Source organism: Phyllosticta citriasiana (assembly GCF_038021145.1).
Source record: "Phyllosticta citriasiana strain CBS 120426 chromosome Unknown IWZ02scaffold_2, whole genome shotgun sequence".
Taxonomy (NCBI): Eukaryota; Fungi; Ascomycota; class Dothideomycetes; order Botryosphaeriales; family Phyllostictaceae; genus Phyllosticta; species Phyllosticta citriasiana.
In genome coordinates, this window is record NW_027117279.1 from 1 (window position 1) to 70,778 (window position 70,778).

The following is a 70,778-nucleotide window of genomic DNA, read 5'->3' on the forward strand; positions in this document are numbered from 1 at the left end:
TTCCGGGCCCGACATCGCTGCTAAAGCACCTTCCTTGGCCTTGACGCGCAACGCGTCCCCCAGCGTCAGACTCTCACAAACCTGAACCCACTTCTTGACTGTGATTAGCGATCCTTCCCTCTTGCTGCCCAATCTGCCCATTGGATCCATCACGGGCAGATTCCGAAGCCGCTTTGACGTCACTTCCCCGCCTCAACCCTAGGCTGCTCTCCGATTCAATACATGTACCGCTTTCGGAACAGTCCTCACATACCGCATCAATGGAGCCTGCTCATGAGGTATGGGACTGCTATGCTATCTCTTGCTGTACTACTCAGCTTTTCGAGTCAAAACACACAGAATCCCAAATCATCCAATCATTTCCAGATTCCAATCCCAAGTCCAAATAGCTACAACGCCATGTCCATAGACAACAAGTAGAATCAATCAAACTCACGCCTCAGCCTGCTCCCCCTGAGCCGGCGCCTTCTTCTTCGCCATCATCTTCTCTGCCCACGCCCGACTAGCCTGGCGGCCCCTCTCCGCCGCCTCGGCCCTCGCCTTCCTCGCCGCCTCCTCCTTCTCCTTGCGCTCCTGCTCCTGACGCGCGCGGTCGAGCTTGTCGCGGTTGAAAATCTCCTTGGCCTTGTTCTTCATCGCCGCCTTGTCCGCGGCCGTGACGTCCGACTTAACGACGGGTCCCGGGCGTGCTGGAGCAGATGCCTTGGGAGGACCAGGTCGAGAGAACGTGAAGGATGAAGCCCGCGGAGGATTGGGGCCTGACGAGGTCGAGTTGCTTGCAGAAGAGGTTGCTCGGGAAGGCGCAGACAGTTTTGCGTTGCCGTTGGCCATCGGCTTCTGCGAAGCGCGATTTGCTGGCGCAGGACTGAGACTGGCAGCGTGATTGGTCGCCGAGTTCAGTGCTCTAGCCGTCGCACTCGACACGCTGGATGAAATACTCGCGCTTGAAGAGGCCCGGTTGGCCACCGAAGATGGGCGTGGACGCTCAGTCTCTTGCTTTGGACGGACGGGCATGGCGGCGACGCGCTTTGCGCCAGTACCAGTAGCCACACTCGGGCGCTGGCCGGTGCTTGGACGGTCCATGATAGAGTTGGTGCGCTTGAGAGGATTGCCAGTGGAGCTTGTGCTTGACTGCAAAGAGCTCGTTTCACGCTCTTCGCTCTCGGTACGGACTTGCATTAGGCTTTGACGTGCTTTGCTAGAGGCCGTCTGACGCACCATTCCCGCTGCGGATGGATTCTTGACGAATGATGGAACCGGCCTTGCTTTGAAGGTTGGTTTCTTCTTCTCTTCTGGTTCTTTGGCTGGCTGATCCCTTCTACCACCTTCACTTCCGGTTCTCGCTGGCCTTGCCTTGAGCTCCCGCTTCTTCTTTTCTTCCAGCTCCTTAGCAGACAGCTCCTTTCTGGCGCCTTTGCTCTGTGCCTTCTCTGCCTCGCGCCTAAGGCGCTCTTCCTTTTGCGCCTTCAATTTGGCTGCCACCTCTTCGCCAGGAAGAGCAAACGTCGGCCTGGTTGGAGCTCTGCTGGATTTTGCAGGAGGCGGAGGCGTAGGGAAGGAGACCGAGACTGGTCGACGCTTCATTGCCAGATAGTCGACGACTTGGCCTGGTTGCCTGGGCTTAGTAGGCCCAAAAGGCTCTTTCGTTTGAGCACCACTGCGCACACTGTTGGAGCGCTGAATGGTAGACTTTGCTGCAGGTCCAGCAGCCGGCTTGGTTGACGGAGCCATCGACTTCCTTGCGGCAGGTTTGTTGGATGCGACTGAAGAGGGACGCGAACCAGCCGCAGGCTTCGGTGGAGGTGGCATAGCAATGGGCCGCGGCTTTGCAGTCGTGCTCTTCTTTACGAGATCCGGAACACTGGCAGGGGCCTGGTCTTGTTTTGCAGCTTCTGCATCGTGCAAATTCTTCTCGACCATTGCAAACTCTTCCTCCATCGCGTCAAGGGCGTCGATGGACTGAGTAAGTCCGAGTGGAGTGTCGTCGAAAGACTCTGGCTGCGGTGGCGCCTGTAGCGTTGTCCTGACAGGGCTCTTTTGCATCTCGTCGAAAATCTGGCGTGCTATGTCGTCTAAGTCGGAGTCGCTCGACGAATCATTGTGCTCCGGGGATGGTTCTTTGTGTGGTTCCCGGTCCGACTCGATGGACTGCACGATGACTTCGTTCTCCGGTGCGGTGACTTGGTCCTCCAGCTTGACCAAATCTTCTTGGACACCAATTTCACCGGCCTTTACAGACTTTTCTTCAACGTGAGGAAGTTCTGACTCAGCTTGCTTCGCTGCCCCCGGTTCGACAGCATCTTGGCTTTGGATTTGCGGTTCCGCCTGTTGATCGGCGTGTTTTTCACCCAGAGATTGAGCAGGTGCTTCGACTTGTTCCTCAGATGGTCCATTGTTCTTCAAGACTGGAATCGCTTCAACAGCCGGCTGGTCAACTTGCGCATCTTGCACTTCCATGGCAGCGGGATCCTCTGGCTTCTGATCAACATTGTCGGGCACGAGCTTCGTCTCCACAATTGGGTGATGAACTTGTGCCTCTTCGAGCAGCATCTCTTGCTCTTCCTGTTCAGCTTCAGCCTGTTGGCGCCTCGTCTTGCGGGTCGTGCGAGGGACGACCTCTTGCTCAACTTTCGCGGTTTGCTTTTTCGTCGACCGTGCTCGAGACGGCGTTTTGGGAGGTACTTCTCGTTCGGACAACAAAACGGTCCCCGCAACGGGTTCAACGGCTCCGGCAGATTTTGAAACCTCTGGTTCAGGTTGGAACTGTGCCTCTGCCTCTGCACTCTCCTCGGCTTCTGGAACTGGGCCTCCCTGAGCCACCACTGGCTCGTCAATCTCGATGTGCTCTTCATCTGGTACAGTAATCTTTTTGCTTGCAGCCCTGGGCCTTTTTGCGGGAGTCTTTCCAGTCTTGCTCGCACTCTCTTCCTCTGCGATTTCGTCCTGGGTGATGGCTGCTCCCGATGCCGGCTCGACCAGTGTTTCGGTTTCAGAGTCCGCTTTTTTCTTTCCCCTCGTAGATTTGGATCTCTTGGGTGCATTGCTCTTGGCTTCAGGCTCGATGCTCAACTCTTGAAGCTTTTCACCGTCCTCAGAAGCGTGGTCGTATTCGGCCTCTGCAGCAGCCTCGGTCTCTTTTCCTTTGGTCTTTCTGGTGGACCTGGTCCTCGTGAGGCCCGTCTCAGCCGCAGCTGGCGCCTGCTCCGTCTCAGCCGCAGCTGGCGCCTGCTCCGTCTCTGCCGCAGCTGGCGCCTGCTCCGTCTCTGCCTCGGGTTCTACTTCCGCGTCTTGCTCCAACTCGGGTTTCTGCTCAGTTGCTTTTGTACTGCGCGTGGATCTGGCCCTTGTTGGCGCAGGTGTTGGCACGGCCACGGGCTCTTCCTCGACAGACTCGGGCTCAGTATCTCCGCCTCCCCAAGCCTCAAACTCTTCATCGTGTGCTTCCTCATGCTGAGCTTCCGGCTCCGGTTCCGGAGCCTTCTTTCTTCCCCTTGTGGACCTGGTTCTCTTGGGCGCAAGCTTTGTCGCGGCGACCTCCTCTTCCTCATCGGCAGTCTGCGCCTCTGTGCCCGCTTGTGGAGCATCCAGTTGCTCCTCAGGCTCTGCCACCTTCTTTGGCCTGCCCCGCCCTCTTTTCGTATTGCCGGCAACGGGATTCAGAGGTTCTCGCATGTCTTCAGTATCCGATTCGTGCGCATCAATGTTTTGGTTGTCGTTGGTCTGGGGTTGCGCATCGTCGGCAGCCGTGGACTGCTGCTGCTCTTGAGCACGGGCAGCGGCGCGGGTGATGCGCGGCATCTTGGGAGCGTTTGTTTGGTATCGTTGGATGTAGCCGGGTCAACGCAGCTCTGGCGGGATGGGATGTAGCTTTCGCTGTTTTGCGCAGCGGGTGTGGCGGGCGTGTCTCCGACGCTCAGCAGGGCGTTTAGGGGTCGTCGCTGTGTCGGGATTGGCCGGCGGTGGTTAGGTGAGAGGTTGGAAATTGCGCCGAAGGTTTGGCCAGGGCTGTCGCGTGGCGCTCGTAAGGGTCGCGTTGTTCAGGTGAAGACTGATGATGGTTCGCGTCGTCACAGGCAAATGCCTGGTCGTCGTAGCATTGATTCGGCGCGCGTGTGAAGTGGTTGCAGGGTGTGGTCGAGGTGGGGAAGAGAATGGCAGGCGTTTGTTTTGACGCGCGGAAGCGTTGCCCCAACGACGGGTACACACGTCCGCTCGACTGCTCCCTGTCTCGGTCCGCGAGAGCTTGAATACTCCCAATTTCTCAAGATGCAAAGGACGTGACACTTCTGGGTTGCTGTCACGTCAAATTGCTTCAAAGTTCTTTTCCTCCAGTCTACGAGAGGCATGGATCCTCTCCAGTGATTCGTTCTACTCGGACACTGATTGGACTGTAGAGTCCGCACAGCAATCCGGCTCCGCTCCCCAGCGGACCATCAGATCTATTGGTTCTGCTGAAACTTTGTCCAACGTCACACGTTGCCCTCTGCAAGTCGACCTCTCATCTAAGTGCTCTTTCACGGAAGTCAGTTGCCCATGCGTTCTCTCAGCAAGGTCCAACTGTGTCTGTGTGCTGCCCAGAGTACCTAGACAGGCGACTTTGACGGTCTGTCATTACGTGGGGCGTGCACAAGGGGGAGCACCGAAGAGTGCCAATCATCCTTGGTCTCATCTTGTGCACCGAGGGCTCTGCTCGCCGATCTATTGACTCAACCCTTTCTGACGTAGAGCCATGAATCGACGACGAAGCACACGACAGCGAATCTTGACCATCATGGTGCTGTTAGCATCCACGACTTCATATCAAATTCGAGTGCAAGACGCTCATAATGCTCACTCCAGTCTTGCATGTCTTTCCAAGACCTTCATGTTCCATGGTCCAATTCCTCTTTGAAGACAGCTTTCCGCGCCATCGCCTCCCGACCACCGCCATACCGCCATATTCGCCTATTCCCACCGCTTCAAGAGAGACATCCAGCCGTCACATGAGTAGCCGCCTAGTAGCCGCCTCACCAACAGACTTTGCGACTTGGCAGACGCCAAAAAGAACACCCCCCGTCAACCTTGGCGGCCCGCCTTACCTCAGCCACCCGATTCTCCCCCAGTAGTCCGTCCCCATATCTGCCTGCAGTACCTGCCTTACCACAACCCATCCCAACCCCGCATCGCATAACCCCAAAACGCTCTAGCTCGCTCACGCCCTTACCGGTAAGCAGGTCCCCAACACTTCCATCCACCACTGATACTGCCGCTGCCCGCGCCGCCAGCAGACGCCGATAGCCTTTGCCTCGTACCCGGTATTCTGGCGCTCAGTCACCGCCGCCTGGGACTGGGCCTTGGCCTTGCTGCGTGCTCAGATGGCCAGCCCGCCTGATTGGCTGGTGCATAGCGCCAATGGCTGCCGTAGGTTGGTGGATGGATGAATGAATGCGTTTGGCGACACATCGCATCTGCAGGCAGGCAAGCAAGCAAGCAGGGAGGCAGGCAGATATTCCGATGACAAAAAGTTCTTCATGCAGACTAGGTACCAGGGTAGAGTCAGATGCTGGTACATGTAGGTAGATGCTGCACTGACACCACCACCACCATCACGACGCACCCACCGGCCTGTCTGCGTATGTATGTACGTGGCAAGCACTGTACATGTTGCCCCCATCCCCCTCTGTACTCCAGCTCTGCGTGTGTGCGTGCACAGCGTCGGGCGTCGGCGTCGCCGGAGACGTACAGCAGCTTGCCCGCCCACCTGCCACAGCTGATGACTGCGTCGGGTGCGCGCTTCTTGGGAGCTTGTGCGCGTGGGCTGGACGCAATGTACCGCAACGCAACGCAACGCAACGCAACGCAGCGGATGGATACATGCATGTGTTTTTGAGTACGTGCCTGTCCACAGCGTGAAGATGGAGGGGGCCAGCAAAGCCGAGCGAAAGACTTCAACATCCACGCGTTTGCGCCGTTGGCGCGTAGCGCAGGTTAGGTAGGTAGTATGTAAACTACTCAATACCATCGCCAGGGCGAAGGTGAGATTGAAAGTCTCTCAACCCATCACACATCACCAACAACGAAACTAGACCCACCATCCAAACGTCCTCCAATCCTCTCCTCCGCTTCCATTCCGGCGCTGTCCCTCCTCCGTTCGTTCGCCATTCAGCACTCACAATCGACTTCCCCGATTCAAGACCGGCCGGACGCTCAGTCACATAGTTAGGTGCCTACACAGTCTCCAGCACGTCGGGAGACAGCCAGCCGGGCGGCTGGTACCCATCCGGTACATGCCGTCTGTCTGTCTGTCTGTCGCCCGCCCGGTATCAGGTCCGGCCGGAAGTCAACTACCTACCTACCTAATGCCTGCCTGTCTGGATACCGAGGGGAGGAGTGAGCACGTTTCACCAGGACGGAAAGGGTTGCCAAGGGTTGCCAAGGGTTGCCGTGGGTTATGCATGTGCGAGTGGGTGAGTGAGAGAGTGAATGACCGAGCCGTGGGGGTAGAGAAAGAGAGGAGAGAGGGTGCAGTGGGAGTAGGTGTGATATTCGCCGATTCATGTGCTCAGCATGTCTTTGTTTCACTTGCCAGAAGTCCCGGTCTCAGTCATTGAACCAGAAATCAATCATCAATCAGCCAATCCAGCAACAGTACTATGCTTCCTTATTTACCCCCCCCCCCCCCCCCCCCCCCCCAAAAAAAAAAAAAAAAAAAAAAAAGAATTTCCATGCCTTGATGCCTCAGGCACCATCACCAGCACCTGCCAGAGAGACTAATTACTTACCGGTCAACCGTTGAGAAGAAAGCATGCGCGTCGGGAACCGAGCGGCCGGTCGTACCCACGGTTGGGTTGACTTTGCCCATCATCGGTACGGCTGGTAAAAAACGGACGCGGACGGGGGGTAGGGGCAAGGGGCGGGAGGGAGCGAGGGGAGTCTCGCATTGACGAGGGCAGGGGTGCGGTAGCCAATCCACATGTAGGTAGGTAATTTGCCCCAAGGCGTCTTTTCCAGAAAATTTTAGAACTGTGCGAAAGTCAGAAGCTGTGTCTTTCATGGTAAAATGTTGTATTGTTGCTGCTACTGCTATTGATGCTCCAACGGTTCACTCCAAAGCAAACCCCTTTCCTCTTCCTCGAGACAAACATTGCGTAGGCAAAGTGTCTTTCGCCGTCATCCCATTCCTTTGTCGCAGCACTCATACCAGTCTCCAAACCACCCCAATCCGATCCAACCCATTCCATTCGCAACTCCCGTTGGCCATGTTCCGCATCTCGCATTTCCAACGGTATCCCGATGCCAAAGACCGGGAGACAGCCGAGTGGGACGACGCATTTAGAAAGCAAAAAAAGAATATTCGCGATAAGTGGTATAAAACGCCTAAAAACGGACGATTCGAGCAACCAAGAGAGACAGGGAAAAAAAGAAAGCAGGATGTACCAGGTGGCGCTGGTTTGAAGAAGGCCAAGACGCTGTGCTCTGCTGTACCGCGGCAAAACAGGAACGACGCGCTTTTTTTTTTTTTTACGTCGTAGAGTTGTGCCGTGTGCGCTGCAGCCATGTACAACTGATGGTGGGGCATGTGGTATACTGTGTACGCGAAGTGGAGGCTATGCTGTCCTGACATGTACAGTGCGATGATTGATGTGATGAATGTAAGTGGTGTTTGTCGGCCCTTGTGAGTGCAACAGGTCGTTTCCGCGGCGCAAATGGCGGTTCGCTCGTGCCCGTCGATTCCGACTGTTTGTGTGGCTGCTTAATTCAACAGCCAGACCAACAACCCACCATCCGCCAGGCACACAGCTGCGACGACCAACGATAAGAGCACACTCCAGATGATGCCCGGATTTTGCTTCTTTGACAGTGCACAGAGGACACCCACACCAGTAAAGACTAAGCTGGCCACTGTTCCAACAACCACGACACCGTCCACTTCTCGCCGCAGCTTGCGACGGCTCGTGGCTGCCAGAGTCCATGTGATCGCCAAAACGACGACAGCAGCCGTAAGCGCCAAGGCGCAAAGGCGCAACTTTGTGGTCTCGCGCTCCTGGCGACGCAGTTCGAGGTCGGCAAGCAATTCATGCAGGTCCGAGGGCTGTGATCCGATGAGGGGCTGTCGCGCAGAATCAGACGAGCTTGGGCGGTAGTTCCAGTGGAATGATCCGTTGGCTGACGCATCCCTGGAGGATGGACGGAAAATGTCGAGGAGTCTGGCAGCAGACTTGTTCCAAGACGAGTTTGCCGTGGTTTTAAGTTCAGGCTGACGGGGCTTGGAGGAAGTGGCGGGAGTGGGGAGTGTACCGTAGTCGCGGGTTGAGATGGGGGAAAGGTCGGCTTCGTCGGAGTCTTCCACACTGTTGGCGTTTGCAGAGAGAAGGGAGTCCTGAGAAGAAGCTCGGCGGCCGCGGAAGCTATTCTTGATGCGTGTAAAGAGTTTGCTCAACGTCTCCTGCCCAGGTATCTTGGGCGAAGCAAATGGGTCAACGTAGATGACGTATGCGTTCGCGTCGTCACCATCTTCTGGGTCGTCGTACTCGTTCCAATAGCCTTGGGAGTTGACATTGGCTGAACCACCTGCCGACTGGATGGCGGCAAATTCGCGCAAGGCGTCTGGGTTGGCTTTTTTGGGCTTTTTCAGAGGCGAGTCGGCTTCGCTGTACGAGGTCGCTGAGGATTCACTATTCAAGGTCATGAATCGACTCGTCTGTCCGTCAGTGACCGAGGAATTGGAGATTGATGTTTGACGCGACGTGCTCGAGTCAATAGGAATAGCGCTACCGCGGCGAGAATGTTGACGCGGAACCTTTTCGGGTAATTTGCGAATGTCGCGGTTGAGCATTGGCAGCTGATGGCGATGAGCGCGCAAATCTGTAACAGAATGCACCTGACTTACCCAATATGGTGGCTGCATAAGAGAAGGTTTGCAACACGTCCAGATGGTGTGGGCTTCCATGGAAAAGCCCCTGACGCGCTCAGTCTATTCTTTGTCAGCCAAAATAAAGAACGGGCTTTGTTGGTGTCAGGCGACTCACAAGGTGGCTATTGTCAAGAGCTTTGATGATGTTGTTGGCTTGAACACCTTCAGTGCGGACAGTGAGAACTGCAAATGGGAAGGGCTGACTGTCGCTTCTGACTTTCTGGGCCCACTCGCTGTCGGCGAGCTCGGGCAGGAGCCCAGGCTTCATGTAGACATCTGTGTCGAGCGTCGCCCAGATTCCGTGCTCAGAATCATTTTCCAGCCCAACAAAGCGGCTCCGCTTTGAACAGTATCCTGCCACTGGTCTGACTTCGCGGTGTGACTGCAGCCATGCACGCAAGTCATCCACCGGGCTGGAGCTCGAGCTTGTAGCGTCAGGCTGAGCGTCGTTCTCTGAAATGGTCTCGAGGCCGGATTGAGTGCGGGAATGGAATGGCCGGTCAAGATGCAGAAAGACGGGGAGGTGCTTGCGCTTCATCTTGGCAAGGCACGTTGACGCACCCGCATTGGCGTCAACCTCATTGGTGATGACGATAGAGGCCTCTCCACTGGAGTTCCAGTGCGCCCTCCCGAGGACCCTTGCAGCGGGCTTGCCAGGGGTCTCTTCCGTCTCCACCACGGTCGTAGCACTGCGTTGACGTGCATACCTCTCGGCATCGTCAAGGAACAAAACGCCGAATTCGTCGGTTCTCTCATTGTCGGCGAGACTGTCAAGCCGCTCGTTGGAATTGCGGCGCTTTGGAGTCTCAAAAGGCGAGGCGCGCGACGAAGTCCGGACCTTGCCGTTGAAGAGTCGCAGCGTTTGCAGCAGCAAGACCTGAATCTCAACAACCTGTTCGGGGTGCACCCAATACGAGGCCCTCGCGCCGGATTGACCGAGGGGCAGCGTCGCCAACGAGGCGTCGAGATCGACTTCGGAGGCGGACTCGGCAGCGGCGTGGATCTTTTTGGGAATGTCGGCGAGGTGCTTTACGGAAGGATCCATGTCGCTGACGGCGATTCTGGGCGATTCGCGTTTCTCGGCGGCCTGATAAGCGTCGCGCACGGCGTGCAACGAGTCGGTCCAGTAGTTGAGCAGAGGCGACAGGTCGGTCTGAGAAAAGGTGGCGGGCTGGTTAAGGACTTGATGTTTGAAACGCGAGCCCAGCGAGTCGGAGCCAGTCCACTTTCGGTATTTCTTGAGCAGCTTGGCGAACCCGAGCCGTTGCGCGCCGACGAATCTGGCCAACGAGCGAATCTCCTCGCCAGCCCTACATTGCATGCGCATTAGCTCCCAGGCTCAACGAAATCCGAAGCAATGATTCAATCAGAGAGAGAAAAATAAAAAAAAAAAAAAACTCACTTTAGAACGTCGCTCTCGATTCGTCCGTACTTTTGCCGCCGGTGCGCTGACAGGCGTGCATCCGAAGCCGACGCCTGTTCTCTGAGCACGTTTTGGTCAATCTGCTTGGTGATGTGATCTATGTATGCATGGTCAGCGTCAAGGTAATTGCGGCAGGTGCCCGCATGGCATGCACTCACTCAGACGACGCTCGATTTCACCCGACTTGCTCTTGACGAATAAATCGATGCGGCGGTGCTCTTGGGCAAGCACGGCGAATAGCTGCTCCTCAAACTCGTCATCATGCTGGTGACTTTGGCCAGGGATGGCTACGGCTTTTCCGGAGCCGGGGGTGGTGTGCTCCTTGATGAGATGTTTGATGTCGTCGTAGTCGATGTTGTCTGCGACGGTTAGCGGCGACGTCATGGGCGAATCAGAAGGAACAAAACATACAAGGACCCCAGTGAGGGATTGATCTCTGGCGGAGCGTCTCACCGTACTTCATGCTTCAGCTAGATGTGGGTGATATGGGGAGAGGGAGAGGGGAAGGGGAGCTGCGGTGGATTGAGACGGGACGAGCAGGAGTAGAGTACAGGAAGGGTATGGATGGGTGGAAGGCGAGGGAGGAGCGAAGGGTCGAGCATAAGGATCAAATTGAAGCTGCAGCAGAACGGCCACGGTGGACGCGGCGGCGGGAGGGGGGGGAGAGGGCGGATGTAATACGACTGGATTGACACGAGCTGTGATTTCTGTGCGTGGTTGCAGACGACAGACGGGGGTATCGATGGTGGAGCTAAACAGCGTCTTGGCGTCGACAACGGATTCTCCAGCGTGCTGTCGTCGTCGTGGAGAGGCCGTGCCCGACGATGACTTTTTGACTTTTGCGCATTCTCCCCGGCCGTCGAGCCCAAGACCGGCCCAAGCCAATGACGCCGCCGGAGGATCGCGCCCACCAGCCAATGCAGGGTCTGGCCCAGAGTTTCCAGAGAGATCAATCCATCAATCTGTTGGCCAGGAATTCCAACTCGCTCAGGATGCGCGCCGTCGTCCCCTGGCCGTGTCGCTACGACTAAGCTGCCCTTCGTTTTGCCCTGACACACTCCGATCCATTTCTCATCGCCGTGAAGAAGAAATATGTCGCCTGGGGCTGCGAGGAGTGAGTGCAGGTGGACTCGGACATGTACCGACTCGACTCCACCGGCTCCAAAAGGTCGCGTGTCCACCTACCGCTTCCGTCAAGCGCCATCATCGGCCATGGTGCATCGACCACATATCCCTATGTCCGTCCACTCCAGTCTTCATCATCCTTCTGACGGCACCGCAGCAGGAAGCTATTCTCTTCACGCCTTCGCTCACTTTCTCCGGCCTTCTCCTCACCGGCTCCGTCTGTCTCTTTCCATGCAAAACTTTTCCAGTGCCGCTTCCGCGCATGCTCGCTCCTTTGACCCTGAGCTCACATCCCGGCTTATCAAAGCTTGGTTTTCTCCTACACCACGCCCTCTTCTCAAAACCTCCATGGAAAGCGCCGCATCTTCGGACTAAATCGACCTCGATCTCTCTGCCCACCGCGACCATCGCCGCCGTGTGTCGTCTTCCGCCCTGCACGTCTCCCAATTCGACTGGAGCTTGCTGCGCCGCCTCGCTTGGCCCCTCTTTACCTGCAAACCATTCAACGTCGGGTCCGGCAATGGCGCGTTGACCCGGCCGATTGCATTAGTTGTGGACCATGCGAAATCATCTTGCCGTTGCATATGAGGCGGCTGCAACCAACGGCAGGTGGCTGGTGGAGAATGCTCCACTGCATTCAACGCGAGAGGCACAGCCTGTACGCATGTGAGTGTCCATCCCAATTCCGTCATGCGCAGTCCCCAGAAGTCATATCGCCGGTTTGCGGTATAGTATGGATGCCTGGTCAAATCACTACAAGTGCCCAAGAACAAGGCGGGGAACAATGTCTGCTTCCCGCGCATGAGCCCCTCACTATAGGCGGCCGCCTTAACCAAGAGGCGGCACAGCCTAGCAGCAACCACGGCTTGACCAACGTCATGAAGCGTTGTCGTTCTCTGTCGATCAGAGATGGTGTCGCGTGAGCTACTGCCCTTTTGCGAATCATCCATGAGACCGTTGTAAGTCTTGACCGGCCGCCGGCTGGCCGCTAATGCAGTCTGCTGTCCAAGGGTCAATAGGGCTCGCAGGGCTCGGTTTTCGTATGTGTAGTATCCATGACGAAACAAGTACTCCCTTGGAACGTTGACTGTGAGACCCACCCATGTCTAGAACGAGGTGTTGATTCTTGTGGCATCTCTTTTCTCGTACTTTTTGGTACTTTTATCTTGCTGCCAACCGGGCAGAGGCGGCTTAATAGTGGTCGCAAAGTCCAGCCAATGAGACGCGTCGGCGCAAGATGTCGGGGGCGCGGGATTCCGCGTTGTGTTCCGCTCTCCGCCCGCCGCCTTGGCATCCGCCCTAAATTTTTCGACGCGCAACGCCCACCCGAATCTCAGCAGCACATCCACTACGACGGCGCGTGGCTCAGCGCACCATCATGGCCACCATATCCTTCTCGCCCACCGGCTCCAGCTCCTCGCACACTCTCTCCGCCCAATCAGCGCATCCGCCCGTCTCAGACGCAAACTCGGCCGCCGCCCAGGCCCTGGTCGCCGCGCTTTCTGCATCCCCGCACGATTTTCTACAGCCAACTTCTGTCCTACACAATGCCACCCTCTCTCTCGCGAAGCATTTGCTCGATCCGCTGGCTTCAGGTGTGAGCGAAACCCAGTCCAAACGTCGGCAGGAGGCTCGCAAGAAACGGAAAAGAGGCGAAGCCGACGACGAGGATGGCCCCGTCTTGCACCTGAAAAAGGTGCACCTGGATGGATTTGGCGTACAACAGATTTGGGAGCAATCCAAGAGGGTCCTTGATGCCACCAGGGCTGAGGTGGAGCGTGACCTGCCCGACGTCTTGCCCCGGGATGACCTCGACGGATACACCGAAAAAGATGACATCAAGTCTGTTCGCTTTGGCGCTGATGGGTTCGAAGTCGGTTCTTCGGACGACGAAGAAGAGGAGGAAACGGCCATGAGCGAATTGGGAGAAGAGGGCGTAGATTGGGAATATGATGGAGAAGATGTATCTGATGAGGAAGGCGATGTCGAACAAACCTACCACACGGAAAACGAGGGCTCAGAGGAAGAAGATGTAGACATGGAACGTGACGACTTTGACAACGAGGACGTTGACTCAGGAGAGGACGAACCTGCCGAGGAATACGTACCCGACCCGAACGGCTTGAATGACGGCTTCTTCTCCATCGACGACTTTAATCGTCAGTCTGATCTTCTTGAACAACAAGATCGACGCGGTGCGGACGACGCAGAGGATGAAGAGGAGGAGGACATCAACTGGGGCGAGGATCCACTCAACCCCGATTCTTTGGTTGCCAGGGCTTCCAAAAAGGTCGACCAGGCCGATGGCGACGAGAGCAGCGAAGATGAAGAAGATGGCCCCACATTCGGCAACGTGGATCTCAACGCACCAGAGGGTGCAAGCGACGACGGCATGGATGACGACATACTTGAGGAAGGCTATATGGACGGTTTGGATATGGGCAATGCCAACAACATCATGTACGGTGACTTTTTCGCGCCCCCTGCGAAAAAGGCCAGCAAGAAGAAAAAGGGCCGTCCCAATCCGCACAACTTCCCTGAAGGCTACAAGAAACCCGAAGCACCGCAGGACGAGGACGTCGAACGCAACATGGCCGCGGCCCACCGCGACTTGTTTGACGAATCCGACGCCGACAGCGACGCCTCGGATCTCAGTTCCGTCGACTCTGCTGATCCCAAGTCACGCAAATCTACCCACGAACGCCGCCAAGCCAAGCTTCAGGAGGAGATTCGCCGCCTGGAAGCACAAAATGTCGCCAAGAGGCAATGGACGCTGTCCGGTGAGGCTAAGGCGGCGGACCGGCCCATGAACTCGCTGCTGGAAGAAGAGCTTGACTTTGAGCGCACGGGCAAGCCAGTTCCGGTCATTACAGCTGAAGTGAGTGAAGACATTGAAGCCCTCATCAAACGGCGCATCCTGGCGCGCGAGTTTGACGAAGTGATTCGCCGGCGGCCCGACGACCTGGCTACGGGGCCGAGCACGCGGCGGGGGCGGTTCGAGCTGGACGACACAAAGCCGCAAAAGAGCCTGGCCGAAGAGTATGAGGACGACGCGCTGCGGGCGAACGACCCGAACTACGTGGACCCGCGGGACGAGAAGCTCAAGAAGGAGCACGCGGGCATCGCGGCGCTGTGGCGCGACGTGTCGGCCAAGCTCGACGCGCTGTCGTCGTGGCACCACAAACCCAAACCAGCGACGGCGAGCCTCGAGATCCGCACCGACGCGCCGACCATCAGCATGGAGGACGCGCGGCTGTCGGCTGGCGGCGACATTGGTGGCAGTACGGCGCTCGCGCCGCAGGAGGTGTACGCGCCGGGCGAGGAGCGCGTCCAGGGCGAGGTCGTGACAAAGGGCGGTATGCCCGTCGCCAGAGAGGAGATGACGCGCGAGGAGAAACTGCGTCGGCGCAGGCGCGACAAGGAGCGCGCCAAGAAGGCGGGCTCAGCGGGCGCGCAGGGTGCGAAGAAGAACGAGAGCAAGAGCGCCAAGGACCGCAGGGAGGTGGTGAGCAACTTGAAGAAGGGCGGCGTCAAGGTCATTGGCAGGAAGGGCGAGATGACGGATGTCGAAGGCAAGAAGGTCAAGGAGGCGCAGCAGGGCGCACGTGGTGTCGGCGGCTTCAAGCTGTAGGAGACGATGTAAAAGAGGCGTTTGTTTAGTTGTGGGATTTGTTTGGGGTTTGTCAAAAGCACTTGGGATGGCGTTTCCTTTTATCTAGTCGGCGCATGCATGGCGTGCAATCGTACTCTGTCACTGATGCATGGGCACTTTAAACCCTTTCATGTTTGTGCGTATCCATTTCCAACACACTTAGGCCATGTCTAACGAAGACATCTTGCTCAAGTCCTAGCCAGACGCCAGCTCCCATTCTGGATCTCCTCGTCGTCTCCCATTCACTTGCCTATGACCTCAAACTCAGCACCACGAGAATTTAAACAAGTCTACGATTGCAGTCAGCCGTCCTCAAGACTTTACATTACCACGAGGACAGATCCTGTTGCCATGAAAGTCTTTCACTACATGGAGAAAGTTATTCACTACCAGCTAGAATTCAATTACTACCACAATCACGCGTAGGCAGCCATCATCCATTGCCACTTTCTCACATTCTGGAGAACCATCAAGGTGAACAATCATGATGAGCGATTGTAACAATTTCCGCTCAAAGGCACGACTTTTCGCCATGATCCGCCTCCATTAGAACCCGCGGCGTCAACGTACAAGGCAGAAGTAGTTTTGCGGTAGGTGCATACGAGACCAGACTCAAAAGGTCTGACTGACTGACTGACTAATCGCAGCGCTCGAGCGTCGAAGCCTATGGTGTGGGACGAGGGGGAGGGAGGGTGTCGTCTAAACGTACGAGAGAAGCGCTCGATCCTGTCAAATGGAGTCCACATGGTTAGACAGAAACCCAGGCCCTCATCGCACGCAGGTAACAAGAGGGGTAAGAGAGATTCAGGCGCGCTCTGAATCGAGGCCAATTTTTTTTTTTTTTTTTTCGCGTTGACGAGAACTACAAAGTGCATGGATAGAGCAGTGGAGAAGGGGAAAAAAAAAAGAAAAAGAAAAAGACGACTATGTACCCCTATCCATCGAGACCAAGTCAATCGAGCACTCGGCGTATAGGGTGAAGTGTGCGTGCCGTGCCGCTCGCTGGATGAGACTCGAATCGGTCAAACGTTTCCCCCTACCTGGACGGCAAGATCCCATCTTTTTGGACTCTAGCGTTCTGCCTGTTCCTTCCGGTGGGGTAGGCGACTGGAGTGAGGCCATTTGTGGTCATTGTGGTCGGGGAAACATTTGTTGGCTTCGGTTCACAGTGACAAAGCAATGAATGATGGTCAAAGGGGGGGGGAAAGAAGGAGCTTGTCTTTATCTTGCAAAGTAGGCGAGTGACGGGCGACATTGTCATGCATACATGACACGAGTGTTGCAAACATCATGTACGTGATCTACTAATATCATGGCACTGTCTGTACCATTAGACAGAACAACCCAAAATCGTTACCCGTCAATTCATTCGTCTATTTATGATATCGACAGGGTCCACCCGATGACCCAACGCCTGCTAGCGCTCTTACCCGACCAAACCATCCACACATGTACTCAATGCTTCATATCCCTTGTTCCTTTTACCCAACGTATCAAATCCAATCTCCATCTCAGCATCACTCGTCTTGCCCGTCTATGAATTGTTTGTTTGCGCGCCGGAGAGACCTGCCTGCCTGCCTGCCAAAAAATGAAAAAAGAAAAAAGAGAAGAGAAGAGGGGAAAGGTGGGAATGAAGGGTTGTATGGTCTAGAGGGAAGAGGAGAGCAGCAGCAGCAGCAGCCCAGCCAGCTGGTTGTAGCTTCCTCCCCGCTCCTCTTTCGCATGAGACGGCCGCTCCTTGCGGCGGAGGATTCATGTTCTCCGATGATGCGAGCCGGCTCATCGCCAGGCAAAAGGAGGAGATGCCCAAAGCGCGAGACGCAATTCAATAGCAACGAGGGAATATTCGCCAACATTGAGATTTGAGAAACGATGATTTGCGAAACTTGTGAAAGGTCGAAGCAGTAGAAGAACACAGCGAGATGACAAGCAAGCAAACAGCCAACACTACGGTAAGAGAAACAATGGTCTATCAAGTCACACACAACAGGAGGGGATTATATGGTAGCTGGTTCAAACGACCACAATGACATGGCGTCTCTTTTTGCCATTGATAGGGCGACATTCCGGGTAGAGTATATATATGAAGGGGAAGAAATTCATGAGATGACAAAGCAAAGGAGAGGGAAAAAGATCAAGAGGGACGGACAAGCAGTCAAGTGTGAGTACCTGACCATGGAGTCGCCGAAGAATGATGTTGTTTGGCCTCGATTGTTTTTGACAAATCTGGTCCTCTCCACGACCACCCTTCTCGAGGAAGCTCCATACGAAGCAACGGCCATGGTCATGTCAGACGCCAGAGTCGACCCTGGGTAGAAGGTGAGAGAGGAGGAAGGGACCGGTGAGCCAGATAAATAGCCAATCCATCCAAGGCAAATGGGAAAACAAAGAACGAGACGAACCAGCAGCACTTTAGGCTAAAGCAAGATGTGGTATCTCTTTCAACAAGCAAGGAGAGCGAAAGGGCAAAAGTGAAGAAAGCCAAAGTGGCACACCACAGAAGAGAAGAAGAAGAAGAAGTCGTGACGCGTGCAAGCAACAGGATAGGATCAAGGCGAAAAGAAGCTGTGAAGAGAGGCCCAAGGCTCTGTCTGACAATGTCCAAGTAAGTGCCAGAGCGGAAGCCGCAAGGGGACGGCTCGTCTCATCCGCAGACACATGACGCATGGCAAAGTGTCTGGGGCTTGATGTTGACGTTTGAGCGGGCGGTGAGTGGGCTGGGCGCCGCATCATTTCATAGCCGCCCCCACGGCGATCATTTGTGCGTCTGCCAGGTACGCACTGTTTCTGGCTGCATGGACGGACGGCAGTAAGTCGATCAAGTCCGTGCTAGAGGTACTAGCTCATCCACCTCGTCCATCGTAATCGCTGAGCGTTTGTTCGGTGCGCCAGCTGTTGTCGTCGTACATATCGCCACCAGAGCTTTGTGCGTCAAAGCTACTCCGTCCACTGATGGCATCGTCATCAATGTTGTCGTCATTGTTGCTCGGGGGTAGCGCATCCCATTGTATTCCGGCCAAAGCTGGATATTGCTGGAGCAGCGATTGTGGAAGCGTGAAGCCCATCATAGGGCCACCATGAGTGACGCCCAAGCCCGGCTGCTGGCCTAGCGGATCAAACGGCGAACCTTGCGGGTGCTGGGGCATCATCATGCCCAGGCCCTGTGGCTGTCCAGGCTGCATCATGGGATTGAAGTGCTCCATGCCTGTTTGGTGCTGGTGCTGGGCCTGGCCAGACAAACCCGGAATGTCCCAGCCCTTTTCTGCCGCTTCTTCTTCTAGAAGCGGCCTAATGCACACGCGTCCTGCCTCGCTCCTAAAGTGTCGACCAAGAGCATCTGCGCGAGCAAAGCGACGTGAGCATCCCCAAGAATTGCCGTCCTTGAGCACGCCTCGGCAGACAAACTTCTTCTCGCCACTGTGCAAGCCCTCGTGTCGCTTGCGATCGTGTTGGCGAGCAAAAGCCTTGCCACAAACGCTGCAGACGAATGGGCGCTCATCGGTGTGAGTACGCAAGTGAGAGCGAAGATTGTAGGCGCGGGTAAACCTCTTGGGGCACAGCGAGCATTGGAATGTAGCCGGGTGTTTCTGGGTGCGCTTAGAACCAGTGGCAGCAGTAGCAGTTTCGCTGTGACCTCCAGGACTTGATGCCGTGGACGCGGGATGCGCTGGATTCGGACGATTCGGATCAGCGAGGCCAAGCATGTAGTCGCGATGCGGGATGCTGGAAGTTGAAGATCGGCGTGATGTTTTCCCTACGCCACCGGGAGTTGACGGGCGGGAGACAGATAGTTTCGCAGCATCGGGATGCAGCGAGGATGCGTCGGATGGCGGGCTTGCGGGTTGCCCGGCGCGCATGCTGGCGCTGCTAAATGGATCGGATTTTGCGCGCATGCGATTGCGGGAGCGATCTATTCACCATTAGACTGGCCTACCAAGAGCCTTGGAGTTACTCACTACGGTCAGGTGGGCTCAATGCGTTGGAAGAGTCCTCGGGTTTGGGCGGTTCGAAGCTCTGTTGTCTCGACGGTGGCGCAAAATCAATGTTGATTTCTGGCGGAGACATTTGGTCCGAAGCGCCGTAGTCGGGGGCGTGATCATTGCTCAGTGCCGGGAACGGCTCCTGGCCTGCTCCGGGAAACATGTCCATGCCGTCGCTGCGATTGTTCATGATGGGTGCCAGTCCGTAGTTGTTGGACGCTGTGAAAGGAGGAAGTTGCTGCTGCTGGGGCATGAGACGCGGCGAGATGGCTGGGCTATGTCCTGGGCTGATGCCGGCCTGGTTGTCTGAAAGAGAAAATTGGCCAAAATTGAGGACGTCCTGAAACATGGGATCTTGTTGCGCTCCAAGCAACGGCGACGCGTTGCTGTCGTCGAAGCCGTCGGCGTTGCCGAGGTAGGGCGACGGCTGGGCAGAGGACGACACGTCCGAATAGGTGTCCGAGGGCGCTCTCCGATGGCCTCTAAACTGCATGCCATTCCACTCATTGTGACTGTGCCCAAAGGCCGCGCTCGGATCTAGCGATTGTTGCCGCGAGTGGCCCGACGGAGTGAATGCGCCCTGATTGATGCTGGGAGATGCGTGTGGGCTGTTGCTAGAGTGGCGCATGTCGCCCTGGAGCAGGTGAGGAGGAGTGGGAGAGTGCGCCGCGGTAGACATATGGTTCATAAGATTGGTTGGATCAATGGACTGGTCATGCAATTGTTGGCCGCTGATCTGGCTGTCAAGGAGGATGGAAGGATCGATTGATTGGGGCCCTAATCCGTTGTTCTGAAAGCCTTGCGCACCGAATCCCTCGTTGTCCGCAGCGTTGTTCCCTAAGGCGGTATTGTCCCGGGGATAGATGTTGGTCTGGGGTCCGAACTGAGGGCTTGTCGCGTTGGATGGCAGACCTTGAAGAAAGTTGTGGTTCGCGATGTCCGGCTGCTGAGGGTACTGCGACTGAGCGGGCGACAGGTAGTTGGGAGACAGATCGAACGAGGGGTTATTCGAGTGATCAAAGGATGTAGAGTGGTTGAAATCAGGCACCAACGAAGCGCCGTCGAGGCCAAGACCGGTGACGTTTTGATAACCGGCGTGTGGCGAAGGGGAGTTGTTCTGACTTATATGAGGGTGGTGACCCTGCGAGGGCGAGCGGCCGCGCTGGTGGGCGTCCATGATGGGTGGGAGGGATGTGGTGGAGGTCTTTGAGTTGGCTGATGGGCTCAGACCATAACATGGAGGAATCGGATTGGGCGGAGAGCGGGAGGAGCGGTGCGCAGGGCAGGCACAGGCACGCGACAGGCCGGGCTTGCGACAACTGGGCCGGGGGGGGGGGGGGGGGGGGGGGGGGGGGGGGGGGGGGGGGGGGGGAGCGGAGGACAGCGGAGTCGAGGCTTGGTTGATGTCGGTGGTGAGAAGTTGGCCTCGCGACTCAGCCCGGGGGGCGCAGCAGCTGAGAGGGTGGGAGCGGGACGGCGGTAGGTCAGTCAGCGCAGGCGACTTTAAGGCAGCGAAGCCTTGTGTGCGACGAGGTCCTGGAGGGCACACGAGAGGGGCCAAATATAGCCGGACAACAGGAATTGCGATTTGCGGAGAGAGATTTGCGAAAGAAGAGGTAGAGGGCGCGGTTGGCGGTGGGGGCCGCCGAGTACTAAGTGCGGCGCGCGGACGGTGAATTAGGCCGAGCGGGCCCCAGGTAGTGGTGCAGCCAGTGGCGGATATGTGGAGGATAAGTAGTCGATAGCTTCGGCGGGCGGGTAGGCAGGTGCAGCCAACGCTTGAAGGGGTTGGTTGGTGGTGGTGGTGGTGGTGGTGGTGGTTGTCGTGGTGGTGATGACGGCTATGATGCTGGAGAAGAGACAGAGAGAGAGAGAGAGAGAGAGAGAGAGAGAGAGAGAGAGAGAGCGGCGTGTTCAAGAGTCTTTCTGACAAACGGCGGGCGTAGGAGGGCAAGGGCAGTGGCTGGTGGCGGGCACGGGCCGGCTCCACTGGCTCTGTTTTGCGCGCAACTCTCGTATGGTGCTACTAAGGTAGGTACATGTAGCTTTACATACAGACTCGGTCATAGTGCAGAGCTGAGCGACCGAGGAGATGCTCAAGTTGAAACACGTATTGGGACTTTGACTCGTCGGCTATTGCTCTCTTTCCAGATTTTGATGTCGATTGGTCGTGCCGCCGCTGCACTGCCACATGGTGACCAAGCGAGCCCAGGGCAGAGTTCAAGGCACAATTCACCCATCTCCAGCTTCATCTTCATCATCAAACACTTGGTTCGCGCGGGTGATCGTCGCCGTTGCAGCATGCTATTCTTAGCAGTCTGTCGTTGTGCCTGTGCCTGTGCCTGTGCCTGTGGATTCTGCGGGAATATCTAGTAGTGCGCCGCCCAAAGTCGTTGGTTTCAGCCTTGCTGCCCCACGTGAGATGCAATTGGAATTTGATGCCTTGGGCGTTTTTCTCGCAATTACATCATAAAGCAAACACTGTCTGCACGAGTACATGCTATAGAACCCGCCTCACCATGCGCCGGTTATTCACCTCACTCTCGACACCGGCCGGCTAGTCCATGGATGCCTCTCAAACTAAACGGCACTCGATTCCAAATGCCAACGCCTGGCGCTGACGCGTCCTCGTCGTCGAAACTATACGTACCTCCAGGCAGACATTTAACCAAGAGGCCAAGCCGCTACCACCCTTGTCCTCTCTTCCTTTCAACCTCCCGCCCGCTACCCGCATCGACATCTCGTCCTGACTCGGCGCTTTCAGCTCTTCAAGGGACCACGACGTGCGTACTCGATGATGCATTGACGCAATAATCGGCCCATTGCCATTCCGTGACATCCTATCTTTGCGACCATCAGATTCAGTTGCCCAATTGAGCCAATGCTCTCCCGTCATACGCGCGCGCCAGTGCATGGCATCTTTTTTTGGCCGGCGAGACCAATCCCGAAACCAAAAAAAGCAATGGTGCAGCATAAAAAAAAAAAATTGAAAAAAAATAAATAAATAAAACCCCCCGAAATAAAATCCGGCAACTCGCGCATAGTCTGGGTCAGAACTGCGTTGGCGTTCCCGACAAGACGTTGAACCGTCCCCGTTCCTTGCCTCGCACCGTCACACAGCCACACGGGGCGCTCCAGTGGCATCATCGTCCCGCCGGAGAGGAAGGGGGCGGGGGGGCTTGCTTGCTTGCGTGCGTGCGTGCCTGCGCCTCACTTACCCACCTACCTACCACCGACCGTACTGTGGTGCCTCAGTCTCTCCGTCCCTTGAAGTCCGGTCCGTCAACCTGACTGACTCCTCGACCGAGCCCTGTCTCACTCTCCTACATACCTAATGATGCTATCGTTGTAGTGAGGGTCATCATCGTCATGGTCTTTACCCACACGTTGCTCCTTTCTTTCTCTATGGATGCCAACGCCCTGCAATCCCCGGGTGATCCACTTCTTCTTCTTCTTCTTCTTCTTCTTCTTCTTGTCCGTTCATCATTATCTTCATTCCAATCTCAGGAAACACTTCTTTGGAGGGAAAATGCCGCACGATACCATCTAAGCCTCTTCCATTTACTACGCTTTCCTACTTTTGCACCTCCATGTCGGTTCATCGTTTTGCCAGAAGACATAACCATCATCTGAGATCCTGATTCGTTGAACCCTCTGCCCTGTTTTCAGGACGTCGTTGCTGCTCTAGCGCACTAATGCATCCCTTGCCTGCCGTTGACCCTTCCTCTTATTCTCGTCTCCACGCTAACATCATTGACGGCCCATTCTCGACATTTCGTACTGCAGCTAGGAAGAAGGGGGAGATGCTGACTCTGCTTTGCTCACTCAAAAGTCCAATGGTATGAATGTGAGAGGATTAGCAACGGATGAAAAGAGGCAGAATGAAAAAGAAGTCTAGGGGCACCACTAAGGCGCACACGAAATGCGCTAACCCCGTCATGTCCAGACGTGCGTAGTGAGAGAAAGATGATAGGACGGCAGCAGCGGTAAAAGGGACCCTTTGTGGCGGTGGTAGTCAGTGTCGACGCCGGCCGTAGTGTGAAAACGGGCCCCGCAGTACGATGGATGGATATCATCAGCCAGCACCGCCACCCCTTGGGACCACCAACGCCGGACATGAATCTGCCCCGCGTGCGACTGCCCTCATCAAAGAGCTCTTCGCACGAAAGCACAAAAGTACCCCGTCATCTCCTCACCCGAACTTGAGTCCCATGCTTGGATCCCACGTCCGGTGCTGTGCTTCTGCCCCGGACGACTGCTGCGGTGCTGTCGCGGCGCCGCCTGCAGGGGGCCCACCGAAGCGGATGCCCATGTCCGGCGACCACATGCCGTTGGTCGAGGGGCCAGCAGCGCCCGCCTGCACGCCCTCGACGAAGCTGGCGCGAGTGGGTGTTGGAGCGGGCAGAGGCGTCGCCGTCCCGCTACCGAGCGGCTGCTGCTGCTGCTGCTGCTGCTGTTGCGGAGAAGAGGCTGCATCTCCGCCGGCGGCATCGAACGACGACGGGACGGGCTGCCCGGCAAGCATGCTCGCTCGGACCTGCCTTTCGCGCTCGCCCTTGAGCTGCTCCTCGCGCCGTCGGCCCTCCTCGCGGATCACGAGGCCCTCCATGCCCTCGACAATGTCGCGCTCGCCGCTCGCTGCCTCGGCGCGGCGCGCATATGCAAAGGCGCGCGCGTCCTCGCGGAACCGGCCCACCACCTTGGCCAGGTCGTTGTAGAACTTGCGCCCTACGTCGAGATTAGAAATGACCTCCTTGTATTTGAAGTAGGCGTTCTCCAGCTTCTGCAGCGCCGCCTCACGGTCTGAGGATGACTTGTTGGTGCTGGGCGCGCGTGCGGCGTTGAAGGCAGCATTGGCTGCTGTTAGGCGTGATACTAGTGTCGACTGAAGCTGGGACTCGGAGGAGAGAAGCTCGCTTGTTTCGGGGTTCCAGTTTTCTTCAAGATGTGCGCTGAAGAGGCCCTCGAATTGGATTGCTTCAATGGGCTGCATAGGGTATGCTCTCTCGAGACGGGCAGTCTCGAAGAGAAGCGAAGGTGCTGTACGTATAATGTCAGCATATTGCCGAGAGCCAATGTTGGTGTTGCAGCAGGGACTAGGCTTACTTATGTCGTCTTGCTTGGCCCTGGCCTTCAAAGCCTCAGTCTTCTTCTTCCGCCGGCTCTCAAACCGCGCCACTTCATTCAGGCATCCTCGCAGCTTACTCGCCTCCCGCTCCACTTCCGCCGTCATGGTCACCCGTCGACTGCTTGGAACAAACGATTCCAGATCCCGGTCCGTGCCGCTCAGCAGCCGTATCAAGGATTCGTTTTCCTTGACCTTGCCCTGCACGATGCCATCGCTATTGGCCGCGCTGTTCAGATAGCCTTCAATCTCGCTAAGTTGAGCATAGAGCTTCTTGGCCGCCTCTGCGGACGGAGCGCGTGTCCAGCGGTCTGTCCCGTACTTTCGGCGAGCGCGCTCATCCTCGGCGGCTTCGCTCCTCAGTAGATCTACGCCTTCTTGATAGACGGCGCGGTCTGACTCTTTCAATCCTTCCGTCTCGTCGATGGACCGGTAGATGCGGTCAAGGCCACCTTGTTGGCGGATTTCCTCTGCATGTGACACAAGTCCCGGCGGTAAGCCCAGGGGCTTCTCCAGCGCCTGCAGAGACCCTGGGAGGTGGAGGGACTTTAGGACCCTGCAAATCGTTAGCTCAGCCTCGATAGTTGTGGCAGTGCAGCCTTGACGTACTCGTGTATCCGTGCCGTGAGATCTTCCAGCTCTTCTATTGTCTTGTTTACCAAACGGTCCCGGCGGTCGGCATAGATGCTTGCAGCGACGTGCACGGAGTACGGCACCAATTTGGAAAACAGTGGCCGTCCAAGCTCACCATTATCCCCGAGCATCGACAAGGGGTCGGAAACTTCCTTGGGAACTCTGGCCGCTACCATGCTCGCTCGGTCAAGAGTCTTGAGCTCGGACTTTGGGGGCACAGGCACTAGTAAAGCTGGTCAATTGGCCAGTTCTCTGCGCAAGCCAAGGATGGACATACAAAGATAGATCATGTCGTTATCCTTTTCTGCGCGCTTCAAGTCCTCCGACACTCTGTTTCTGAGGCCGTTCAAATCAGCTTGGACCGCTTTACTTATATAACGGGCTTCTTTGAGCGCCTCATTCGCGCAGTTTAGGCTGTCTCGTAATCTTGCCACTTCTTCGCCATATTTTCGCTTTTCGAGGCAATCAAGCGCTGCCCTAAATTGTGCCGCCGCTGCAAAGTGGTGGTGCTTCGCTGTCGTGTGATGTATCCATTCGCTGCTTATAGCATTCGACTTGATTCCCCAGTCCCCGGAAGCGACGTATAGGTCTGATACTTTGGCCGCCAGCTTTGATATCGAAGCGTCCTTGAGGCCGTCCTTCACAGCTTTCTGCCAGAAGCATTCTTGCGCTTGCGCCAACATGAGATGTTCAAGGCTTTCCAATGTCATAGTATCCATATCTTCGGGTGGTGCTGTCCGCAGATCGGGTATAACGGTGGTTTTGAGGTGTGAGAGGACTCCTGCGGATACGCAAAAATAGTTGCAGGCCAGCTTGAGGCCGTCAGAGGTAGTTCGGTTGGTGGAGGTGGCGAGCTGTGAGTACATGGCAGCGAGATTGAATAGGATGTTGGCCAATTCGAAGCGGATATTGTTCTCGGATGCTATTCTCGCGGAATCAGCACTGCTAAGATTCAACCGCTGCGCGTCATTATACTTGGCCGTTGTGTGTTGTAGCCTAGGGCAGGATACCACATGAACTCGACACCAATCTGAATTACCGTAAGCCTTGGAGGATTGGACGAGGGTAGAGCCCACATACATCTACAGGAAATTTTCCGCCTATCCAAACCAGCTGGGCGGCATAGGCCTGCAGTTTCCTGACCCCGCTCGCATGAGGCTCTATAGAATTGATGGCGCTGGATCGCAACGAATCGATGGCGTCGAGGTCGGCCGTGAACATGTCCGGATGCTGGTCATACTTGCTAGAAATGTACTGCTTGATCGAGTCGGACAAGGTCACAGCGTGCGAGCGCCGGAATGGCAGGTGGAGCATGTTTCTGGGTAAAGATCAGTCGCGCTATCAATGTGTTGGTCAAAGGGAGGACGCACGAAGCCATTCTGCGGCGTTTGGGCAAGGTAAGGCCTGCCAGGCTGGAGGTTGTTTACCACTGTTGCGGCTCACGAAAGGAAGCGGGACGTCTTCGGTCGGGCGGTGACGTCTGCCAGGGTGCGACTGGACTGCACGCCTGGACCTGACGCTCTGCGATCACCACGCGCCTCTCCACATGGAGCATGGAGAGGGGCGTTGCATTTACCCAAACTACAATGGTTTCAGAGTGGATGCCCATGCCAGTGACAGGTCAGCAATGAGCTGACGGGACCATAGCATGGAAGCGAGGGCGTCGTTTGTCCACATCGTCTCAGAAAACGCGCGCTTTGCGGAACTCCGACCACGCTTATAAACCCCGTGAGCCAACAAGCACGCAACATACAACGACTCCTTTCTCCACACCCCTAGCACCCCCACCTCGTCAGCTCCATATTCTTCCTCGCAAAGACCACCGAAGCCTTCGACACCAACAACTATCCACCATGTCTGAGCACGTCTACAAGTTCAACGTCACCATGAGCTGCAGCGGCTGCTCTGGTGCCATTGACCGTGTCCTCAAAAGGCTCGATGGTAAGTAGGCCCCGGGTTCCAGGCGCCCCCCTCGTCTGACCCTCTTTGTAACTCGCTCTAATCACTTTGGCTACGCAGGCGTCAAGTCGCACAACATTTCGCTCGAGTCGCAAACCGCAGAAGTCGTCGCCGCCGATTCGCTCGACTACGACACTGTTCTGAACACCATCAAGAAGACGGGCAAGAAGGTCAACTCTGGCGAGGCTGACGGACAAACGAAGAGCGTCGAATAGAGGGCGAGGGGAAGTGGTGACGAATGATTGGCCCTGTTCATGGGACTTTTTTGAATTCATGAAATGCAAGGCACACGTTTTATTTCAATCATGTGTGCGCAAAGTGCTCGCAAGGACGAACGTTGATTGTGATGGTATCCTCCAGGAACGTCAACACCTGCAACAGCGTCAGCGAAGACAAACCCATCATCCATCGACAAAGATCAATGCCTGCCAGGTCTCAGACATTCAGGGTTCTGGGTTTGTGTTGGCCTTGAGCCCTGAGCACATTACCCCACCTGCTCATGCCCCTCAACACCAAGGACACATTCCCGACTCTTGCCTGAGACAGAAACTTGGTGACTTGGTATTGCTTGCACACTTCTCGATTCTGCTGATCATCCTGATCCGCTTGCGTGGGCGTGCTCCTGCATATTCAAATCTCCAATCTGAAGCAACATACATCACCACTGCTTTCCATCAGTTGATCTCAATAGGTCGATTCATGGCCTGCAGCCATCCGCACCGTCCCGTCCTGGAGAGCGGAGATAGCTCCTGGTCGCAACACAAAATGAGCACATGCAGCAGCGCGAGCGAAAAGGACGCATGTGACTAAATACAGACGAGCCCGGGCGCTTCCAGTAAGAAAACTAACATTACTGGAAAGGGAAGGCTTGTCGGCCCAAAGCGAACCCACAACACTCACGGCGGAAACTGAGGATGCAGCGGGATTAGAAAGGGCGACTATTTCGTTCTTGGTCCTCCAGCTCGAAATATAAAGAGCATACCCTCTGCGCGCGAGACATCAACCGCAGAAGGTGCTGTTCGAGACCTGTAGTTTTATGTAGATGGGCAAAAGAAGAGCCTGAGAGAACGACAGGTTTTGTCTGCCGCGCCGACCTGACCTGTGGGGAGCACGTGATGTCAACGGGCCCAACCGGAAGTGGCGCGGCCCGAGCGGTCCGGTCCAGCAACGTCATCGGTTCCTTATGGGTTCCTTCATTCCAGTTGTCCTCGACCTCGGGCAACCCTTGACCCTCAGCTTTCTAAATTCTTTCGACAACCAGCATGCAGTTGATATCAAGTCAAACCTTTCCTGGATACTCGAAGGTGATGCGCGCCATAGCGCAACAATGCAGATTTCTGCTCCATCATGACTACCCATCGAGCCGTCAATAGGTATACGCGTCCTCAGTCATGTGATGACAAAAACCTTTCTCCCATTTGGCTTTCAACGTTCCGGACAAAATTGGAACAGAGCATCTTGGGGCTTCAAGTCAAAAAGCTAGAATTGCCAAGCCGAAATTGGCCCGCTTCTAGAAGCCAGCAACAATGCTTCCGACACGGTTGGGCTGAATGCTGCAAGGAACCCTGACGGGCGAAATTATGCCGACAATGGCAATTTGAAAGACGCTATTGCACACATCCAAGCCACAATGATTCCCCTGCCTCTTATTGTCATTCAACTTGGATCAAAGATACTAACAATCCCACGTAGATGTTGATTTTGTTAGTGAGTGGGAAGCATGCAACGGCCTGATCCTTGTCGAACCTTTGCCCCGTTAAACTTTCACCTAGATGCTGCACGTGCGGTCAACTCACAATATCTATTTTAGTTACTAAAGCTTCAGTCTAGAAGTCACTCCACTAAGATGGTCTTTTCATCACGCAGACACGCGAACTGAAAGTCATAGTAATGTTTATCCTGTTAGATTAGTCTATCCTAAGCACGGTGGCGGCAAGTACCGGTGCTCTCATTTCTCCCATGACGGCACAAAACCACCCACTTCTTTACGCTAATAAATATAGTGATCACTCAGCTCACTGCATAGTCACACATCAGACGGACCGATTATACTAAGGTGTTAGTGTCTCCCTTTACTGTGTCTTTGAATGATGGGGCCTCACTGAGAGTGCTCGTGATGGGTTATGACTATGTGATATTTTTAGGATCCTCTATATGTACATCCTTAGAATTTTGATAGTCAACTCCGAACGCGGGTTGTGAAGTACCTAAGAATCCACTACTAAGGTAAACATCCACCTGCGAACTCCAATGTTCGCCGGAAAGGCGTCTTGCCTAAGCTTAGCAGTCATTACTCACATGCTGACTACTTAATCGATACGGCTGACTCGTCAACACTGCGCCGCATCAATTTCCTTTTCGGCAATCAATCTAGCTTCATTTTCATTCCTCATCTTCCTCCACCACACCATTCCTGATTGACGCAACATCGCTACGCAACAGCCTGGAAAGCATGAGTCGTCATTCTGCGGGCATTATTGAAAAGCCTTATACTGAGTTGACCAGTGTGGCTCACTCCTTGGCGATGGACAATTTGCGGCGGCCCTCTGACATGAAGACATTGTTTCTCCGCCACATGCGCATTTCCGGTAAAGCATAAAGCTGGCCTATCAATTTACCATTCCGGGACAACACGACAAGCACGTCGCCTTGATATCGTGGACCAAATTTCCGAAAACGGCTTGAATGGCGCATTATCTCATAATATTGATTTTGACATTTGACTTCTCAGCTTTGAGCTAACAGCCGCCTGCAGTGCGCATGGACCTCGTTCGTTCGCCCTTGTCCAAGGACATAGGAACACTACCTGCACGGATTCTGCGGCTCTGTGTCGGAGAGACACGCAATGCTGTTGGCCTGGAGCATGGCTGGGTGAAGTGACGATATGGTGACGCGTTTCTTCAACTGCTCAGGGGATATATCTCTGCAACCTGTTCGACGACAACAACCAGCTGGCCTTCCCTTCGTCCCGAAACAACACATTCACCTTCAAGATCAGAGATGAGGATCTTCCAAGACAACGGCCAGTCCGGAGTGGCTTCATTGAAGCTTACCTCGAGCGTTTTCTCCGCGCCCGTTTTTTTGCTTCCATTGTTTGGCCGATCAAGCTTCCGATCAGGATACGTCGTACCATCGTCCTAGTGGAAGAACAAGCAGAATTCGACTCGACGATCACGAATAGAGCCTGGAATCAGCTCAAAGTCATCAAAATATCGATATTGCCTAGGTTCGACTTCTCAATCACAAGAGATTAGCCTTTGTATCTGATGCTCTTCCTCTTTAGTGAAGCGGCGAGCAAGATGCATCAGTTGGGATAAGAGTTCTGAACTTTTAGTCAGGCAACCTGCTTAGAGGTCTGATTCTTACTTTTCCACCCCAGTATCTAATGTTAATTCTATCTATATGTGAAATACTATGCCTTAGTAACGGGTGTAGAGACAGATTCCCATGTCCCTAATTAGCTAGGGTGATATCAGAGGGGAAGAGTAAACAAAGTCTCCCAGTGTGTAAACATAATCTCCTATCTTTCTTGCGTTCTTTCACTCAAAAATTACTGACGCTGGAAACCGGCGGGAGAGTAGAACGCAATACATGTCCGCGCATCAATGGAAAAGCGCGAATATGTTGCTTTCGGATCGCGGTTCCTGGCTCTTGGTACTGACAAACGTTCCTGAATCCACAAAGTTACTTCGACGGCACGGGCGAGATGTGGCCTGGTTTCCTTGTCGGCAATACCTCTCAATGGCGAACCCTACCAGGAACGCGCCGGAGGAGACCAATGGCGACTCGGATAGATCCGCCCAAATATACCAGCCAATCCTCAAAGGTCTTGCGCTCCAGTCAACACCAACATACTCTTACCCCAAAAAGCAACTTACCAGAAAGGTTATGGCGGAGGAAAGAACACTGCTGTATACCCAATTGTATCCTTAGAGGCAAACTACGACTACGACCTTGATGCTTGTTGACTTCCCGTCGTACCTTCGGCTTAACGCTGGGAAACTTCGCCATGACAGCACAAGCAAACTTCCAATATTCCCCTCTCTAAGTCGCCGAACAGGCAGCTTGACGCACAGACTTCCTGCGTTCCTCTTTTGTCTCTACTTTCGGCCAAGAGACGGATGATCGAAAGATTGCTATGGCAGAGTGGGGAAGAGCCTCAGAATCTGTGTACTATATAGAAGAGGCGAATTTCTCGACTTCTGAATACAAGCGCTGGACATATACCCATTTACCTCTTCTGCAAATCAATAATACATTGACACTCGGTCTCCCCTCAGCGCTATTTGAAAATGCGTTTCCTCAACTTCCTGCCCTTTGCTGCCGCTTTGGTCGCTGCCGCACCTGCAGCTCAACCTCCTACCAAGGACCTCATAAAACGCGAAGACCACGTTTGCAGTGAAAGTGGCGGCGGCGGTTCAGTGTCGGGATGCTTCAATCCTGACCACGATGACAAGTACAACTACGACAAGTACGACGTTGAGGGCGTCGTCGTCTACGACTTCAAATTCGAGGGCACGCTCGAATACTACGAGGTCGAATTCCAGGTCTTCAACCCGAACACGGAATGGTACACTTCTTGCAAGTCTGGTGTTCAAAATGCCAGAGACTTCCAGCGCTGCGAGCGCGCCAGGACGGCCTTCGTCATTAACGTTGACGATGAGGAGATTGTCACAAAGGAGACGGTTACTGCCTACGTCAAGCTTGTCTGGGTGTATGCGGAAGGGCAAGTCCACCGTATTTTACTTCTGACTTGAACCGATCTGACGGATCATCTAGTGCTCTTCCGCGTGCTTTAACCAAGAAGAAGGGTCACCATGGCAATGAGGACGAGTACAAGGGCCTCATGTACGTCCAGATTGGCGAACTCACCTTCGAAATCACTTGCACCAAGACGACCAGGACGTCGACCATTGGCGGCGGCAGCGACCACGGGGATGACGAAGACGACATGATCTGCACCGACCATGGACAGTACTGCTATGCAAAACCGATCGAAAGCAGCAGCTCCAAGAAGGACGATGAAGAGAAGCATGGCCATGAGAAGCACGAGCACGAGCACGAGAAGCATGACCACGAGAAGAGGGCCATTTATAAGAGGCACATCTCCAAGAAGGAGACCGAGATCAAGTGCCACTTCGAGGGCGAGCTCACCATTGTCGCGATCGCCCTTAGGAAGGGCGATTGGGATGGCAGGGACGCCTAGAAACTGGTGGAGTGGAATGCCTCGGTTCGTGGAAGTAAGCCTGCGCTCCCCTTCCCTCCTCACCAATGCCCTTGGAGGCTTGCTAACATGCATACCCAAAGAGTCCACGGACTTCGACGGAAGACATGGTTCTGCGTTTTGGTGTTGTCCTTCGGGTCTTTCTTGGGACGGGCGTTTTGAGCAGCTCCTACGGATGGATAGAGGATCTGTATCCGCTCATTAGCATTGTAATTGAAGTAATTTCTTGTTAAACATGCTTTCCGTGTCCGTCTACGCTGCCTTGTGTGTCGTGCAACCCTTGCTGTCTCCCAGCCTAAAGTCGCTCGCCGAGTATCCTCATGTGTTAGAGAGATAATGGCAGGTAACGACTACGCTTCTCTCCTGGAGGAGACAAATGTCACCCAAACTCCTCCTCCTTGGTGTCGCAGACGAGTCCAGTCGCTCCAGCTAGATCGGTCGCACAATTCGGATACCGCAACAAGCAAGCAAAACGACAGCGCATAACGCAATTCCCCGGATGAGCTAATCGAAACCTTCCGGAACCTGCCCACCTCTCAAGAGATGGCGGTGCCGCGACTCACCAACAAACAAACAAACCCATCCGCAGCACAGCTCTTGCCTCACCTCGGACGAAGCGCAAATGGCAAGGCCGTCTGAAAGTCACGTCAACGACTCGCAGAGAAAAGTGCAGCTGGCCTTCACATCGACTCCTGGCATGAAAAAGGCATTTCGTGTCAGCGTGCAGTGCCTATGACTAGGAACCGAAATCGAAGGCGAGGCAATGACGGAGAAGGCATGTGGTAGTGAAGCGTTAAAATGGGGAGGAAAGCGACTTGGCGCGGTGCGGCGAAAGTGTTGATGTTTTTCTGCGGTAGTGGCGGAAATGAGGTAATTCTTTGCACTTGAGAGAATTTGCCGGTGACGATTGAGGGATGTAGAACCTACCTACCCGAGACGCCACTGATTTGGTATGGACACTGGCACAGTGGTTGCGTTTTGTTGCCACGGACGACGACGGACTGCATACTTCAGAGACGATGAGAGGTAACGAGCAATTTGACAAATTACTTACGTTGCGAAGATGATGATGATGACAGGGGGAGCAAAAAGGCAGAAAGGAAGAACGGAAGAAAAGAAAGCAGCATCCTAGAGAGTATCGACCAATGCTCACGCGAACAAGAGAAAAGGTGTCACCCTGCGGTGGAGCTTTCTTTGTGGAAATGCGACGATAACGACAACAAGAACAAGGCTTGATGAATGAATGACAGACGCGAAGCAAAACAAGTCGGACGAACAGACGAGAAGAGGAAATGAAATGACGGGAGGAAAAGAGAGAAAGCGCGCATAATTGGTGGCGCTGTGCATCCATCCGCATCCGAATCCGCAATCCGCAAAACGCCCACGCTGACCCAGCGTATCGAACCGATTCAAAGCAAAAGAGAAAAAAGACTAGCATAGACAAATGAAATGAGTCCCCGAGCGGGCACTTTCCGGTGCTGATGGTGGGACGAGATAAGTCTTCCTCTTCCGATACTCGGTGTTGCTCGTCTCATGCACTCCATCATTCAACCAACCTCCCACCGACTCATCTCACAAATAAACCCACCCACTGACACTGCCCGACCCCTCCCAACTTCCCCTCGCCCTCGCCCTTCTCCCATCATCTCCACCACCAGCACTACCATCAGAACCCGCACCCGCACCCGCATCCGCATCCGCAGCAGCACGCGCAGCAAGCGCGCTCCTCAACAGCCTCGCCCTCGCCATGCGCTCCTCGCCCGCCTCCTCGGCCAGCGGTCCCGCCATCTCGGCCAGCACGGCCTGCAGCAGCGCCGTCTTGCGCAGCGAGCGCTGGCTCGCGACGCGGCGGACGCGCGTGGAGCCGTAGAGCGAGGGCGAGAGCGGCGAGGGGAGCGATGTGGAGCGGGGACTTGAATAAGAAGATGATGTCGAAGAGGCTGTGGGCGAGCGGTTTCTGCGGGAGAGAGGTGGGGATGCGGATGGTGAAGGTGAAGGTGAGAGTGGAGAGCGTGGTGTTGTGTTTGGCGTAGGAGAGGGGGTGGGCGGGAGGGGCAGCGATGACAGGGAGGGAGAGGGGGGAGACGATGGTGATGGGGACGCTGCGAACAGGGGTAGCGGCGCCTCCTTGTCATCTACTTCCTCTGGAACGAGACCAAGAGACCGAATGCTCGAGAGCGAGAGAGCCGTCGAGACAGTCGAGCCCGTCGCTGCCGTCGATGAAGCTCCCCCCGCAGACGACAGTGCCGTTAGTGATGATGACGCCGATGCTTATCGTTAGCGTTAATATGACACTATAACGACCCCTACAGCTGTAGCTACATGTGTATGTACATATGAATCGCGCTAAGATGACTCTACTATACGTACTTAATATAATATCTTTAATATCTTATAAGGTATAGTAGTAGTAATTTTAGTAGTAAACTATTAAGTATATTTATAATTACCTAATTCTAGTTATATAAAGTAGTTATTTAAATAGATAGTTATTATAAGGTAATAGGGCTAATACTACTATACTAGCTAGCCTAAAAAGGTATAGTAAGTAAGATAGTAGCTATCTTACTTAGTTAGTCTATATACTAGGGTAGTAGTATAATATAACCCCCCTCTTAAAGGAATATATCCTTATATTTAGAACCTATTTAGCTATAAAGTAGATATAAGTTAGTACTAATAGGGAATTAGTCTACTAATATATAGTATAAGGTAGTAGGACTAATACTACTATACTAGCTAACCTAAAAAGATATAGTAAGTAAGATAGTAGCTATTATAATAGCTATTAGACGCTAGTAACATGAGTATATTATAACTACGCCCTTACGTGATCACTTAATAAGCCGAAGATAATTATAACTAAGCTATATAAACCGGCTAAGCCGTATAAGCTAGTAGTACTAATAGATAATAAATACTTCTAAGGATATATAGCCTACTTAATAGCTAATAAAACTTTACGCGGTAATAAGAAGATTAATTTCTTATCTATTTTAATAACGTAACTAAAGTAGTAATTCACATAGTAAAGAGAGAGTTTAGTTCTTATTTTACTTCTTATATAAATATATATAGAAGATAGAAGAGTATATAGTATCTTCTATATTTATAATAATTAAGAAGACTTTACTTAACTTTATCTTTTAACTACTTAACTTTAATTAAGTTCTTTTTAATTTTATATATATCTAACTAAGTAGATAGCCTCTAGGTGAAAGCCTATATATTAGCCGCTTAATGATTCATAATAGATATAGAAGATTATTCTAGGTATTATCCCCATCCTACTTTTTTATCACCTAAGGGAGGTATTAGAATACCTAAACTAGGTATACTATATATATAGCCTAAGCCTTATATATAACTATCTATTATTTAAGAAGGAAATTTAAGTTATCTTAGTAAGGCGCATTAGTATTATCTAAGGACTAAAGAGCATTAAGTATATATTAACTATAGAAGTCTTTATAAGGCTATAGTATAGTATATAAATATTAAGGAGGCATCCTCTCTATACCTACTTATAAGAAAGTAGAAGACTATTCTATGCGTAGATAGTATAGCTAAGAATTAAGCCTATATAACTAGTACTTAAGAGGAGTCTAGTAGTTAATAATAAATACCCTTATATAGAGGTACTAAATTACCTTATAAATTAGAGGAAGGAAGAGGATAGGTGCTCCCCTTCTTATTATAATCTTTTTACTCCCTATTACCGGTTAAGCTTAATATATAAGTATAAGAGAAAGGTCTTTTTTACGTAATATAATTTTAGGTTAAAGAAGCTTTTAGGCATATTCTACTAGAAGAAGCTAATAACTATTAATCTAAGATTACTCCTCTTATAAAGGGATAAACCTAGGATATTACTATTTATATAAAGATATAAATTAAGACTCTTAAATAAGTTATCCTTAACTTAGTAAAAAGGATTATAAGTCATTAAACTTTATTACATAAAGATACTATTAAGTTAATAAGTTTATAGTATTTAGAAGAGAATAGATCCTAGAAGAAGAAGAAACATATACTAAGAGTGCCTAACCTACCTAAATTAATAAATAGCTAAAACCCTACGTATAAGTATTAGTGGCTCCTTATAAATAATAAAATCTATAGTAATAAGGACTACTTTAAAAGAGGTACTACTATAGATACTAAGGAAGCTATTATAAGTTATATCCTCTCTAGGATATAGGGTAAGGTAGTATAGCATTTAGTACTATTTCTTTATACCTATATAAAGATAGATAATCTAGTCCTTAATACTAACTTATATTACTAGCTTAAGTAAGTATTTAAGAATCTATACTAGTGAAAGGATGTAAAGAAGAAGCTAAAGGACCTTTATTATAAAATTCCTATAGATCTTTAGAAGTTCTAGTTAGAGTTTATATACCTAGCTTTAGAAGCTAACCTTCTATATAAATAATAGAAAGAGGATTTTTACTCTTTATTAGATCCCCTACTATAAACTTATTTAGTAGGAATTAAATAAGATAACTCTATTTCATTTAAAGAATACCTTTAAAAGGTATACCCTATTATATAAAGTATAATTAAGTATTAAAATAGTAGAAATATATCTTTATCATCCTAGGAAGACCGTATAAAGAAATAATAATAGGAATAAGTAGGTAAATCCACTCTTTTAATAGGTAGAAGTTTAAGAGAGTAGCCTTTTTTAAGGTTATTATAGAGATCTACTCCTTACGTAATAACGGAAAATCTAACACGTAAAGGAAAAGCGGAACTCTAAGGTAATATTAGACCCTACTATTAATATAGAAAGTTTAGATACCTTATTTAATAGTGCCTAGAAACTAAAGTAAAGATAGTTAATACTATAATAGAAGAAGAAGGAGAAGAGCATATAATATTAGAACTATACTCTTCTTTATTAGAAAATAATAAGCCTTAGGGGAAGTCTCCTCCCTAAGATATAAGCTTAGAGCTCTATAAATTACTAATTTATAGGTAAATATTCATGACCTTATTAGAGGACACCCGTTTACTATATAAACTATAATTATAGCTAGTAGTCGTGCTATACCTATTTATGCCCTAGTTAATACTAGTATAAATAGATCTAGCTTTATCTACCCTTAACTCCTTCTATAACTTAGGGAATTAGGGATTAAGAAAAGAAAGATTACTAGTAGGAACCTTAAAGTCTCTAGGTTTAACTAACGCATAAATAAGTAACTTAATTTCATTTATTAATTATAATTCCATTTCTAATATTAGCTAGTTATAATATACGCCTTTATACTAGATATTAGGTGCTATAATATTATTCTAGGCTACTAGTTCTTTATATATTATTATATTCTTCTAGATTACCGTAACTAATAACTCATTTAGTTAGATCCTCTAGACTGAATTTCTTTTTTAAATCTTTTAAACATTCTAAAATTATCCGCACGAAGTAAAGTTTTATAAATAAACTAATTAATTTCTTTAATATATATCTCCGATAATATTAAAGTTAATAACTAAGAAACCTTTTTTACTTCTCTTATAGAAATTAACTTACCTATAAAAACACTAAAAGAAGTAGTAGATCTTTATTCTATTATACTAGATAATATTAATGAAGCTAATAAAGATGAAGCTTTTAATAAATACCTTAATAATTATTTACCCTCTAAGTATAAGAACTACCGTGACGTCTTTTTAAAATAAGAGTCTAACTAGCTACTACCTTCTTATACGGGAGTTAATCATTAAATTTCTCTTATATATAAGGATTCTCTATACCTACTAATAAGTCCCCTCTATAGAATGTCTCTAGAATAGCTTACCGCAGTAAAGGAATATATCTAAGAGAATTTAAAGAAAGGATTTATTACTAAGAGCTATATACCCTACGCCTCTCTAGTATTAGTAGTAAAAAAACCTAGAGGTAGTTAGCGAATTTATATTAACTACTAATAGTTAAATGATTAGATAAAGAAAGACTTATATCCTTTACCTCTTATCTTAGAACTCTTATAGAGAGTAGGTAAAGGAAAGGTCTATATAAAACTAGACATTTAATAAGCTTTCTATTAAATCTAACTTTAAGAATAGTCTAAAGAATATACTACCTTCTATATAAGATACGGACTATTTAAATACTACATTTTACCTTTTAGGCTAAGTAATAGGCCTACTACTTTTTAACATTTTATTAACTAAGTTCTCTTTAACTATTTAGATGATTTCGTTATTACTTTTATAGATAATATTCTTATTATTTCTAAAAACCCGTATAATTATACTTAACACATCATTAAAGTTCTATAACGATTACGTAAAGTAGGACTATAAGCTAATATAAAAAAGAGTAAGTTTTTAACTACTTATATGAAATTCTTAGGATATATTATCTCTACTAAGGGTATATTAATAGACCCGTAAAAAATTAAACCTATTCGTACCTAGTAATTACCTATAACCCTTTAATCCCTTTAGTCTTTCTTAGGATTCTATAACTTCTATTAGAGATTCCTCCCTAACTATAGATGAATTAGCCGGCTACTAGAAAAACTATATTTAAAAGTAAAGTAGTAATAACTTAGGCTAGTTAAGGAAGAATCTTTTAGGAATCTTAGGAAACTAATATATAGTAAATTACTACTTATAAACTATAATCTAACTTTAGATACTTATACGGAAATAGATATAAGTAATAGAGTAGTTACGGGAGTTCTATTATAATATTAAGAAAATTATGAATGGAAACTAGTATCCTTTTATTCTAAGGTAATATTAGACGCTAAATTCCGCTACGGAATACCTAATAAAGAACTCCTAGCTATTATATAAGGACTAGAGGAATAGAGATCTATGCTTATAGGCCTTTATAAACCTTTTCTTATAATTATAGACTATTAAGCATTAGAATACTTTACTTCTAAGTGCTAATTATCCGCATAATAAGTAAGATAGGCTAAGTAACTTACTAAGTACTAAGTCTAGTTTACCTACTAACTAGGAAAGGAAAACATTATTATAGATATTCTTATAAGAAAGTAAGAGTAACTTAAGACTTAAAAAGAGAAAGTAAAGGCCGTATAAGAGTAGTATCTCATTCCTACTTCCTAGATAGTCCTACTTATGATGATGGAGCTAGAAGTTTCTCTACTAATAATTTTCCTTAATGAACTCCTCTACGTGAATAGAGAAAACCTAGATCTTAAACTATAGAGAGAAATAGCCCGTCTTTAACCGGAAAATGAATCATATTAGAAGCTATAGGATGGATTACTTCTTTACTATAGCATATTAGTCATTCCTAACTAGGATAACCTTTACGTAAGAATAATTAAAGTAATATATACTACTTACGTTACTACCCATCCTAGAATTAATAAAATGTAAAAGCTATTATGGTAATACTATTACTAGCCTAGCTAGACTTACATAATTAAGAGATATAGCTAAAACTACTATATTTACCGCCGGAACTATGAATTTACTAATAAGATATCTAGCCTTCTATATCCTCTACTAATTCCTAATAGTCCCTAGTAATACCTAGCTATAGATTTTAAAGAGATGCCGTAAGACTAAAAGGGATTTAATTATATCCTTATTATTATAGACTAGTTATCCTAAAGAACCTTTAGTTTACCTTATATGAAGAAAATTAACGCTAAAGGAGTATCTTAACTTTTTTATAATTACGTCTACTAAATTTTCGGAAATCCTAAAAGTATACTATTAGATTAAGGTCCTTAGTTCATTTTAGCCTTCGCGTAGGAGCTATATAAATTAACTAGTATTAAATAACACTTTAATTTATGTTAGAGGCCTAAGAATAAGTCTAGACTGTTCTAGACTCTTCTAGACCTCTTCTATTACTAAGAACTTATTCCTACGGGTTCTTTTAGATTCTAGCCCTTATTCTAGATTGTCTTATTACTAAGGCCTAGAATCTTCTAGTCTAGATTAATTAGAAATCGTCTTCTATTAATAGAAGAACCTATTACTAATTACCTAGAGATAGAACTCTCTAGAATCTATAGGTTCTTCTATATAAACACCCTTAGGTAGCCTGCTAGTTAGTCCTTTAAGGAAGTTCTCTTATAGTAAAGAATCTACTACATTCTCTACTATAAACCATCTACCATACGGTATATAATAAAGATATTACTTATCTTTATAGAACACCGCTAATAGGTTATGAGCCCGGCTAATAGTAATCTATAGATTACTATATAGCTTGCCTTATAATTTATAAGTAGGATTTTACTTCCTTCCCTACTTATAAGAAAGAATATACTATTCTTTCTATACTAGACCGCTCTTATAAGTAAGGCTTAGTAAGACTATCTCGGTAGATAGCTATTAAGCTAAACTTATAAAGAAGTCTAGGGAAAGCCTACTTATTTATATAAGTAAGGCATTTTTAGGGTAAGGACTAGTATCCTAAGCCCTATCCTTAGGCTCTTAGCCTATCGAATTTTTCCTAGGACCGTCGGGCCTATATCTACCTAGGATTTTATTCTAGAACCTTCTAGTAGTCTAGAATAGCCTTATTTACTACCTATTCTTTACCTTTCTCTACCTTTCTCCGGATTTCCTCACATTTCTATTAACTACGTTAATATAAGGTGTGGCTGCGCGGCCTCTATACCATATTAGGCCTAAGCGTTACCCGTTTACACTAGTTCCCGCTAGTGTCTTAGCACGAGGAACACTAAAACTTCACGACACTTCGAAACGTTTTCGACCCGCATCGAACCGAATACTTTGCTTAGTAAGCAAAGTAGTATACCGTTTTAAAGAGAAAAACTCGGCGGACAAGTATCTAAAATTAGATTCCTTATATCTCTACTCCCGGCTAAGTTATTAGAGCAAACATCGAAACTCTAATAAACTCCCTACTTTCTATTAGGTGCATCAGGCCCATTAGCACCTAATAAACTTCGAGACTTCATACACTTATAGTTTCCGCTTAAAACTATAAGTACATAGAGTTTTATACTCTAAAGACCTCTATAAGGTATAAAATGTCTAATATACCTTAAGAAAGGAACATCTTCTACTAGGAAATATAGGAAAAGAATTCCCTAGCATTCCTAAACTTAAAGGCCCTGAGAACTAGGAGTCTTAGCGATCTACTATAAATGATATAGTGATTATAGAAGGGCTAAAAGCCCATCTAGACTCTAAATCTTAACCTAAAGTAGAAGATCCTACCTAGGAGGTTAATAATGCTAGAATAAGGACTTTCATTAGGACCTCTATAGATCCTAAACTTTATTCTAGCATTGCCTATTATAGAACTGCAAGTTCTATAGGAGAAGCCCTTAGAAAAAGATGTAAATCTAAGGGACTTTTATAGGAAGTCTCACACTTTATAAGGCTACTAAGCCTTAAAGATACGGGAGATATTAATACCTAGGTGGCTAATCTATTAGATGAGATAACCCTATTATCTTAGACTAAGATAGCCTTAACGGAGAGGCAGAAACTAGGTGTATTCTTTAGTAATATACCTAGTAGCTATTCTTCATAGAGCGCCGTAGCCTAGCTAGGGCTAAAAGAAGAGACTACTCTAGACCACCTTATAGAGCGTCTAGTAGAAGAGTCTCGGCGCTGAGAACTAGAAGAAGAAAGTAATACTGCCCTTATTACTATAACTAGTAATAAAGGGAAATCTTCTTCTAAAAAGAACGCCTCTACTTATAATAATAAGAGTACTAAGAAGTGCTCTTATTATAAAAAGAATGGCCATCTAGAAAAGGACTGCTATAAAAGAGCTAGGAATTTAAAGGGTAAAGAAAATAATAGTAGTCCTACGGATTTAGAGGATACCCTATACATTACGGGTTATACCTCTTATTTTACCGCGGGTCCCGGCCTAAATGACTAGATTCTAGACACCGCCGCTATAGCCTATATGTCTAGACATAAAGATCTCTTTACTTCTTTAAAAGAAGTAAATTTACCTATAAAACTAGGTAAAGGAGAGATCTATACTAAAGGAATAGGTACTATACCTATTACCTTTAAGTACGCTAATAGAAGGATAAATCTAACCCTTCTAGACGCTCTCTATATCCCTAATTTATCTATAAATCTTATCTCTATATCTAGGCTATATATACATGGTATATATCTAGATATAAAGAACTTAAGACTTATAGATAAAAGAGAGCAGATATATGCCGAAGTTTTACTTTAAAATAACCTATTCATTCTACCTAAGGTAGAATCTACTATAAATTACTCATATATAGTAGATTTAAACCTATAGTATAATAGGTTAGGGTATATAAACTTAGAAGCTCTTAGGGCATTACTACCTATTAAGGGTAGTAAAATAGACTATTCTATATGCCCTTTAGCTAAATCTAAGCGTACTATATCTACTATACTAGTAGCGGTCTCTAAACCTTATAAGAAAATAGGTCTAGATGTCGTAGGACCTATTACTCCTAAGGGAATAGGGGGATATACCTACTATATAGCCTTTATAGACTATTATAGTAGGTTTATATAGGTATTCCCCCTATTTACTAAAGGAGAAGCCTATAATAAGATAGTTTACTATCTTAAACTTATAGAGCCGCATGGTAAAGTCTAGTCTTTAAGGCTAGATAATAGCCTAGAATATAGGGGAACTCAGCTAGATTTACTAGCTAAAAATAAAGGAATAACTCTAGAAAAGAGTTCTCCTTATAGCCTAGAGCAAAACGGGCTTATAGAGAGGATATATAGGTTAATAGATACTATTACCCGTTACCTTCTCTTAAATTCTAAGGTCCCCCTTACCTTCTAGCTAGAGGTATCACGAATCGTTAAGCGGCTAATATATAGGCTTTCGCCCGGAGGCTATCTACTTAGTCGGACGTATATGAAATTAAAAAGAACTTAATTAAAGTTAAGTAGTTAAAAGATGAAGTTAAGTAAAGTCTTCTTAATTATTATAAATATAGAAGATGCTATGTACTCTTCTATCTTCTATATGTATTTATATAAGAAGTGAAATGAGACTAAACTCTCTCTTTTACTACGTAAATTACTACTTTAGTTATGTTATTAAAATAGATAAGAAATTAATCTTCTTATTACCGCGCGAAGTTTCATTAGCCGTTAAGTAGGCTATATATCCTTAGGAGTATTTATTATCTATTAGTACTACTAGCTTACGCGGCTTAGCCGGTTTACGTAGCTTAGTTATAATTAGCTTCGGCTTATTAAGTGATCGCGTAAGGGCGTAGTTATAATGTACTTATATTACTAGCGTCCAGCGTCTAATAGCTATTATAACATTCCCCCCCTAATAGGAAGCCTAAGTTAGCTTATTAGGTACTTACGCGGATAACTAACTAGCACTATTTTAGTAAGGGCGTAAAGTATAGGACTACTAGGTATATCTTATTATTAGGTTATAGTTTAACTAACCTTCTTTACTACTACCTTAATAATAATAATAGACCTTACTTCTATTATTATATCTTCCTATTACTCTTAGCCTATCTCTTATTTAAGTAACTAGCTCTAGTAATAACTCTAGTAATAATAGTAAGTCCTCCCGTTTATAGTAGGTCTAAAAACGCTTAACTAATTATCGCATGATAGTATCTAATTAACGTTATTGCTCTAAGCATCCTAAAGGTAATATAATGCCTTAAGAGGATACTAAGGCAACTTAAGACCGTCGTATAAGACGTTACGTATAATTAGCTAATTATCTATGTATCCGGAGTTTTAAAAAGGTAAAGTGAAGCTAACTAGTCTAGGTATAGTACCTAGCTCCTAAGAGCTAGCGTATATTACTATTCCACCTATAAATCCTTACGCGAACGTTATGTAAGCTAATTTACCTACTTTACCTTTATATACGTATTCTAGTAGCCGTTACGTCGGTATACTACTAAGTATACCTTCATATAAAGGTAATAATAGTAGCATTATTCGTCTAGCTACTTTACCTACGGAACTAGTAGAACCTTTAGATTAGGACTTAGAGGTAGATACTTCTAATAAGATTATAGTCTTCATCCCGCGTAAGGCCTTTAAAAAACTTACTAAGGTATATATTACTACTTACTTATGCTTACGTAATAGCTAACTCATTATAGAAATCCCTTAGTAGTAATGAAACTAGCTAATACGTAAGGCGCATATTAGGCCTTAGTAACTTAGCTTATTATGCTATCATCCTAGTTTCTAAGGATTATTTTAACATTATGTCTATAGAATCTCATAGTTCTTTACGTAATGCTTACTTAATCTAATATATAGGTATTAATTAGGCTACTAGTTATACTAAGTACTAGGATAATCTCTCTACTTATATCTTCTACGGTTATTATAAGTTACTAGGTTTCTTATAGGGTTATTACGCGAACTATATCTAGGGCACTAGTAACCTTAACTATACTATAAGTAACCTTACTAGTACTCATCCTCCTAATTAATGTAAAAGGTGTAAGAATAAGATATAGCCTAGAGAGTACCTTACTCTTCGCCGCGTAATAGATAACTAGGTTAATAACTTTCTCTAGGGCGCTATTAAGGGTGTAATGAGGCCTAAACTTAAGAAGTCGGCTCTAATTCCTACTAAAGAGGAGGAAGAGGAGTAAGGGTATAAAAGATAAGGAATAAAATTAAAATAGGAAAATAAGATAGATAAGAGTAAATTAGTTTATGCGGATAAGAGTTATTTACTATAGCGTTAAAGGATTCTCTTTACTAGAGTATAAGCGGGTTAGTTATCTAATTACATTTCTTCCCATAAATCTTATTTAAGGAAGGCTCTTTTCTACTTTTCTAGGTTCTTTAGTAGTCTAGGGGTAGAAGGATTAGTAGTATAGAAGTCCTCTACTTTTTAGGGGGCCCTAATAAAAGAACTTACTATATACTACTTATTATCTTAATTATATCCTACCTATTAAACCTAATACTTTAAAGTTCTATAAGTAACCTTACTTACGCGGATAAAGTTAACTTCCTATTCTTACTAGTTATTAATAACCTCGGGTTCTAGCTTAGTATATCTCTATTATAGTAATAGGTCTATAGCTACCTTACGTAGGTAATTAGTATAGAAAAGGTTTATGACCTTCATGCTTTTTAGAAGATCTAATTTATATGAATATCCTTTTATTCTAGTAATCTTAAATAGTCCCGTATTAGGAGCGTCTAATTTTAGATTTAGCCGGTCCGTTATCTAGCTAGTCTTCTTAATGTAAATAAAGTCTCTAATATTAAAGTCGGGTATATAACGGTATTTATTAGCTTATTAGTAGTTCTTTTCTTATAATTAGTGAATTAATTTATAGGCGTACTTATAGGCTTCTTATCTTCTTTTTTAGAGAGACTAAGCTATAGACTATGTTCTACCTTTAGGCGAAGTAGTTATTATTATATGAGTAGTCTAGTCATAATACATATATAGCACGAAGCTAAAGTCTACTTCTACTAGTATAAGACCTATAGCCTTATATAGAAGGGTAGCCTAAGCTAAATCCATTAATAGTAGAAGATTAGACTAGTTATTTTAGTAGTAATTAATAAAGGGTTATAGTTAGCGCATAAGGACCTAATTTAGTATCTTAGTAATTCCGTTTATCTAAGAGTAATAGGCTAAATTAAAGTGTTATTTAATACTAGTTAACTTATATAGCTCCTACGCGAAGGCTAAAATGAACTAAGAACCTTAATCTAATAGTATACTTTTAGGATTTCTAAAAATTTAGTAGACGTAATTATAAAAAAGTTAAGATACTCCTTTAGTATTAATTTTCTTCATGTAAGGTAAACTAAAGGTTCTTTAGGATAACTGGTCTATAATAATAAGGATATAATTAAATCCCTTTTAGTCTTATAGTATCTCTTTAAAATCTATAGCTAGGTATTACTAGGGACGGTTAGGAATTAGTAGAGGATATAGAAGGCTAGGTATCTTATTAGTAAATTTATAGTTCTAGTAGTAAATATAGTAGTTTCGGCTATATCTCTTAATTATATAAGTCTAGCTAGGCTAGTAATAGTATTACCGTAATAGCTTTTACATTTTATTAATTCCTAGATAGGTAGTAACGTAAGTAGTATACATTACTTTAATTATTCTTACGCGAAGGTTATCCTAGTTAGGAATAACTAATATGCTATAGTAAAGAAGTAATCTATCCTATAGCTTCTAATATGATTTATTTTCTAGTTAAAGATGGGCTATTTCTCTCTATAGTTTAAGATCTAGGTTTTCTCTATTTACATAAAGAAGTTTATTAAGGAAAATTATTAGTAGAGAAACTTCCGGCTCTATCATTATAAGTAGGACTACCTAGGAAGTAGGAATAAGATACTACTCTTATATAGCCTTTACTTTCTCTTTTTAAGTCTTAAGTTACTCTTACTTTCTTATAAGAATATCTATAATAATGTTTTCCTTTCCTAGTTAGTAGGTAAACTAGACTTAGTACTTAGTGAGTTACTTAGCCTATCTTACTTATTATATAGATAATTAGTGCTTAGAAGTGAAGTATTCTAATACTTAATAGTCCGTAATTATAAGAAAAGGTTTATAAAGGCCTATAAGCATAGATCTCTATTCCTCTAGTCCTTATATAATAGCTAGGAGTTCTTTATTAGGTATTCCGTAGCGGAATTTAGCGTCTAATATTACCTTAGAATAAAAGGATACTAGTTTCCATTCATAATTTTCTTAATATTATAATAGAACTCCCGTAACTACTCTATTACTTATATCTATTTCCGTATAAGTATCTAAAGTTAGATTATAGTTTATAAGTAGTAATTTACTATATATTAGTTTCTTAAGGTTTCTAAAAGATTCTTCCTTAACTAGTCTAAGTTATTACTACTTTACTTTTAAACATAGTTTTTCTAGTAGCCGGCTAATTCGTCTATAGTTAGGAAGGAATCTCTAATAGAAGTTATAGAATCCTAAGAAAGACTAAAGAGATTAGAGGGTTATAGGTAATTACTAGGTATAAATAGGTTTAATTTTTTATGGGTCTATTAATATACCCTTAGTAGAGATAATATATCCTAAGAATTTCATATAAGTAGTTAAAAACTTACTCTTTTTTATATTAGCTTATAATCCCGCTTTTCATAATCATTATAGAACTTTAATAACGTGTTAAGTATAATTATACGGTTTTTTAGAAATAATAAGAATATCGTCTATAAAAGTAATAACGAAATCATCTAAATAGTTAAAGAGAACTTAGTTAATAAAATATTAAAAAGTAGCGGGCCTATTACTTAGCCTAAAAGGTAAAATGTAGTATTTAAATAGTCTATATCTTATATAGAAGGTAGTATATTCTTTAGACTATTCTTAAAGTTAGATTTAATAGAAAGCTTATTAAATGTCTAGTTTTATGTAGACCTTTCCTTTACCTACTCTCTATAAGAGTTCTAAGATAAGAGGTAAAGGATATAAGTCCTTCTTTATTTAATCGTTTAACTATTAGTAGTTAATATAAATTTACTAGCTACCTCCGGGTTTTTTTACTACTAATACTAGAGAGGTATAGGGTGCGTAACTCTTAGTAATAAATCCTTTCTTTAAATTCTCTTAGACGTATTCCTTTACTACGGTAAGCTATTCTAGAGACATTCTATAGAGGGGACTTATTAGTAGGCGTAGAGAATCCTTATGTGTAAGAGAAATTTAATAATTAACTCCTATATAAGAAGGTAGTAGCTAGTTAGACTCTTATTTTAAAAAGACATCGCGGTAGTTCTTATACTTAGAGGGTAAATGATTATTAAGGTATTCATTAAAGGCTTCATCTTTATCGGCTTTATTAATATTATCTAGTATAATAGAATAAAGATCTACTACTTCTATTAGTATTTTTATAGGTAGGTTAATTTCTATAAGAGAGGTGAAAATGATTTCTTAGTTATTAACTTTAATATTATTAGAGATGTATACTAAAGAAATTAATTAGTTTATCTATATAACTTTACTTTATGCGGATAATTTTAGAACGTTTAAAAGATTTAAAAAAGAAATTCGGTCTAGAGGACTTAACTAAATAAGTTATTAGTTATAGTAATCTAGAAGAATATAATAATATATAAGGAACTAGCAGCCTAGAATAATATTATAGCGCCTAATATCTAGTATAAAGGTGTATATTATAACTAGCTAATGTTAGAAATAGAATTATAATTAATAAATAAAATTAAGTTACTTATTTATGTATTAGTTAAACCTAGAGACTTTAAGGTTCCTACTAGTAATCTTTCTTTTCTTAATCCCTAATTCCCTAAGTTATAGAAGAAGTTAAGGATAGATAAAGCTAGATCTATTTACGCTAGTATTAACTAGGGCATAAATAGGTATAGTGTAACTACTAGCTATAATTATAGTTTATATAGTAAATAGGTATCCTCTAATAAGGTTATAAATATTTACCTATAAATTAGTAATTTATAGAGCTCTAAGCTTATATCTTAGGGAGGAGACTTCCCCTAAGACTTATTATTTTCTAATAAAGAAGAGTACGGTTCTAATATTATATGCTCTTCTCCTTCTTCTTCTATTACGGTATTAACTATCTTTACTTTAGTTTCTAGGCACTATTAGATAAGGTGTCTAAATTTTCTACATTAATAGTAGGGTCTAATATCACCTTAGAGTTCCGCTTTTCCTTTATATGTTAGATTTTCCGTTATTATATAAGAAGTAGATCTCTATAATGACCTTAAAAAAGGCTATTCTCTTAAACTTCTACCTATTAAAAGAGTAGATTTACCTACTTATTCCTATTATTATTTCTTTATACGGTCTTCCTAGGATGATAAAGATATGTTTTAACCGTTTTAGTACTTAATTATACTTTATGTGATAGGGTACGCCTTTTAAAGGTATTCTTTAAATGAAATAGAGTTATCTTATTTAATTCCTACTAAATGAGTTTATAGTAGGGGATCTAATAAAGAGTAAAAATCCTCTTTCTATTATTTATACGGAAGGTTAGCTTCTAAAGCTAGGTATATAAACTCTAACTAGAACTTCTAAAGATCTATAGGAATTTTATAATAAAGGTCCTTTAGCTTCTTCTTTATATCCTTTTACCGGTGTAGATTCTTAAATACTTACTTAAGCTAGTAATATAAGTTAGTATTAAGGACTAGATTATCTATCTTTATATAGGTATAAAGAAATAGTACTAAATGCTATGCTGCCTTACCCTATATCCTAGAGAGGATATAACTTATAATAGCTTCCTTAGTATCTATAGTAGTACCTCTTTTAAAGTAGTCCTTATTACTATGGATTTTATTATTTATAAGGAGCCGCTAATACTTATACGTAGGGTTTTAGCTATTTATTAATTCGGGTGGGTTAGGCACTCTTAGTATATATTTCTTCTTCTTCTAGGATCCGTTCTCTTCTAAATACTATAAACTTATTAACTTAATAGTATCTTTATGTAATGAAGTTTAATGATTTAAAATCCTTTCTACTAAGTTAAGGATAACTTATTTAAGAGTCTTAATTTATATCTTTATGTAAATAGTAATATCCTAGGTTTATCCCTTTATAAGAGGAGTAATCTTAGATTAATAGTTATTAGCTTCTTCTAGTAGAATATACCTAAAAGCTTCTTTAACCTGAAATTATATTATATAAAAAAGACCTTTCTCTTATACTTATATATTAAGCTTAACCGGTAATAGGGAATAAAAAGATTATAATAAGAAGGGGAGTACCTATCCTCTTCCTTCCTCTAATTCATAAGGTAATTTAGTACCTCTATATAAGGGTGTTTATTATTAACTACTAGACTCCTCTTAAGTACTAGTTACGTAGGCTTAATTCTTAGCTATACTATCTATATATGGAATAGTCTTCTACTTTCTTATAAGTAGGTATAGAGAGGACGCCTCCTTAATGTTTATATACTATACTATAGCCTTATAAAGACTTCTATAGTTAATTTATACTTAATACTCTTTAGTCCTTAGATAATACTAATGCGCCTTACTAAGATGACTTAAATTTCCTTCTTAAATAATAGACGGTTATATGTAAGGCTTAGGCTATATATATAGTATACCTAGTTTAGGTATTCTAATACCTCCCTTAGGTGATAAAAAAGTAGGATAGGGATAATACCTAGAATAATCTTCTATATCTATTATGAATTATTAAGCGGCTAATATGTAGGCTTTTACCTAGAGGCTATCTACTTAGTTAGACGTATATGAAATTAAAAAGAACTTAATTAAAGTTAAGTAGTTAAAAGATAAAGTTAAGTAAAGTCTTCTTAATTATTATAAATATAGAAGATGCTATGTACTCTTCTATCTTCTATATATATTTATATAAGAAGTGAAATGACACTAAACTCTCTCTTTTACTACGTAAATTACTACTTTAGTTATGTTATTAAAATAGATAAGAAATTAATCTTCTTATTACTACGCGAAGTTTCATTAGCTATTAAGTAGGCTATATATCCTTAGGAGTGTTTATTATCTATTAGTACTACTAGCTTATGCGGCTTAGCCGGTTTACGTAGCTCGGTTATGATTAGCTTCGGCTTATTAAGTAATCGCGTAAGGGCGTAGTTATAATGTGCTTATATTACTAGCGTCCGGCGTCTAATAGCTATCGCGATAAGAGGCTATTAAAACCGCTACTTATATTCTAAACCGGACCCCTAAGAAGTCTCTAGAGGGTATTTCGCCTCTAGCCCGGCTAAATATAGCTAAGGGCAGGTCTCCTACTATAAATCTCTCTTATATAAAGACTTTCGGAAGTAAAGTCTTTATAAACATCCCTAGAGAAAAGCGTACTATATCCTCTAAGTATTCTCCACGCTCTAGGCCTAGTATATTATTAGGCTTTAAGGGGAAGCATATTTATAGATGCTAGGATATAGAAAAACAAGCTATTATACGCACTAGGGATGTTACCTTTAAAGAGGATGAATTTCCTTCTCCCTATACTAAAACTATAGAAGATAAGGAAGATATAGACTATACTAAGTCTATATTTCCTTCTTCTATAACTAGCCCTCCTAATAGACTAAGATCTAGGTCTATAACTACTATAGATACTAGTAGGGAGGAGCCTAGGAGAAGTAAGCGCCTTAGAGAAAAATCCTCTAAGGAATCTACTACTATAGAGGCTACTATTAATAGCCCTATAGAAGAAGTACCTCATCCTCTTAGAGAGACCTTTAAAGAGGTTAGAATCCCTAGTAGTAGCAGCTATATTACTATAGAAGGCCTAAGTAATATAGAGGAAGATATCTCTTATTACTTACTCTATAGTAATGGGGAACCTACTACTTATAGTTAGGCTATTAATTCTCCTAATAGCCTAGACTAGTAGAGAGCTATGCGGGAAGAATATAATTCCCTTATTAAGAATTAAACCTGGATCTTAGTAGACCCGCCTAAGGATAATAAAATTCTTAGAGGTAAATAGGTCTATAAGATTAAAACTAATAATAAGGGAAATATTACCCGCTATAAGGCTAGATGGGTAGTATAAGGCTAAAATTAGGAGTATAGTATAAACTATAAAGAGACTTTTAGTCCTATAGTCTTACCTATAGTTTTACGCCTACTACTAAGCCTTTCTACCTATTTAGACCTAGAAATCGTACATATAGACGTCGAAACCGCCTTCCTAAATGGGAAAATAAATGAAGACGTCTATGTACATTAACCTATAGGCTTTAAGCTTAATAATAAAGTCTATAAATTAAAGAAAGCTCTCTATAGCCTAAAATAAGCCCCTAGGGCATGGGCAGCCTGTTTTAGCCACTTCTTAGAAGAGAACGGCTATAAACAGCTTCTATCTAAGGCCTACTTATATACTAAGACCTTTAAAGAAGGCTTATTTATATAGGTCTTAGTATACGTAGACGATATCCTACTTTTTAGTAAGGATATGTCTATTATTAATTCTTTTAAAGAATTAATAAGGTCTAGGTTTACTATTAAGGACCTAGGGCCTATTTCCTATTATTTAGGAATTCAAGTCACCCGGGATAGGTCTAAAAAGACTATATCTTTATTATAGGAAGGCTATCTTTCTAAAGTCTTAGAGACTTTCTCTCTAAGCTCTATTACGCCTTCTAAGACTCCTTATTTATATAAGGAGCTTCCTAGACCACCCGCGGACTATTAGGCTAGTGAAGACCTTATTAAAGAGTATAGATCTTTAATAGGCTCTCTTCTATATGCTATAGTCTATACTAGGCCTGATATAGCTTATATACTAGCTTCTTTAAGCTAGTATTTAAGCTGCCCTCTAGTAGAGCACCTTAGAGCTGCTAAAAGAGTCTTATTCTATCTAAAAGGAACTAAAGATTATACTATTACCTATAAGGGTACTAGTTTTAATCTAGAATCCTACTCCGACTCTAACTTAGGGAATGAGCTTAATAGACATTCTCTAGCAGCTTATATTATTTACTCTACTAATGGGCCTATAGCCTAGAAGGCTAGTAGACTAACCTATGTCTCTATTTCTACTATAGAGGCAGAATACATAGGTTATAGTATACTAGCTAAGGTTATCCTTTATATTAAAGGATTTTTAGAAGAGTTAGGTTATAAAGACCTTATACCTACTCCTATAGTCCTTAAAGGGGATAACATACCGGCTATAGCTACTACGGAAGATGCTACTAAAAAGTCTAAGAATATAGATATAAGGTATCACTTCTTAAGGCAGCTAGTTAAGGAAAATCTTATAAGATTCTCCTATATCTCTACTAAAGAGATGCCTGTAGACGCCTTAACTAAGGTACTTACTAAGGCTCTCTTTACTAAATTCCTCTCTATTACCCTGCGTAATAAGTTAGGGGGAGTGTTAGAGGCTTAAGAATAAGTCTAGACTATTCTAGACTCTTCTAGACCTCTTCTATTACTAAGAACTTATTCCTACGGGTTCTTTTAGATTCTAGCCCTTATTCTAGATTGTCTTATTACTAAGGCCTAGAATCTTCTAGTCTAGATTAATTAGAAATCGTCTTCTATTAATAGAAGAACCTATTACTAATTACCTAGAGATAGAACTCTCTAGAATCTATAGGTTCTTCTATATAAACACCCTTAGGTAGCCTGCTAGTTAGTCCTTTAAGGAAGTTCTCTTATAGTAAAGAATCTACTATATTCTCTACTATAAACCATCTACTATACGGTATATAATAAAGATATTACTTATCTTTATAGAATACTGCTAACAATTTAGCCTATTACTCTTAGATAAACGGAATAACTAAGATAGTAAATTAGGTCCTTATGTACTAACTACGACCCTTTATTAATTACTACTAAAATAACTAGTCTAATCTTCTACTATTAATGGATTTAGCTTAGGCTACCCTCCTATATAAGGCTATAGATCTTATACTAGTAGAAGTAGACCTTAGCTTCGTGCTACGTATGTATTATAACTAGACTACTCACATAATAATAACTACTTTACCTAAAGGTAGAACATAGTCTATAGCTTAGTCTCTCTAAAAAAGAAGATAAGAAGCCTATAAGTACGCCTATAAATTAATTCACTAATCATAAGAAAAGAACTACTAATAAGCTAATAAATACCGTTATATACCTAACTTTAACATTAGAGACTTTATTTACATTAAGAAGACTAGCTAGATAACGGACCGGCTAAATCTAAAATTAGACGCTCCTAACGTAGGACCATTTAAGATTACTAGAATGAAAGGATATTCGTACGAATTAGATCTTCTAAAAAGCATGAAGGTTATAAACCTTTTCTATACTAATTACCTACGTAAAGTAGCTATAGACCCATTACTATAATAGAGATATACTAAGCTAGAACCTAAGGTTATTAATAACTAGTAAGAATAGGAAGTTAACTTTATCCGCATAAGTAAGGTTACTTACGGAATTTTAAGGTATTAGGTCTAATAGGTAGGATATAATTAAGATAATAAGTAGTATATAGTAAGTTCTTTTATTAGGGCCCCCTAAAAAGTAGAGGACTTCTATACTACTAATCCTTCTACCCCTAGACTACTAAAGAACCTAGAAAAGTAGAAAAGAGCCTTCCTCTAATAAGAATCATGGGAAGAAACGTAATTAGATAACTAACCCGCCTATACTCTAGTAAAGAGAATCCTTTAACACCGTAGTAAATAACCCTTATCTATATAAACTAATTTATCCTTATCTATTCTATTTTCCTATTTTAATTTTATTCCTTATCTTTTATACCCTTACTCCTCTTCCTCCTCTTTAGTAGGAACTAGAGCTAACTTCTTAAGTTTAGGCCTTATTATACCTTTAATAGAGCCCTAGAGAAAGTTATTAACCTAGTTATCTATTATATAGTAAAGAGTAAGGTACTCTCTAGGCTATATCTTATCCTTACGCCTTTTATATTAATTAGGAGGATGAGTACTAGTAAGGTTACTCACGGTATAGTTAAGGTTACTAGTACCCTAGACGTAGTTTATATAATAACCCTATAAGAAACCTAGTAACTTATAGTAACCGTAGAAGATATAAGTAGAGAGATTATCCCGGTACTTAGTATAACTAGTAGCCTAATTAATACCCGCGTATTAGATTAAGTAAGCATTACGCGAAGAACTATAAGATTCTATAGACATAATGTTAAAATAATTCTTAGAAACTAGGATGATAGCATAATAAGCTAAGTTACTAAGGCCTAACATGTATATTATATATTAGCTAGTTTCATTACTACTAAGGGATTTCTATAATAAGTTAGCTATCGCGTAAGGATAAGTAAGTAGTAATATATACCTTAGCGAGTTTTTTAAAGGCCTTATATAGGACGAAGACTGTAATCTCATTAGAAGTATCTACCTCTAAGTCCTAATCTAAAGGTTCTACTAGTAATTCTATAGGTAAAGCAGCTAGATAAATAATACTACTATTATTACTTTTATATAAAGGTATACTTAGTAGTATACTAATATAATAGCTACTAGAACGTATATATAAAGGTAAGGTAGGTAAATTAGCTTATATAACGTTCACGTAAGGATTTATAGGTAGAATAGCGACGTATACTAGCTCTTAGGAGCTAGGTACTATACCTAGACTAGTTAGCTTCACTTTACCTTTTTAAAACTCCGGATATATAAACGATTAGCTAATTATACGTAACGTCTTACGCGATAGTCCTAAGTTACCTTAGCATCCTCTTAAGGCATTACATTACCTTTAGGGCGCTTAGAGTGATAAAGTTAATTAGATACTATTATATAATAATTAGTTAAGCGTTTTAGACTTACTATAAATAGGAAGACTTACTATTATTACTAGAGCTAGTTACTTAAGTAAGAGATAGGCTAAGAGTAATAGGAAGATATAATAATAGAAGTAAGGTCTATTATTATTATTAAGGTAGTAGTAAAGAAGGTTAGTTAAACTATAAACCTAACGATAAGATATACCTAGTAGTCCTATATTTTACGCCCTTACCGAAATAGCGCTAGTTAGTTATCTACGTAAGTACCTAATAAGCTAACTCGGGCTTCCTATTAGGAGGGAATGTCGTAATAGCTATTAGATGCTAGTAACGCGAGCATATTATAACTATACCCTCGCGCGATTACTTAATAAGCCGAAGCTAATTATAACTAAGCCGCGTAAACCGGCTAAGCCGTATAAGCCGGCGGTGCTAATAGATAATAAATACTCCTAAGGATATATAGCCTACTTAATAGCTAACGAAACTTCACGTAGTAATAAGAAGATTAATTTCTTATCTATTTTAATAACGTAACTAAAGTAGTAATTCGCGTAGTAAAGAGAGAGTTTAGTTCTTATTTCACTTCTTATATAAATATATATAGAAGATAGAAGAGTATATAGCATCTTCTATATTTATAATAATTAAGAAGACTTCACTTAACTTTATCTTTTAACTACTTAACTTTAATTAAGTTCTTTTTAATTTCATATACGTCCGACTAAGTAGATAGCCTCTAGGCGAAAGCCTACATATTAGCCGCTTAACGATTCGTGATAGTAGCTATCTTACTTAATTAGTCTATATACTAGGTATTAGGAGATTAAGATGTAGGTATATAAGTTAACTTCTTTCTTATAGTAATAATTAGTTATAGTAAGCTAGTCTCATAATAGTAGGATTAAAGTACTAATCTAAGTAAGTATATATAGAGAATTAGCACTTTAAGCCTAATACTTTAACTATAGGATCTATCTAAGGATGTAAATAGTTAGAAACTATAATAATACCCCCCCCTTATAGCTATATTATCCTAACACGCTATTAAATATAATACTAATCTACTATATAAAGGGAATAGTAAGGAAAGGATGTAAGCTAAGGTAGCTACTATAGTTACTATAGTAGCTTACTTATTAGTAAAGCTATAAGAGATAAGATAGGCTTAGAACTCCTTATTACTAGGGTACTTATAGAGGATATAGCCTAGGTTAGGGAGGTTCCTAATATAGATAAAGACTAGGTAGTAGAACTACTTAATAGGAAGGATAAGACCCTAGCTAGACTTATACTTATTAGGTAGCTAGCTAAATAGTAGGATATTAGTACTAGTAGAGTAGGTAAGGAACTAGGTCTTATAGTTAGGTAGACTACTAGGATAGTTAAGGATAAGGCTACCTATAGCCTTAATTATATTACTAAGAGAGAGGGATAGAAAGAGGTAGGTATTAGGGTAGTAAATAATAAATACATTATGCTCTAGCTTATTACCGCGGATCTACTATAAGTAGATATAGTAGTTAGTAACGCGGCTAGGTAATAGGTAGCCCTACTAGACTATAAAGCACTTATTAATACTAAGGCGTAGGAATAGGGGTAGAGTATAGATTAAATAGCGCTAGCCTTAGGGTAGCTTAGTAATGCTAATAGTAATAAGCATATATAGCTTAGTAGGTAAGATCTAGCGTATATTATAACTAGGTACGGGTAGGGCGTTATAAGGAGTAAGACTAATAATAACCTTATCTATAATAATCTAATACTAGATAGAGCTAGGAGGGAAGAGGCCTAAGTAGTCCTCCTCTTTATCCTTAGTATTACTAAAGTTAGGGAAGGGGAGGATTATACTACTAGTAGTAGTAATAATATTATAGATAGAGTTATTAAGGTCGTCCTAACTAGTACCTAACATGATATAAAAGTAGTAACTATAGAGCTTAACGCTAAGAAGGTCTTTAATATTACTAAAGATAGGAGGGATATAGAGAGTAGCGCTAAAGTAAGAGTTACTAGGGTAAGCGTTAGGGTAGGTAGTAGGGTTAGCCTTATTAGGAGGGGAGGCTAGGTCTATAGAGGTAATCGAAGGAGCTATAGGATCTATAGTATTAACTAGAGGAGGGAGATTCTTAAGTTTAGTAACGCGGTTATGTAAGTTATATAGGTAGTTATTATTAGCATCTATAGCGTGGTAAGACGACGAGGTTATAAGGATTATAGAGTTAGTAGAATAGTAGGTAGAGCGTAAGTAGGGTGTAGTAGTTCTAGGCTTTATTATAGGTAGGCTTATATAGTTAGTACGTATTACTAGTAGCCTCCTATTAGTTAGAATCCTAATCTAGCTAGTCTACTTACCTAAGCCTAGTACTACGGTGTCTAGGTATAGGTAGTACTACTAGTAGCTTATTTAGTTAGTACTAGGGCTTATTAGATGTTCTACTACTAGGGTCTACTATTATTTACTTATTATTTAGTAGCGCTCCCTTACCTCTAACCTAAACTTATTAACTAGCTTTAAACTTATTAATGGCCGCTACGTCCTTAAACGTAGATACTAGTTCCTATATTAGTCTTACGTACCCGGTCTACTTTACTAAGAACTCTTAATAGTTTTAATGTTAATACTTATCTAGTATACGCTCTACCTCCTACTTATTCTTATCATTAATAATAACTATAGGTAGCTAATAATCTATACGTACCTAGCTTAGTAAGGCGTTATTAGATGCTAGCCGTAGTAGGTCTACGTTAAAGATATTATAGATTATTACGAATCGTTAAGCGGCTAATATGTAGGCTTTCGCCTAGAGGCTATCTACTTAGTCGGACGTATATGAAATTAAAAAGAACTTAATTAAAGTTAAGTAGTTTAAAAGATGAAGTTAAGTGAAGTCTTCTTAATTATTATAAATATAGAAGATGCTATATACTCTTCTATCTTCTATATGTATTTATATAAGAAGTAAAATAAGAACTAAACTCTCTCTTTACTACGCGAATTACTACTTTAGTTACGTTATTAAAATAGATAAGAAATTAATCTTCTTATTACCGCGTAAAGTTTCGTTAGCCGTTAAGTAGGCTATATATCCTTAGTAGTATTTATTATCTATTAGTACTACCGGCTTATACGGCTTAGCCGGTTTAGATTAGCTTTAGCTTATTAAGTAATCGCGTAAGGGCGTAGTTATAATGTGCTTACGTTACTAGCGTCTAATAGCTATCGCGATATTTCCCCCCCTAATAGGAAGCCTAAGTTAGCTCATTAGGTGCTTACGCGGATAACTAACCGGCGTTATTTTAGTAAGGGCGTAAAGTATAGGACTACTAGGTATATCTTATTATTAGGTTTACGGTTTAACTAACTTTTCTTACTACTAACCTTCCTTACTACTAACCTTCCTTACTACTAACCTTCCTTATTATATCTTCCTATCACTCTTAGCCTATCTCTTACTTAAGTAACTAGCTTTAGTAATAACTCTAGTAATAATAGTAAGTCGTCCCGTTTATGTTAGGTCTAAAAACGCTTAACTAATTATCGCGTAATAGTATCTAATTAACTTTATCACTCTAAGCGCCCTAAAGGCAATGCGATGCCTTAAGAGGATGCTAAGGTAACTTAAGACTATCACGTAAGACATTATAAATAATTAGCTAATCATTTATGTATCTAGAGTTTTAAAAAGGTAAAGTAAAGCTAACTAGTCTAGGTATAGTACCTAGCTCCTAAGAGCTAGTATACGTCGCTATTCTATCTATAAATCCTTACGCGAATGTTATATAAGCTAATTTACCTACTTTACCTTTATATATATATTCTAGTAGCCGTCGCGTTAGTATACTACTAAGTATACCTTTATGTAAAAGTAATAATAGTAGTATTATTTATCTAGCTGCTTTACCTACGGAATTACTAGTAGAACCTTTAGATTAGGACTTAGAGGTAGATGCTTCTAATAAGATTATAGTCTTCATCCTACGTAAGGCCTTTAAAAAACTTACTAAGGTGTATATTACTACTTACTTATCTTCACGTAATAGCTAACTTATTATAGAAATCCCTTAGCGGTAATGAAACTAGCTAACGCATAATATATATGTTAGGCCTTTATAACTTAGCTTATTATGCTATCATCCTAGTTTCTAAGGATTATTTTAACATTATGTCTATAGAATCTTATAGCTCTTTACGTAATGCTTACTTAATCTAATATATAGGTATTAATTAAGCTACTAGTTATACTAAGTACCGGGATAATCTCTCTACTTATATCTTCTATAGTTACTATAAGTTACTAGGTTTCTTATAGGGTTATTACGCGAACTATATCTAGGGCACTAGTAACCTTAACTATACTATAAGTAACCTTACTAGTACTTATCCTCCTAATTAATATAAAAGACATAAGGATGAGATATAGCCTAGAGAGTACCTTATTCTTTACTACGTAATAGATAACTAGGTTAATAACTTTCTCTAGGGCTCTATTAAAGGTGTAATAAGGCCTAAACTTAAGAAGTTAGCTCTAATTCCTACTAAAGAGGAGGAAGAGGAGTAGGGGTATAAAAGATAAGGAATAAAATTAAAATAGGGAATAGGATAGATAAGGATAAATTAGTTTATATAGATAAGGGTTATTTACTATAGTATTAGAGGATTCTCTTTACTAGAGTATAGGCAGGTTAGTCGTCCGATTACGTTTCTTCCTATAATTCTTATTAGAGGAAGGCTCTTTTCTACTTTTCTAGGTTCTTTAGTAGTCTAGGGGTAGAAGGATTAGTAGTATAGAAGTCCTCTACTTTTTAGGGGGCCCTAATAAAAGAACCTACTATATACTACTTATTATCTTAATTATATCCTACCTATTAAACCTAATACTTTAAAGTTCCGTGAGTAACCTTACTTACGTAGATAAAGTTAACTTCCTATTCTTACTAGTTATTAATAACCTTAGGTTCTAGTTCCATATATCTCTATTATAGTAATAGGTCTATAGCTACTTTACGTAGGTAATTAGTATAGAAAAGGTTTATAACCTACATGCTTTTTAGGAGATCTAATTTATACGAATATCCTTTTATTCTAGTAATCTTAAATAGTCCTACGTTAGGAGTATCTAATTTTAGATTTAGCCGGTCTATTATCTAGCTAGTCTTCTTAATGTAAATAAAGTCTCTAATATTAAAGTTAGGTATATAATAGTATTTATTAGCTTATTAGTAGTTCTTTTCTTATAATTAGTAAATTAATTCGTAGGCGTACTTATAGGCTTCTTATCTTCTTTTTTAGAGAGACTAAGCTATAGACTATGTTCTACCTTTAGGTAAAGTAGTTATTATTATGTGAGTAGTCTAGTTATAATACATATATAGCACGAAGCTAAGGTCTACTTCTACTAGTATAAGACCTATAGCCTTATATAGGAGGGTAGCCTAAGCTAAATCCATTAATAGTAGAAGATTAGACTAGTTATTTTAGTAGTAATTAATAAAGGGTTATAGTTAGTATATAAGGACCTAATTTACTATCTTAGTAATTCTATTTATCTAAGAGTAATAGGCTAAATTAAAGTGTTATTTAATACTAGTTAACTTACATAGCTCCTACATAAAGGCTAAAATAAACTAAGGACCTTAATCTAATAGTATACTTTTAGGATTTCTAAAAATTTAGTAGACGTAATTATAAAAAAGTTAAGATACTCCTTTAGCATTAATTTTCTTCATATAAGGTAAACTAAAGGTTCTTTAGGATAACCGGTCTATAATAATAAGGATATAATTAAATCCCTTTTAGTCTTACGGTATCTCTTTAAAATCTATAGCTAGGTATTACTAGGGATAGTTAGGAATTAGTAGAGGATATAGAAGGCTAGATATCTTATTAGTAAATTTATAGTTCTAGCGGTAAATATAGTAGTTTCGGCTATATCTCTTAATTATATAAGTCTAGCTAGGCTAGTAATAGTATTACTATAATAGCTTTTATATTTTATTAATTCTAGGATAGGTAGTAATATAAGTAGTATATATTACTTTAATTATTCTCGCGCGAAGGTTATCCTAGTTAGGAATAACTAATATGCTATAGTAAAGAAGTAATCCATCCTATAACTTCTAATATAATTTATTTTCCGGTTAAAGATAGGCTATTTCCCTCTATAGTTTAAGATCTAGGTTTTCTCTATTTACGCGGAGGAGTTCATTAAGGAAAATTATTAGTAGAGAAACTTCTAGCTCTATCATTATAAGTAGGACTACCTAGGAAGTAGGAATAAGATACTACTCTTATATAGCCTTTACTTTCTCTTTTTAAGTCTTAAGTTACTCTTACTTTCTTATAAGAATATCTATAATAATGTTTTCCTTTCCTAGTTAGTAGGTAAACTAGACTTAGTACTTAGTGAGTTACTTAGCCTATCTTACTTATTATATAGATAATTAGTGCTTAGAAGTGAAGTATTCTAATACTTAATAGTCCGTAATTATAAGAAAAGGTTTATAAAGGCCTATAAGCATAGATCTCTATTCCTCTAGTCCTTATATAATAGCTAGGAGTTCTTTATTAGGTATTCTATAGCGGAGTTTAGCGTCTAATATTACCTTAGAATAAAAGGATACCGGTTTCTATTCATAATTTTCTTAATATTATAATAGGACTCCCGTAACTACTCTATTACTTATATCTATTTCTATATAAGTATCTAAAGTTAGATTATAGTTTATAAGTAGTAATTTACTATATATTAGTTTCTTAAGGTTCCTAAAAGATTCTTCCTTAACTAGTCTAAGTTATTACTACTTTACTTTTAAATATAGTTTCTCTAGTAGCTAGCTAATTTATCTATAGTTAGGAAGGAATCTCTAATAGAAGTTATAGAATCCTAAGAAAGACTAAAGAGATTAAAGGGTTATAGGTAATTACTAGGTATGAATAGGTTTAATTTTTTATAGGTCTATTAATATACTCTTAGTAGAGATAATATATCCTAAGAATTTTATATAAGTAGTTAAAAACTTACTCTTTTTTATGTTAACTTATAGTCCCGCTTTTTATAATTATTATAGAACTTTAATAACGTGTTAAGTATAATTATACGGGTTTTTAGAAATAATAAGAATATTATCCATAAAAGTAATAATAAAATCATCTAAATAGTTAAAGAGAACTTAGTTAATAAAATGTTAAAAAGTAGTAGGCCTATTACTTAGCCTAAAAGGTAAAATATAGTATTTAAATAGTCTGTATCTTATATAGAAAGTAGTATATTCTTTAGAATATTCTTAAAGTCGGATTTAATAGAAAGCTTATTAAATATCTAGTTTTATATAGACCTTTCCTTTACCTACTCTCTATAAAAGTTCTAAGATAAGAGGTAAGGGATATAAGTCCTTCTTTATTTAATTATTTAACCGTTAGTAGTTAATATAAATTCGCTAACCACCTCCGGGTTTTTTTACTACTAATACTAGAGAGGCGTAGGGTATGTAGCTCTTAGTAATAAATCCTTTCTTTAAATTCTCTTAGATATATTCCTTTACTACGGTAAGCTATTCTAGAGATATTCTATAGAGGGGACTTATTAGTAGGTATAGAGAATCCTTATATATAAGAGAAATTTAATAATTAACTCCTATATAAGAAGGTGGTAGCTAGTTAGACTCTTATTTTAAAAAGACATCATAGTAGTTCTTATACTTAGAGGGTAAATAATTATTAAGGTATTTATTAAAAGCTTCATCTTTATTAGCTTCATTAATATCATCTAGTATAATAGAATAAAGATCTACTACTTCCGTTAGTATTTTTTTAGGTAGGTTAATTTCTATAAGAGAAGTGAAAAAGGTTTCTTAGTTATTAACTTTAATATTATTAGAGATGTATATTAAAGAAATTAATTAGTTTATCCGTAAAACTTTACTTTATACTAATAATTTTAGAATATTTAAAAAATTTAAAAAAGAAATTTAGTCCGGAGGATCTAACTAAATGAGTTATTAGTTATAGTAATCTAGAAGAACATAATAATATGTAAGGAACTAGTAGCCTAGAATAATATTATAGTGCCTAATATCTAGTATGAAGGTATATATTATAACTAGCTAATATTAGAAATAGAATTATAATTAATAAATGAAATTAAGTTACTTATTTATGCGTTAGTTAAACCTAGAGACTTTAAGGTTCCTACTAGTATTCTTTCTTTTCTTAATCCCTAATTCCCTAAGTTATAGAAGAAGTTAAGGATAGATAAAGCTAGATCTATTTATACTAGTATTAACTAGGGTATAAATAGGTATAGCGTAACTACTAGCTATAATTATAGTTCATATAGTAAATAGGTATCCTCTAATAAGGTTATAAATATTTACCTATAAATTAGTAATTTATAGAGCTCTAAGCTTATATCTTAGGGAGGAGACTTCCCCTAAGACTTATTATTTTCTAATAAAGAAGAGTATAGTTCTAATATTATATGCTCTTCTCCTTCTTCTTCTATTATAGTATTAACTATCTTTACTTTAGTTTCTAGGCACTATTAGATAAGGTATCTAAATTTTCTACATTAATAGTAGGGTCTAATATTACCTTAGAGTTCCGCTTTTCCTTTATATATTAGATTTTCCGTTATTATATAAGAAGTAGATCTCTATAATGACCTTAAAAAAGGCTATTCTCTTAAACTTCTACCTATTAAAAGAGTAGATTTACCTACTTATTCCTATTATTATTTCTTTATACGGTCTTCCCGGGATAATAAAGATACATTTTAACTGTTTTAGTACTTAATTATACTTTATATAATAGGGTATACCTTTTAAAGGTATTCTTTAAATGAAATAGAGTTATCTTATTTAATTCCTACTAAATGAGTTTATAGTAGGGGATCTAATAAAGAGTAAAAATCCTCTTTCTATTATTCGTGTAGAAGGTTAGCTTCTAAAGCTAGGTATATAAACTCTAACTAGAACTTCTAAAGATCCGTAGGAATTTTATAATAAAGGTCCTTTAGCTTCTTCTTTACATCCTTTTACCGGTGTAGATTCTTAAATACTTACTTAAGCTAGTAATATAAGTTAGTATTAAGGACTAGATTATCTATCTTTATATAGGTATAAAGAAATAGTACTAAATACTATACTACCTTACCCTATATCCTAGAGAGGATATAACTTATAATAGCTTCCTTAGTATCTATAGTAGTACCTCTTTTAAAGTAGTCCTTATTACTACGGATTTTATTATTTATAAGGAGCTACTAATACTTATATGTAGGGTTTTAGCCATTTATTAATTCGGGTAGGTTAGGTACTCTTAGTATATATTTCTTCTTCTTCCGGGATCTATTCTCTTCTAAATACTATAAACTTATTAACTTAATAGTATCTTTATGTAATAAAGTTTAATGATTTAAAATCCTTTCTACTAAGTTAAGAATAACTTATTTAAGAGTCTTAATTTATATCTTCGCGTAAATAGTAATATCCTAGGTTTATTCCTTTATGAGAGGAGTAATCTTAGATTAATAGTTATTAGCTTCTTCTAGTAGAATATACCTAAAAGCTTCTTTAACCTAAAATTATATTACGTAAAAAAGACCTTTCTCTTATACTTATATATTAAGCTTAACCGGTAATAGGGAGTAAAAAGATTATAATAAGAAGGGGAGTATCTATCCTCTTCCTTCCTCTAATTTATAAGGTAATTTAGTACCTCTATATAAGGGTGTTTATTATTAACTACTAGACTCCTCTTAAGTACTAGTTATGTAGGCTTAATTCTTAGCTATACTATCCGCGTATAGAATAGTCTTCTACTTTCTCATAAGTAGGTATAGAGAGGATGCCTCCTTAATATTTATATACTATACTATAGCCTTATAAAGACTTCTATAGTTAATATATACTTAATGCTCTTTAGTCCTTAGATAATACTAATGCGCCTTACTAAGATAACTTAAATTTCCTTCTTAAATAATAGACGGTTATATATAAGGCTTAGGCTATATATATAGTATACCTAGTTTAGGTATTCTAACACCTCCCTTAGGTAATAAAAAAGTAGGACGGGGATAATACCTAGAATAATCTTCTATATCTATTATGAATCATTAAGCGGCTAATATATAGGCTTTTACCTAGAGGCTATCTACTTAGTTAGATGTATATAAAATTAAAAAGAACTTAATTAAAGTTAAGTAGTTTAAAAGATGAAGTTAAGTAAAGTCTTCTTAATTATTATAAATATAGAAGATGCTATATACTCTTCTATCTTCTATATATATTTATATAAGAAGTAAAATGAGAACTAAACTCTCTCTTTACTATATGAATTACTACTTTAGTTACGTTATTAAAATAGATAAGAAATTAATCTTCTTATTACCGCGCGAAGTTTCATTAGCTATTAAGTAGGCTATATATCCTTAGTAGTGTTTATTATCTATCGGTACTACCGGCTTACATAGCTTAGCTAGTTTAGATTAGCTTTAGCTTATTAAGTAATCGCGTAAGGGCGTAGTTATAATATGCTCGCGTTACTAGCGTCTAATAGCTATCGCGATATAGATAGTACCTAGGACATTTAACTAGTAGGCCTTATTTAAGATAACTTACGTTATAGTATACTTCGCTAACTAGTAGTCTAGTTTCTAAATAGGACGGTCTATAGAGACGTTATAAAGGCTTAGCTAAACTTTATTACCTACCTTATACGTAGGTAAGGCGTTATAGTAGTAGTTTACCTACCGCTTCTAGGCTACCTAGAACGCGGTTATCGCGTTTTCTATCACGTAGTAGTAAAATAACTTATAAGCGGGGGGTATAGCTAAAGTAGATCTACTAAGAAGCGCTTAATTATACGTAATTCTAAGAATACTCCTTAATCTACCCTAGGCTATACTACCTTTTATATACCTTAGTCGGATGATAATAGGATTACCTTTATCTATAAGCTAACCGCTATCTAGCCTTATACTATAGTCTACTACTCTATATACGTATCTAAAGTAGTATACGTAGTTAAAGGATTTATCTAGAGCGGTAACTATTTCGGACGACCCTTATATAACGAGTTAGTTATTACGGCTTATGCCTAGGCGGTTAGGTAGTTTACTACTTAGGTAGCTAAGTTACTTCGTCTATTAGTTCGACTAAGTCGGTTTATTAGGAAGTATATCGTACTATCTCGTCTAGGGTATAGACCGTAACATTTTCTACCTAGGTAGTAGCCTCTTAGATCTTTACTATAATGGCGTTACCTTACGCTACTAGTATTTACGGGTTAGTAACGCGCCGGGGGCCTTCTAAGAGTCTTATTTATAAGGGGTTAGCATAATAGCCGTGTAATAAGAAGAATAGACTAAGGCCTATAGTAGCTAACATCCTATTATTTAACGTAAACTTAATAACTAGTAAGTAGTTAGCCTAATCATCCTACGCTTAGTTAACTAACATAGCTAATATCCGCTTAACCTCTATGTTTACTCTCTTAGTCTAACCGTCTATCTCTAGGTAGTAACTAGTTAAGAGACGCCGCTAAATCTTTAATAGTTTATAGATGTATTCCTATAAAAGACTTATAAACTACGGACCCTAGTCTAACATAATAGCCTTAGGTAACCCGTAGTACTAGTAGTATGTTTATAGGAATAACGTCGCTATAGCCTTAGCTATTAGATTATAATAGGGTTCTAGGATTACACCCTTTAATAGCCTATCCATAATGACTAGTATATAGGTATTCCCCTTACTAGCTATAAGAGGGCCTATAAAATCTATAGATACCTCTTACTACTATTAATCTAGAACTAGGAGTAGTTAGAGTAGTCCTTACTTATAGTCTTTCTAGAATTTAGTCGCTCTATAGACGTTATAATTACGCCTAAACTACTTTACCTACGCGTTATAGTTTAGCTAAAATAACTTAAGACGGTAGAGCTAGGATACTATCTTATTATTACTAGGGTGAATTACCTCTAGAGAGTTATATATTATCTAGAGAATACTAGTTTATAGAGGTTTAGCTACTTATCTCCCTTAGTAATATAAATATAGTAGAATGCTAAGACTATATCTAGCTTAGTAAACTAGTACGCTTATCTAATCTAGGATAACGTCTCTATAATTAGTAGAAGTAGATAACGGTCCTTCCTTATTAGAGTGTTAAGAGCCTAGTAATCGTAATAAAACCTTAATCCTCTACTAGGTTTCTTTATAAATAGTACTAGAGCTACGGCTAGAGAGCTACTTACGTATATAAACCCCTTCTCTAGGAGCTTATATAACGTCTTATATAAGATAAGTAACTCCTTACGGCTTATTCCGTATAGTAGTCTCTAGGGGGGGTCTAGGCCCTTCCTATTAGGTAGCTTATTTAGCTTAATCTTATAGTTAATTCCTAGTTAGTTAGGAGGGAGCGAATCTATAAGGGCCTTATTAAATAATAGTAGGTACTTATTACTAATCTACTTAGGTAGATAGTAATAGATCTTATTACTACTAATAACCGGCTTCGTTACTAAAGCCTTATTAATATTAGTAAGGCTTACCGTAAATACGTACCCTTTCTACTATTTAGCTACTAATTAGGTAAGTAGTTAGTATACTAGGGCGGATATAGCCTAAGTAAAATAGACTCTATCCTTAACTTCTAATCTTTCCTCCTTCTATACTATTAGGCCGGTATCCTTAAACGTAAGGCTCCTAGCTAATAGGTCTAGTAGGACCCTCTCTTAGTAGAGCTATAGTGCTCCTATTAGTAGCTTAATACTATTAGGAATTAGGGTACTATATAGGTAAGGATTATCCTTAAGTATTCTTCTAAATTAAGTATAAACTCTATTACCATCTTTACTAACTATCCTAAGCTCTTTAGACTAAGTATTAGTATAGGCGTAATTTTATAGACTAGGAGGTTCATGCGTATTACGAACTAGGAGGTTACTATTATATATAGTTTACTCCCTAAATTAATAAGAGTTCTAGTATAGGAAACTTAATTAACTAGCGCTAATACTAGTAGGGATTCACTCCTTATATACTACTTAGCCTTATACTAATAGGCTATAATCCTACCGTTTAACCTCCTCTAGTTTATAACTTTACTCCGGACTATAACTATAGCTAGAGCTCCTTATTTCCTAATTTAGGCTCCTTAACGTCTTTAATCTCGTCCTCTAGTAATAGCTAAACTACTATAGCCTAGGGAGGACGAGTAGGCTTATATAGGTACTTACTAATAAAGTAAGCATTACTACTATAACGTAGATAGAGCTTAGATATATATTATTAGCTTACCTCTAAGTCTAATACCTACTTAGTATACTAGATAGCTAAGTAGGCTAGGCTAGTAGGCTCCTATTCTATAGCCTTAGGGGTAGTACTTATTTAGTTTAATCATCCTTATAGCGTTATTATAGTGCTACTAGAGGCCTAACCTATTAATCTACCCTTACGGAATTAGCTATTAGCCTAGTAACTACTATTACGCGTACTACTATTATTATTTCTAAGTCTTTCTATAGAATTACTAACTTAGGTAAGGAGGGCTATATACTAGTCCTAAGACTCTCCTCCTAAGGCTAACCCTACTATCTAGGCTAATAATTTACGGCTTAGTATATTCTCTAGGAGACTAATCTTAGCTAAATCTAGCTACTTATTACTACTAGCTAACTATAAGACCTAATTAAACTTAGTAAAAAACTCTTAGAACGGTGCTCCCTACTAGTATAACATATATACCTAGCGTTACGCGTTTACTACTTAGTAAGGATCGCCGTAGATTAGCTCTAAGTATATAAGTAGTTACTTAAAGCTCATACTAGGATTATCCCTATATTATTTAAACTAGGGCGTTATTTAGTAGGCGGCTTTACTACTAAGTTTAGCCTAGATAGTATCGTAATAGCTATTAGACGCGGCTATTAGACGCGACGCGATAGCTATTAGATGCTAGTAACGTAAGCATATTATAACTACGCCCTTACGCGATTACTTAATAAGCCGAAGATGATTATAACTAAGCCGCGTAAACCGGCTGAGCCGTGTAAGCCGGCAGTGCTAATAGATAATAAATACTACTAAGGATATATAGCCTACTTAACGGCTAACGAAACTTCGCGCGGTAATAAGAAGATTAATTTCTTATCTATTTTAATAACATAACTAAAGTAGTAATTCGCGTAGTAAAGAGAGAGTTTAGTTCTTATTTTACTTCCTATATAAATATATATAGAAGATAGAAGAGTATATAGCATCTTCTATATTTATAATAATTAATAAGACTTTACTTAACTTCATCTCTTCTCTACTTAACTTTAATTAAGTTCTTTTAATTTTATATATATCTAACTAAGTAGATAGCCTTTAGGTAAAAGCCTATATATTAGCCGCTTAATAATTCGTAATAGATATAGAAGATTATTCTAGGTATTATCCCTATCCTACTTTTTTATCACCTAAGGGAGGTGTTAGAATACCTAAACTAGGTATACTATATATATAGCTTAAGCCTTATACATGACTACCTATTATTTAAGAAGGTAATTTAAGTCGTCTTAGTGAGGCGCATTAGTATTATCTAAAGACTAAAGAGTATTAAGTATATATTAACTATAGAAGTCTTTATAAGGCTATAGTATAGTATATAAATATTAAGGAGGCATCCTCCCTATACCTACTTATAAGAAAGTAGAAGACTATTCTATACACGGATAGTATAGCTAAGAATTAAGCCTACATAACTAGTACTTAAGAGGAGTCTAGTAGTTAATAATAAATACCCTCATATGAAGGTACTAAATTACCTTATAAATCTAAGGAAGGAAGAGGATAGGTATTCCCCTTCTTATTATAATCTTTTTACTCCCTATTACCGGTTAAGCTTAATATATAAGTATAAGAGAAAGGTCTTTTTTACGTAATATAATTTTAGGTTAAAGAAGCTTTTAGGCATATTCTACTAGAAGAAGCTAATAACTATTAATCTAAGATTACCCCCCTTATAAAGGGATAAACCTAGGATATTACTATTTATATAAAGATATAAATTAAGACTCTTAAATAAGTTATCCTTAACTTAGTAGAAAGAATTATAAGTTATTAAATAACATCGCGTGAAGATACTATTAAGTTAATAAGTTCATAGTATTTAGAAGAGAATAGATCCTAGAAGAAGAAGAAATATATACTAAGAGTGCCTAACCTACCCGAATTAATAAATAGCTAAAACCCTACGTATGAGTATTAGTAGCTACTCATAAATAATAAAATCTGTAGTAATAAAGACTACTTTAAAAGAGGTACTACTATAGATACTAAGGAAGCTATTATAAGTTACATCCTCTTAAGGATATAGGGTGAGGTAGTATAGCATCTAGTACTATTTTTATATACTTATATAAAGATAGATGATCTAGTTCTTAATACTAACTTATATTACTAGCTTAAGTAAGTATTTAAGAATCCGCATTAGTGAAAGGATGTAAAGAAGAAGCTAAAGGACCTTTATTATAAAATTCCTATAGATCTTTAGAAGTTCTAGTT

At 42.4% G+C, this 70,778-nt stretch overlaps 8 protein-coding genes across 8 annotated transcripts; 3 read left to right on the forward strand and 5 right to left on the reverse strand.

Annotated features, from left to right (window-relative positions):
- On the reverse strand, positions 1-4,240 carry IWZ02DRAFT_440903 (uncharacterized protein). The gene has a single exon (XM_066766869.1). The coding sequence runs from the start codon at positions 3,796-3,798 to the stop codon at positions 433-435; it is 3,366 nt and encodes a 1,121-aa protein (XP_066625742.1). The 5' UTR covers positions 3,799-4,240; the 3' UTR covers positions 1-432.
- A 3,308-nt stretch (positions 4,241-7,548) lies between these two features.
- Positions 7,549-10,700, reverse strand: IWZ02DRAFT_510663 (uncharacterized protein; the record flags this gene model as incomplete). The annotated part of the gene is made up of 5 exons (XM_066770512.1): positions 7,549-8,821; positions 8,870-8,953; positions 9,009-10,203; positions 10,296-10,413; positions 10,475-10,700. The coding sequence occupies 5 exons, from the start codon at positions 10,698-10,700 to the stop codon at positions 7,733-7,735; spliced, it is 2,712 nt and encodes a 903-aa protein (XP_066625743.1). The 3' UTR covers positions 7,549-7,732.
- A 2,068-nt stretch (positions 10,701-12,768) lies between these two features.
- Positions 12,769-15,252, forward strand: IWZ02DRAFT_440912 (U3 small nucleolar ribonucleoprotein complex, subunit Mpp10). The gene has a single exon (XM_066766870.1). The coding sequence runs from the start codon at positions 12,820-12,822 to the stop codon at positions 15,070-15,072; it is 2,253 nt and encodes a 750-aa protein (XP_066625744.1). The 5' UTR covers positions 12,769-12,819; the 3' UTR covers positions 15,073-15,252.
- A 2,406-nt stretch (positions 15,253-17,658) lies between these two features.
- On the reverse strand, positions 17,659-20,402 carry IWZ02DRAFT_118175 (C2H2 type zinc finger domain-containing protein). The gene is made up of 2 exons (XM_066761438.1): positions 19,050-20,402; positions 17,659-19,003 (listed from the first exon to the last, which is right to left on the reverse strand). Exons 1-2 carry the CDS (start codon positions 20,248-20,250, stop codon positions 17,937-17,939), a joined length of 2,268 nt encoding a protein of 755 aa, XP_066625745.1. The 5' UTR covers positions 20,251-20,402; the 3' UTR covers positions 17,659-17,936.
- Positions 20,403-22,985: 2,583 nt separating this feature from the next.
- Positions 22,986-26,316, reverse strand: IWZ02DRAFT_118227 (BRO1-like domain-containing protein). The gene is made up of 6 exons (XM_066761439.1): positions 26,202-26,316; positions 25,912-26,149; positions 25,807-25,861; positions 25,109-25,753; positions 24,808-25,054; positions 22,986-24,754 (listed from the first exon to the last, which is right to left on the reverse strand). The coding sequence occupies exons 1-6, from the start codon at positions 26,207-26,209 to the stop codon at positions 23,266-23,268; spliced, it is 2,682 nt and encodes an 893-aa protein (XP_066625746.1). The 5' UTR covers positions 26,210-26,316; the 3' UTR covers positions 22,986-23,265.
- Positions 26,317-26,684: 368 nt separating this feature from the next.
- IWZ02DRAFT_370959 (putative iron/copper transporter Atx1) lies at positions 26,685-27,005 on the forward strand (the record flags this gene model as incomplete). The annotated part of the gene is made up of 2 exons (XM_066764529.1): positions 26,685-26,772; positions 26,851-27,005. The coding sequence occupies 2 exons, from the start codon at positions 26,685-26,687 to the stop codon at positions 27,003-27,005; spliced, it is 243 nt and encodes an 80-aa protein (XP_066625747.1).
- Positions 27,006-31,082: 4,077 nt separating this feature from the next.
- IWZ02DRAFT_487087 (uncharacterized protein) lies at positions 31,083-31,996 on the forward strand (the record flags this gene model as incomplete). The annotated part of the gene is made up of 2 exons (XM_066769327.1): positions 31,083-31,504; positions 31,570-31,996. The coding sequence occupies 2 exons, from the start codon at positions 31,083-31,085 to the stop codon at positions 31,994-31,996; spliced, it is 849 nt and encodes a 282-aa protein (XP_066625748.1).
- Positions 31,997-32,522: 526 nt separating this feature from the next.
- On the reverse strand, positions 32,523-33,607 carry IWZ02DRAFT_118342 (uncharacterized protein). The gene is made up of 2 exons (XM_066761440.1): positions 32,946-33,607; positions 32,523-32,706 (listed from the first exon to the last, which is right to left on the reverse strand). Exons 1-2 carry the CDS (start codon positions 33,450-33,452, stop codon positions 32,695-32,697), a joined length of 519 nt encoding a protein of 172 aa, XP_066625749.1. The 5' UTR covers positions 33,453-33,607; the 3' UTR covers positions 32,523-32,694.
- Between the last annotated feature and the right edge of the window lie 37,171 nt (positions 33,608-70,778).

Coding starts and splice junctions, on each gene's coding strand:
- IWZ02DRAFT_440903 (XM_066766869.1), bottom strand. CDS start 3,798: ATGCCGCGCATCACCCGCGCCGCTGCCCGTGCTCAAGAGCAGCAGCAG.
- IWZ02DRAFT_118342 (XM_066761440.1), bottom strand. CDS start 33,452: ATGCTAGTCTTTTTTCTCTTTTGCTTTGAATCGGTTCGATACGCTGGG.
- IWZ02DRAFT_118227 (XM_066761439.1), bottom strand. Junction 25,055..25,108: donor TAACGACATGATCTATCTTT/GTATGTCCATCC, acceptor CAGCTTTACTAG/TGCCTGTGCCCCCAAAGTCC. Junction 24,755..24,807: donor CTCACGGCACGGATACACGA/GTACGTCAAGGC, acceptor AACGATTTGCAG/GGTCCTAAAGTCCCTCCACC.
- IWZ02DRAFT_440912 (XM_066766870.1), top strand. CDS start 12,820: ATGGCCACCATATCCTTCTCGCCCACCGGCTCCAGCTCCTCGCACACT.
- IWZ02DRAFT_118175 (XM_066761438.1), bottom strand. CDS start 20,250: ATGGACGCCCACCAGCGCGGCCGCTCGCCCTCGCAGGGTCACCACCCT. Junction 19,004..19,049: donor ATTGAGCCCACCTGACCGTA/GTGAGTAACTCC, acceptor AATGGTGAATAG/ATCGCTCCCGCAATCGCATG.